This window comes from Hordeum vulgare, chromosome 7H (assembly GCF_904849725.1).
Source record: "Hordeum vulgare subsp. vulgare chromosome 7H, MorexV3_pseudomolecules_assembly, whole genome shotgun sequence".
In the NCBI taxonomy this organism is placed as follows: Eukaryota; Viridiplantae; Streptophyta; class Magnoliopsida; order Poales; family Poaceae; genus Hordeum; species Hordeum vulgare.
The window spans coordinates 26,389,919-26,462,007 of record NC_058524.1 but is presented as its reverse complement, the minus strand read 5'-3'; the positions used below and the strand labels follow the sequence as shown (position 1 = coordinate 26,462,007).

Here is a 72,089-nt window from a genome sequence, read left to right as displayed (position 1 = left end):
TAAATGCATTTTTGGATTTTAAATAATTCCAGAAAATGCCTAAAACTTCTAAAAATCATAGAAAATAATCTGTAAGTCCAATGAAAATAATTTATATATGAAAAAGTATCAGAAAAATTCAAGGAATCTGAATATGTCATTTTCAAACATGTTTGAAAATGTTACAGAACCCAAACATGTAGATTAATGAATAAGTTAATTCTTATAAATACTTTATAAATAGAATTTGGGAATATTTAAATTTCACTATGAATGACATGATCAGACACTGTTCTAATTACAAACCAGCAACCTAACATGTCATCCCATCCATGTTAACATCAAGTTGATCTGAGCATCAGGTCGAATCAATTAAAATGGTATCCGAGAATACCTCGTTTGAAGTGGCATTTGAACTTGATTCAAATCAACTTCAAACCTAATACATGTTAGCTATAATAATTTACCATCTTGCATTATCATGCCATGCTCATGCATCATCTTGATTGCATATGATTGATATTGGTTGTTGTCATTCCTTCCGGTAGGCTCCGCTCCCCTGGATTCCACCGAATATCCGTCTGACGGATATTGTCACTCCTTTGAGAAACAAGGCAAGCAACCATTTTGATCATCCCGATAAATCCCATGTGCTTGCTCCTGCATTTACTTATTGCATTAGTATCAAATGCTTCAAATGCTTTTGCCACGTTAGTTGAACCCACTTCCGTTGCATGACCTATCCTTGTCACAATAAATAGTTGAACCTTGCAACCTAGCATACCTGGTAGTTGCTTGAGCCATGATGTGCCTTATCCTGCTATGCATGCTATGCTTAGAGTTGTGTATGGTCTGTCATCTGGGAGATGAACAGAATTGTGAGAATGTGTTTGGTAAGCAAAGGTTGTGTGTTGAACCTGATTTTGTAAAGGTACCGGTGAAAGGCTGTGTAGGAGTACATGGCGGGTTGTTTCATTGGAACCGTCCTTAAGAACTGAGTTCCGTGTATGTAATCCAAGACGAGATACTACCACATGCTGGGCCATGAAATATGACCCCGCTCGACTTATTAACTGCTTAGTACTCGGTCCAGGAGTTGCAAGTAGTTTCTGGTGTTTATAGTCATGCTGGAGGCCGTGCATGGTGCTGACCTGAGAGGTGGGTTGTGATGCGGTAGGAAGTGGCACGGTGTACCAAGTGGCACCCGGACGGTGGGCTTGGGAACCCTGCGCACGTCATTTGGGGCCGTGGCGGAAATCTCGGCCGGACTTCCGTACGGGTTACTCTCAGATAGGCGATAAACCTGGAATAGGTACTAATGGGGTTAACAGTCGTGGCCGACTCCCTCGCTGGGCTTCCGCTTGAAGGTCGCTGAGGTGCATGACGTGCACATGGAGATAAGTGGCGAGAGCGTGTGTGACGAAGTACACCCCTGCAGGGTTATGATCTATTCGAATAGCCGCATCCACTGATATGGACTACTTGGAGACATATGTTGTTCATAGATAACTTCAATGGCTACTCATAAAATTGTCAAGACAAGCATGAGTGTCGTGGACGGCATTTCCGTATGGAGACGGAATGATTCCACGATGGAGTATTGTTGTGGTGTTAGTGGACTCGTGTGCGAGAAATCAAGTTGTCAAAATTATTTAAAAATGCAAGTTGTCTAGCCACGAGTCAAATGCTGGCTTTCCGCATGAAACCCCACCATACCTTATTGATACATTGCATGAGTAGTTAGTTATCCTAAAGTCTTGCTGAGTACCTCCGTACTCATGTTTGCTTAATAAATGTTGCAGAGGTTGCTAATGACCCTAATGGAGGGTTCTTCATATACATCGACGACGACGAGTAGCTGGTGTCCCAACTAAAATCTGGCCCTAGGTTGGGTCTGTAGTATAGTCAGGCCATGTGCCTTCTAGTTGCACCTGTCTGTACTCAGACAGTTTTAAACACTTCCGCTGGCATGTAACTGTATGACTGCTATTATGGGTCGTGAGACCCTTACTGTGTAATATTATGTGTGTGGCTCTTCCGATCCTCTTAAATAAAGCTTGTATGTTTATGGTTATGTTGTGATGCCATCGATGTATCTATACATATCGGTATGCCATGCGTACGTGTGTTGTACTTGATATGTATGGGGTTCGATTACCTAGTCGTGAATTTTAGTAGCGCTCCTTACAGGGAAATGCCCCTTTGTGATCCAACGAGCCATGGTAGCTCGCTACTCTGCTCCGGACACATTGGTTGACCGGCATGTGTCCTTCTTAGCTGCTGTGTCTGTCCCCTTTGGGGAAATGTCACGCGATGTAATGGAGTCCTTGTAGCTTGCTACGACTCGTCTACACTCGCTGGTGATCGACACCTGCTTTGTTGGGTCATGTATGCCTGTCCTTGTGCAGTACTACCACTTTGGTTTATGACTAGACTTGTCGATCCGGGTTCTTTGACATTGGAATGCTAGGGACACTATTGCATACGTGAGTCAAAAGACGCAAACGGTCCCGGCTAAGGTAAGGCTGCAGCCATGAAGTTAACCGTGTGTGAGCCCACAAAGGGATGCGATGTGTTACAGGATGGATTCCTATGGCTTAGGATCGGGGTCCCGACAGCGTTGGTATCAGAGCCTGACTGGCTGTAGGATTACTAAGCCAAACTGGTCGAAGTTGAGTCTGGAATTGCTTTAGTTATACATAAGGGAATAGTTTGTGGAAGGGAACGTAAGATTCTTGCTCTCTTCTCAGGTTATTCTATTCTAGTCATCCTCGTCTTTTCTGCGGGAATTAAGGACTAGGTTACTCATCTTCTTCTAGGCTCGTGTTTCTGATCGATAGATTATAGAACTACGGGTCAAGAGATATTTGGGTTTCTTTCATTTCTAGGAAAAAGGAAGTAGGTTTGATGATCAGAGAATTGAACTTGATAGTTGAGTGGTTACGCTATTCCATTTTGGGTTGTCTCAAAATTTGTTTTTGAGCATTTACAGCCATTATGCTGCCCAATTTTGCATTCGGAGCTCTAATGCTTTTGCATTACTCTCTATTTACAGATGCCTGGCCGTCCTTCTCGTCAGGTGGTATGTCTGATCAGGTGCATTGATGTACCGGGTCATACGGCCATGCTGATCAGAGTGATGTCGGTGTGCGGTTACCGCTGGTACCCCGAGTACACAGTGGAGGAACAGTACCGAGACTTCAACCAGAGCTAGTATATCTACACTGTTAGGGTATTTCCAGACTACCCTGGAGCTGAGGAGCCAACCCATTGGTCCTATGGGATGGGAGTCACTGTTGACATGGCAGTACAAGATGCTGCCTATTCAATGCTGACTATTATGAGAGCGAGACATGCACTGCTGCAGAACTCAGAGTTCTGCTATGTTCCGGCCTCTCAGCCTGGTGAAGAGGGATACCTCAGTGGAGTCTATTTTGATTCTTCTATGGAGGATCCACTACTGCAGTCCACTGTTGAGATGCTAGAGAACAGAGACAGGGATGCTCGTGCTCTCCGCATGGAGCTTTATGCTACCTGTGCCCGTCTGTGGACGGTTTTGACGCAGCTGGCACCGGTAGTCCAGACAGGGTACGGAGATATGGAGATGCTGAACCCTGTTAGGACCCATCTTCCGGCCCACGTTGACTGGCCAGCTATAGGAGGAGTCACCCCTCTTCGGGGACCCCTCTTACCACCAGTCAGGGGACCAAGGCCACATCCGTGTCCTTATGGTTCCCAGGGATCTCAGGCTAGAGTGTTTCCTGATCCGCAGGTTGAGCTTCCAGGTCATGGAGGTGATCTCTATGAGATGTTCTATGCGGATGCCTGAGCTGTGAGCGGAAGGATAGTATGGTAGTAGCCGTACGTTTACAGTCCTGTGTGACTTGTGAAGTATGCCTGTGATGTGAAATGAATTCCGGAGGCCTAGATAAATAATGTATAGGAAGCTTGTAAGCCTCTGATGAGTAGTTTCATAATTTCAGTAGTTTGCTCTTCGGTTAAAGTTGTACTGAACTATGTAAGGGTGTGTATGAACCATGGTGTATATATAGCAGTTGCTTGTTACCATGCTGTTCTGTTGGAATTATGCCCTAGAGGCAATAATAAATATAGTTATTATTATAATTCCTGTATCAAGATAATCGTTTATTATCCATGCTATAATTGTATTGAATGAAGACTCATTTACATAGAGAAAACACCGTCCCTAGCAAGCCTCTAGTTGGCTAGCCAGTTGACCAAAGATAGTCAGTGTCTTCTGATTATGAACAAGGTGTTGTTGCTTGATAACTGGATCACGTCATTAGGAGAATCACGTGATGGACTAGACCCAAACTAATAGACGTAGCATGTTGATCGTGTCATTTTGTTGCTACTGTTTTCTGCGTGTCAAGTATTTATTCCTATGACCATGAGATCATATAACTCACTGACACCGGAGGAATGCCTTGTGTGTATCAAACGTTGCAACGTAACTGGGTGACTATAAAGATGCTCTACAGGTATCTCCGAAGGTGTTAGTTGAGTTAGTATGGATTAAGACTGGGATTTGTCACTCCGTGTGACGGAGAGGTATCTCGGGGCCCACTCGGTAATACAACATCACACACAAGCCTTGCAAGCAATGTAACTTAGTGTAAGTTGCAGGATCTTGTATTACGGAACGAGTAAAGAGATAAACGAGATTGAAATAGGTATGCGGATACTGACGATCGAATCTCGGGCAAGTAACATACCGAAGGACAAAGGGAATGACATACGGGATTATACGAATCCTTGACACTGAGGTTCAAACGATAAGATCTTCGTAGAATATGTAGGATCCAATATGGGCATCCAGGTCCCGCTATTGGATATTGACCGAGGAGTCTCTCGGGTCATGTCTACATAGTTCTCGAACCCGCAGGGTCTGCACACTTAAGGTTCGATGTTGTTTTATGCGTATTTGAGTTATATGGTTGGTTACCGAATGTTGTTCGGAGTCCCGAATGAGATCACGGACGTCACGAGGGTTTCCGGAATGGTCCGGAAACGAAGAATGATATATAGGATGACCTCATTTGATGACCGGAAGGTTTTCGGAGTTACCGGGAATGTACCGGGAATGACGAATGGGTTCCGGGAGTTCACCGGGGGGGGGGGGGGGGCAACCCACCCCGGGGAAGCCCATAGGCCTTGAGGGTGGCACACCAGCCCTTAGTGGGCTGGTGGGACAGCCAAAAGGGCCCTATGCGCCTAGAAGAGAAAATCAAAGAGAAAAGAAAAAAAAAGGAGGTGGGAAGGGAAGGAAGGACTCCCACCCACCAAACCAAGTCCAACTCGGTTTGGGGGGGGGAGCCTTCCCCCTTGGACTCGGCCGACCCCCTTGGGGCTCCTTGAGCCCCAAGGCAAGGTCCCCTCCCTCCCACCTATATATACGGAGGTTTTGGGGCTGATTTGAGACGACTTTTCCACGGCAGCCCGACCACATACCTCCACGGTTTTTCCTCTAGATCGCGTTTCTGCGGAGCTCGGGCGGAGCCCTGCTGAGACAAGGTCATCACCAACCTCCGGAGCGCCGTCACGCTGCTGGAGAACTCTTCTACCTCTCCGTCTCTCTTGCTGGATCAAGAAGGCCGAGATCATCGCCGAGCTGTACGTGTGCTGAACGCGGAGGTGCCGTCCGTTCGGTACTAGATCGTGGGACTGATCGCGGGATTGTTCGCGGGGCGGATCGAGGGACGTGAGGACGTTCCACTACATCAACCGCGTTCACTAACGCTTCTGCTGTACGATCTACAAGGGTACGTAGATCACTCATCCCCTCTCGTAGATGGACATCACCATGATAGGTCTTCGTGCGCGTAGGAAAATTTTTGTTTCCCATGCGGCGTTCCCCAACATGTTCGGATATTCATTTCCGCATTCCGTGCGTTCAGTACATTCTTAATCCATAGCTAGTATTGATATGATATTGGTCTAAGCTGTGAGTTTGTTTGTCAGGATGGTGTTCACCAGGTTGAACCGTGCCCCTGCTCATGAGCAAGGCGAGGGTTGTCAAGCGTCGCAGGAAGACCTGCCTCACCCGCCCTCTCTGGCGGAAGTTATGCTAGAGGCAGAGTGAAACAAAAGGGAGACCAACCGACTGTTAGAGCGTATTGAGCAGAATACGGCTCGTCAGCCTAGGAATGATGCAGTGTCCCTCAACGACTTTGTGAAGCTGAATCCTCCAATGTTTCATCATTCTGTCGATCCCCTCGACGCTGATGACTGACTGTGCAACATCTCACGCAAGATTCGCTCTGCGAATGTTTCTGAGGCCGACAAGGTGACCTTTGCAGCGTATTTCCTGGAAGGACCCGCCAATCGGTGGTGGGAGAACTTTGAAGCTATGCGTCCCGCTGAACCAGCAGCCACATGGGCAGACTTCAGTGCAGCCTTTTGTCTGCACCATATTCCAGAGGGCCCGATGGACAGAAAGAGAGAGGAGTTATGTGCTTTCACTCAGGGCAAGTTGACCGTGGATGCCTATATCCGCGAGTTCGGTAACCTAGCCCGCTATGCAACAGAGGAGGTGTCTACGGACACCAAGAAGCAAGCAAGATTCCGTAAGGGTCTGAGCCCTGAGCTTCGTCGTGATCTGCGCCTCCACGAGTGTGCAAGCTTTCAAGCCCTGGTCAACAAGGCGATCAGTGCCGAGACTGGTCATACTGACTTTGAACCCACAAGGAAGCACTCCCGTGACTTTCGCTTGTCTTCTGGTTCCGCGTTCCCAAAAGGCAGGCTGTGGGTCCCGAACAGTTCTCTGCCGCCAAGATACACTCCGAGGCCATCCTACGTGGCGCCTCAGACAAATCAGCCCAACCCTCCAGCAAAAACTTATGGTGGTCCAGCTAGCAATGCTACACCACGTGCCAACCAAGTGATATGCTACAACTGTGGAGAACCAGGGCACTATTCCCGTGAGTGTCCTCAAAATGTGGGTGCCAAGCAACCCTGAAAGTCCGTCAGGCAAGGCAAGTCGGGAAAGCTTACTATGTGAAGCCAACTCCTGCACGTGGCCGTGTGAACTATGTGTGAGCGGAAGAAGCTGCAGAGGATCCCGACGTCATACTGGGTACGCTTCTTGTTAATCATCACCCAACGTCTGTTCTCTTTGACACTGGGTCTTCTCATTCCTTCATTTCAGAAAGTTATGCACAGTTGCATAACATGTCTTTTTGTGATATGCCAATTCCATTGGTTGTCCAAACTCCTGGTAGTAAATGGCAAACCTCTAGGATAACCTATGACAATGAAATTCTAGTAGACAGACTAGTTTTTCTAGCCTCATTGATAGCCTTGAAATCTTCGGATATTAATATCATCTTGGGTATGGACTGGATGTCAGCTCACTATGCCAAGATTAATACTCATTCTAGAAATGTCCAGCTTACCCATCCCTCGGGTGAGATAGTAAATGTCTCTACTCGAGTTGCCCAATGCCAACTTTATTCCCTAAATGCCAACCCTCTTCCGGAACTTGAAGACATTCCGGTAGTCCGTGACTTTCCAGATGTTTTTCCAGAGGAACTGCCAGGAATTCCACCTGACAGAGATGTAGAGTTTGTGATAGATCTTGTTCCAGGAACTGTCCCCATAGCCAGAAGACCATATAAGATGGCACCCCTGGAGCTAGCCGAACTTAAGAAGCAACTAGATGAGGCCTTGAATAAAGGTTTCGTTCGTCCTAGCTCTTCTCCTTGGGCTTGCCCCGTCCTCTTCGTCAAGAAGAAAGACGGGACGGATCGGATGGTTGTAGATTACCGACCAGTTAATCTGGTCACCATAAAGAACAAGTATCCACTCCCCAGGATCAACGATCTGTACGATCAGCTCGCTGCATCCTCAGTCTTCTCCAAAATGGATTTGAGGTTGGGATACCATCAAATCAAGATCAAGAACGGGGACATCCCAAAAACGGCTTTTGTTACTCGTTATGGCCAATACGAGTACACCGTCATGTCCTTCGGTTTAACCAATGCCCCAGCCACCTTCTCTCGTCTGATGAATTCAATCTTCATGGAGTATTTGGATAAATTCGTTGTGGTATACCTCGATGATGTTCTCATCTACTCGAAGAATGAATAAGAACATGCCGAGCATCTAAGGCTGGTATTGATGAAACTTCGAGAGCATCGCCTTTATGCCAAGTTCTCAAAATGTGAATTTTGGTTACCAGAAGTGGCCTATCTAGGTCATGTAATCTCTGGTAAGGGTATTGCTGTCAATCCCGAGAGAGTTCAAGCTGTCCTTGATTGGACTCAACCTCAATCGGTTAAGCAAGTTAGGAGTTTTCTTGGTCTAGCGAGCTATTGTCGCCGCTTTGTCGAGAATTTCTCCAAGGTTGCAAAGCCTCTAACTGAACTCCTCAAGAAGGATAAAATGTTTGCGTGGACACCATAGTGTGAGCATAGTTTTCAGGAACTGAAAAGACGCCTGGCTTCCGCACCTGTGTTGCTACCACAGGATTTTTCTAAAGACTTTGTTATCTATTGCGACGCCTCGCGACAAAGATTAGGTTGCATTCTCATGCAAGATCGTCATGTGATCGCATACGCATCTCGACAGTTGCGTCCACATGAGGATAATTATCCCACACATGACCTTGAGCTTGCAGCTGTGGTCCATGCACTAAAAACCTGGCGACATTACCTTCTGGGTAATCGTTGCGAAATATTCACTGATCACCACCCAGCCGGATTTGAATCTCAGGCAAAGACGGTGGATTGAGTTGATCTCGGATTACGACTTAGGGATAACTTACACCCCGGGAAAGGCCAATGTTATGGCCGATGCACTAAGTCGTAAATCTTATTGTAACAATTTGATGCTACAACAAGGTCAACCACATCTCTATGAGGACTTTCGGAAGTTGAATCTTCATATTGTTCCTCAAGGATTCCTTTCTACCCTGGTGGCGAAGCCTACCCTTAAGGATCAAATTATAGCTGGCCAAAAGCGTGACAATGGTATATCACGGATCAAGGAGAATATGTTTAGCGGAAACGCTAAAGAATTTTCCATGAACGATCAAGGTGTTGTGTTCTTCCAGAATCGTCTAGTGGTTCCTAAGAACCCACATCTAAGGCAGTTAATCCTTAAGGAGGCCCATCATTCTCCTCTCACCATTCATCCCGGTAGTACTAAGATGTATCAGGACCTACGCCAGAGGTTCTGGTGGACTAGGATGAAGAGAGAAATTGCTGAGTTCGTTGCTAACTGCGACGTTTGTCGTCGAGTTAAGGCAGAACATCAAAGGCCTGTTGGCACCCTTCAACCTCTAGCTATTACTGAATGGAAATGGGATAAAGTTAGCATGGATTTCATTACCGGATTTCCCAAGACCAAGAAAGGAAATAATGCTATCTTTGTGGTCATTGACCGTCTTTCCAAAGTGGCTCATTTTCTTCCCGTTCGTGAGAGTATAACAGCTAGCCAGCTAGCGGAGTTATATATCTCTCGAATAGTGTCTCTTCATGGTGTTCCCCTAGAGATTAACTCGGACCGTGGGAGTATCTTTACTTCTCGCTTCTGGGAAAGTTTTCAGAATGCCATGGGGACTCACTTATCTTTTAGCACTGCTTTCCATCCCCAATCAAGTGGTCAAGTAGAAAGAGTGAATCAAATCCTAGAAGATATGCTCCGAGCTTCTGTTATATCGTTCGGTATGAATTGGGAGAAGTGCCTTCCGTTCGTCGAATTCGCTTATAACAATAGTTATCAATCAAGCTTGGGCAAAGCCCCTTTTGAAGTTCTCTATGGACGAAGATGTCGAACACCTCTTAATTGGTCAGAAACCGGAGAGAGGCAACTCTTTGGCCCGGATATGATCCAGGGTGCAGAATAGCAGGTTCGCATTATTCGTGAAAAGTTGAAAACAACCCAGTCTCGTCAAAAGAGCCAATATGATCGTCATCATAAGGCTGTGACCTTTGAAGTTGACGAGAAGGCTTACCTTCGGCTTACACCTTTGAAGGGTACCCATATATTCGGTACCAAGGGCAAGTTGGATCCTCGTTACATTGGTCCTTTTCGCATTCTTGCCAAACGAGGAGAAGTTGCCTACCAGTTGGAACTTCCTCCACATCTTTCCAAGGTTCATGATGTCTTCCACGTCTCGCAACTCAAGCGTCGCTTTTCGGATCCTATCCGTGAAGTGGATCACAAAATGCATGATCTCCAAGATAACCTTTCATACCGAGAATACCCCGTGCGTATTCTTGATCAAGATGAGCGTACCACTCGACGTCGAAACCTCAAGTTTCTTAAAGTTCAATGGTCCAATGATTATGAAAAGGAGGCAACTTGGGAAAGAGAGGATCGTCTCCGACTTGAGTATCCTGCGTTATTCCCGATGACTTCTAAATCTCGGGACGAGATTCATTTGAGTGGGGGGTGAGTTGTTGATGGGGAACGTCGCATGGGAAACAAAAATTTTCCTACGCGCACGAAGACCTATCATGGTGATGTCCATCTACGAGAGGGGATGAGCGATCTACGTAACCTTGTAGACCGTACAGTAGAAGCGTTAGTGAACGCGGTTGATGTAGTGGAATGTCCTCACGTCCCTCGATCCGCCCTGCGAACTATCCCGCGATCAGTCCCACGATCTAGTGCCGAACGGACGGCACCTCCGCGTTCAGCACACGTACAGCTCGATGATGATCTCGGCCTTCTTGATCCAGCAAGAGAGACGGAGAGGTAGAAGAGTTCTCCGGCGGCGTGACGGCGCTTCGGAGGTTGGTGATGATCTCGTCTCAGCAGGGCTCCGCTCGAGCTCCGCAGAAACGCGATCTAGAGGAAAAACCGTGGAGGTATGTGGTCGGGCTGCCGTGGAAAAGTCATCTCAAATCAGCCCTAAAACCTCCGTATATATAGGTGGGAGAGGGGGGGACCTTGCCTTGGGGCTCAAGGAGCCCCAAGGGGGTCGGCCGAGCCAAAGGGGGGAAGGACTCCCCCCCAAACCGAGTCCTACTTGGTTTGGTGTGTGGAGTCCTTCCTTCCTTTCCTACCTCCTCTTTTTTTTCCTTTTCTCTTTGATTTTTCTTCCAATGCGCATAGGGCCCTTTTGGGCTATCCCACCAGCCCACTAAGGGCTGGTGCGCCACCCTCAAGACCTATGGGCTTCCCCGGGGTGGGTTGCCCCCCCGGTGAACTCTCGGAACCCATTCGTCATTCCCGGTACATTCCCGGTAACTCCGAAAACCTTTCGGTAATCAAATGAGGTCATCCTATATATCAATCTTCGTTTCCGGACCATTCCGGAAACCCTCGTGACGTCCGTGATCTCATCCGGGAGACTGAACAACATTCGGTAACCAACCATATAACTCAAATACGCATAAAATAATGTCGAACCTTAAGTGTGCAGACCCTGCGGGTTCGAGAACTATGTAGACATGACCCGAGAGACTCGGTCAATATCCAATAGCGGGACTTGGATGCCCATATTGGATCCTACATATTCTACGAAGATCTTATCGTTTGAACCTCAGTGCCAAGGATTCATATAATCCCGTATGTCATTCCCTTTGTCCTTCGGTATGTTACTTGCCCGAGATTCGATCGTCAGTATCCGCATACCTATTTCAATCTCGTTTACCGGCAAGTCTCTTTACTCGTTCCGTAATACAAGATCCCGCAACTTACACTAAGTTACATTGCTTGCAAGGCTTGTGTGTGATGTTGTATTACCGAGTGGGCCCCGAGATACCTCTCCGTCACACGGAGTGACAAATCCCAGTCTTGATCCATACTAACTCAACGAACACCTACGGAGATACCTGTAGAGCATCTTTATAGTCACCCAGTTACGTTGCGACGTTTGATACACACAAAGTATTCCTCCGGTGTTAGTGAGTTATATGATCTCATGGTCATAGGAGCAAATACTTGACACGCAGAAAACAGTAGCAACAAAATGACACGATCAACATGCTACGTCTATTAGTTTGGGTCTAGTCCATCACGTGATTCTCCTAATGACGTGATCCAGTTATCAAGCAACAACACCTTGTTCATAATCAGAAAAAACTGACTATCTTTGATCAACTGGCTAGCCAACTAGGGGCTTGCTAGGGACAGTGTTTTGTCTATGTATCCACACATGTAAATGAGTCTTCATTCAATACAATTATAGCATGGATAATAAACGATTATCTTGATACAAGAATTATAATAATAACTATATTTATTATTGCCTCTAGGGCATAATTCCAACAGTTGTCACATCCCTGACACCTTAATCAAGTTAGCTTTGTGCTCATGTTTTCTTTGCATTGCATCTAGGAAATTTTCAACAAGAAATAAGTAAGTGGTGAAGGAAAACTGAACAAATCCTAGCCACCTCTCAAATTGAAGGAAATTTCAAACTAGTTAAAATCAATGAACCCAAAATGGCCTTAAGAAAAGTTCAACTTTTCTGATAAATCATGGAAGCAAATAAGCAATGAAGAAAACCATGTTCATAACTCTTTTGGCATTTTAAATAAATGCAAAAAGCTACTGGTTTCAAGTTTAAAATTTGAATTCAAAACTTTAAGTTTTCAAAAATGTTGAAAACTTTAGGAAGGGTTGGATATATTCCAACAAATATTCTGGTGTGTTCAAAATAGTTTTTACAAACTATTTTGGAGCTGAAATAAATAGCAAATCAATTAGTTAGCAAATAAAAAAAAACAAAACAGAAAATAAATAAGAGAAAGAAGAGCATACCTCTATCTGTCGCCTGGCCCAGCCCACGAGGGGCTCAGGCGTCTTCTTCCTCCTGCCAGAAGGCAGAGGAGAAGCTCGCCACGGCGCATGGCCAGGGGCGCCACGCCTCCTGCCTGCCTGGCCTCCCCGCCGACCTGGTGGCTAGGATAAGCTCGGGAGAGCCGTCCCAATCCTCTCCTCCTCATTCCTCCCCCCGGATCTTTCTCTCGCGTCTGTCTCCCCACGCCAAGACCACCGAAGGCCGCCGGAAGTCGACGTCGATCCGCCGGCCACAGGTCGTCCTCGAGCCAGCCGCCTATCTCCCTGGATCCACCGTGAGCTCTTCTTCCTTTCCCCCCTCTTTCCGTCGAGCCCCCCTTCCTCTAGCCTCCTCCCGCCATGGAGCCCGAGCTCTGCCGCCGGCCATGGTGCCCCCGTGGCTAGCGCCCCTCCGAGCGTCGCTGCTGAGCACATCAGCGTGCTCAGGGAGCTCCGAGGAACCCGTAGCCACCCCCAATTCTTCCCCCTCGCATCCCTGGCCTCGACCCCATCTTGACGAGTACGGGCCGCCGCTCCGTCGCTGCTCCTGTCGTCTCCGGTGACCCCCTCGCCCTCAAACCCACGGGAATGGATGCGTCCCAACGCGAGCTACCTCCTGGTGGTCTCCGCGCGTCCAACCGTCGCCGTTTGCCGATTCCGGCGAGATGCTGCCGTCGGATGTGGTCGTCGCCGGCAGCTCTCCGGCAGGATGACGTGGCCGTCATTAGCGCTAACCTCCCTGACTAACTAGCCTAATGAGGCACTGACATGAAGCCCCACACGTTTAATTAGTAAACTTTTAAATCTGAAACAATATCAGTAAACCAGAGTCACTTACATGTGGGGCCCAGCCGCCAGGTTTGACCTGGGCTGGCCCCTTTGACCTGCTGAGGTCATGCTGACGCATGGCTGAAGTAGTAAATGCATTTCTGGATTTTAAATAATTCCAGAAAATGCCTAAAACTTCTAAAAATCATAGAAAATAATCTGTAAGTCCAATGAAAATAATTTATATATGAAAAAGTATCAGAAAAATTCAAGAAATCTGAATATGTCATTTTCAAACGTGTTTGAAAATATTACAGAACCCAAACATGTAGATTAATGAATAAGTTAATTCTTATAAATACTTTATAAATACAATTTGGGAAATATTTAAATTTCACTATGAATGACATGATCAAACACTGTTCTAATTACAAACCAGCAACCTAACATGTCATCCCATGCATGTTAACATCAAGTTGATCTGAGCATCAGGTCGAATCAATTAAAATGGTATCCGAGAATACCTCGTTTGAAGTGGTATTTGAACTTGATTCAAATCAACTTCAAACCTAATACATGTTAGCTATAATAATTTACCATCTTGCATTATCATGCCATGCTCATGCATCATCTTGATTGCATATGATTGATATTGGTTGTTGTCATTCCTTCCGGTAGGCTCCGCTCCCTCGGATTCCACCGAATATCCGTCTGACGGATATTGTCACTCCTCTGAGCAACAAGGCAAGCAACCACTTTGATCATCCCGATAAATCCCATGTTCTTGCTCCTGCACTTACTTATTGCATTAGGATCAAATGCTTCAAATGCTTTTGCCACGTTAGTTGAACCCACTTCCGTTGCATGACCTATCCTTGTCACAGTAAATAGCTGAACCGTGCAACCTAGCATACCTGGTAGTTGCTTGAGCCAAGATGTGTCTTATCCTGCTATGCATGCTATGCTTAGAGTTGTGTATGGTCTGTCATCTGGGAGATGAACAGAATTGTGAGAATGTGTTCGGTAAGCAAAGGTTGTGTCTTGAACCTGATTTTGTAAAGGTACCGGTGAAAGGCTGTGTAGGAGTACATGGCGGGTTGTTTCGTTGGAACCGTCCTTAGGAACTAAGTTCCGTGTATGTAATCCAGGACGAGATACTACCACATGCTGGGCCCTGAAATATGACCCCGGTCGACTTATTAACTGCTTAGTACTCGGTCCAGGAGTTGCAAGTAGTCTCTGGTGTTTATAGTCATGCTGGAGGCCGTGCATGGTGCTGGCGTGAGAGGTGGGTTGTGATGCGGTAGGCAGTGGCACGGTGTACCAAGTGGCACCCGGATGGTGGGCCTGGGAACCCTGCGCACTTCATTTGGGGCCGTGGCGGAAACCTCGGCCGGACTTCCGTACGGGTTACTCTCAGATAGGCGATAAACCTGGACTAGGTACTAATGTGGTTAACGGTCGTGGCCGACTCCCTCGCTGGGCTTCCGCTTGAAGGTTGCCGAGGTGCATGACGTGCACATGGCGATAAGTGGCGAGAGCGTGTGTGACGAAGTACACCCCTGCAGGGTTATGATCTATTCGAATAGCCGCATCCGCGGATATGGACTACTTGGAGACATATGTTGTTCATAGATAACTTCAATGGCTACTCATAAAATTGTCAAGATAAGCGTGAGTGTCGTGGACGGCATTTCCGTATGGAGACGGAATGATTCCACGATGGAGTATTGTTGTGGTGTTAGTGGACTCGTGTGCGAGAAATCAAGTTGTCAAAATTATTTAAAAATGCAAGTTGTCTAGCCACAAGTCAAATGCTGGCTTTCCGCATGAAACCCCACCATACCTTATTGATACACTGCATGAGTAGTTAGTTATCCTAATGTCTTGCTGAGTACCTCCGTACTCATGTTTTTTTAATAAATGTTGCAGAGGTTGCTAATGACCCTAATGGAGGGTTCTTCATAGACATCGACGACGACGAGTAGCTGGTGTCCCAGCTACGATCTGGCCCTAGGTTGGGTATGTAGTATAGTCAGGCCATGTGCCTTCTAGTTGCACCTGTCTGTACTCAGACAGTTTTAAACACTTCCGCTGGCTTGTAACTGTATGACTGCTATTATGGGTCGTGAGACCCTTACTGTGTAATATTATGTGTGTGGCTCTTCCGAGCCTCTTAAATAAAGCTTGTATGTTTATGGTTATGTTATGATGCCATCGATGTATCTATACATATCGGTATGCCATGCGTACGTGTGTCGTACTTGATATGTATGGGGTTCGATTACCTAGTCGTGAATTTTAGTAGCACTCCTTACAGGGAAATGCCCCTTTGTGATCCAACGAGCCATGGTAGCTCGCTACTGCTCCGGACACATTGGTTGACCGACATGTGTCCTTCTTAGCTGCTGTGTCTATCCCCTTTGGGGAAATGTCACGCGATGTAATGGAGTCCTTGTAGCTTGCTACGACTCGTCTACACTCGCTGGTGACCGACACCTGCTTTGTTGGGTCATGTATGCCTGTCCTTGTGCGGTACTGCCACTTTGGTTTACGACTAGACTTGTCGATCCGGGTTCTTTGACATTGGAATGCTAGCGACACTATTACATACATGAGTCAAAAGACGCAAACGGTCCCGGCTAAGGTAAGGCTGCAGCCGTGAAGTTAACCGTGCGTGAGACCGCAAAGTGATGCGATGTGTTACAGGCTGGATTCCTATGGCTTAGGATCGGGGTCCCTACAGCTACAACAAAAACTGGATGCACTTCGTGTACAAAACGGACAATCTCTCTCGAAGTATGAGGGTTTCGAACGAGAACTCATCTCTTACAAAGGGATTTCATTTCTTTGAACTTATTTGAACTCCATACTTTTTGTGTGTTCAAAATGCACCATTCAAAGGCACATCACAAAATTTCAACAATTTCTGACTTCATTTGGTATTCTTCGTGCATTTACTTATTTTTTTGAGCTAGTTGACCCTGAAATTGAAAAGCACTACAAATGAACTCTGAAAATGTTGAAAGTTGGCATGCTATCATCATTTCACACAAATAGCATGTGTTAAAAAGTTGAGAGGGCTACGACAAAAACTAGATACACTTCGTATACAAAACGGACAATCTCTCTCGAAGTATCAGGGTTTCGAACGAGAACTCATCTCTTACAAAGGGATTTCATTTTTTTGAACTTATTTGAACTCCATACTTTTTGTGTGTTCAAAAGCACCATTCAACGGCACATCACAAAATTTCAACAATTTATGACTTCATTTGGTATTCTTAGTGCATTTACTTTTTTTTTTGAGCTAGTTGACCCTGAAATTGAAAAGCACTACAAATGAACTCTAAAAATGTTGAAAGTTGGCATGCTATCATCATTTCACCCACATAGGATGTGTTAAAAAGTTGAGAGGGCTACGACATTATTACATTATTGCACCAATATTCCTATCTATTATTTCTGTTTTCTTCTGGGTCGTTGCCATGGAGAATCTTCATCATTCAGTAGGATGCTTGGGTCAGTTTTCACTTTGAAGGGCGGAATTTCATGAAACTTATTATAATCTACTGACATGTCTCTCTTGTCATCTACTCCCACGATGTTTCTTTTCCCTGAAAGAACTATGTGGCGTTTTGGCTCATCGGACGATATCCTCTTTTGCTGATTTCTTTTTCTCGTTTTTGTAGACATGTCCTTCACATAGAAAACCCGAGCGACATCATTGGCTAGGACAAATGGTTCATCCATGTACGCAAGATTGTTGAGATCCACTGTTCTCATGTCGTACTTTTGGTCTACAACTACCCCGCCTCCTGTCAGCTTCACCCATTTGCACCGAAACAAAGGGATCTTAAAAGTAGGTCCATAGTCAAGTTCCCATATCTCCTCTATGTACCCGTAATATGTTTCCAAACAGTGCCCATTCTCGTCTGTTGCATCAAAGTGGACACCACTATTTTGGTTGATGCTCTTTTTATCTTGGGCAACCGTGTAAAATGTATTCCCATTTATCTCATACCCTTGGAAAGTACATATAGTCGAAGATGGTGGCCTGGCCAAACAGTACAGCTGATCTCCAACGGTGTCGTCATTCATGAGATGTGTCTGCAACCAACTGCCGAAAGTCTTCTCGTGTTCCCCTTTAATCCAAGAGTCAGCCTTCCCCGGGTTTTCGGAGCGTAGAATATTCTTGTGTCTCACGATATACGAAGCCACCACAGTGGAATTGTGTAGAACTTTGTAGTGTGCTTGAGAGAAAGAATGCCCGTCCATACATACTTTTGCTTTCCTTCCTAGTGTGCCTTTTCCTGTCAGCCTACCCTCATACCGAGATTCAGGAACACCAATCGGCTTAAGGTCAGGAAGAAAGTCCACACAAAACTCAATGACCTCCTCTGTTCCATAGCCCTTGGAGATGCTTCCTTCTGGCCTAGCACGGTTACGAACATATTTATTTAAGACTCCCATGAACCTCTCGAAGGGGAACATATTGTGTAGAAACACAGGACCGAGAATTCTAATCTCTTCGACTAGGTGAACTAGGAGGTGTGTCATTATATTGAAGAAGGATGGCGGGAACAACAACTCAAAGCTGACCAGACATTGGACCACATCAATCTGTAACCCTGATAGACTTTCTCGATCGATTACCTTCTGAGAAATTGCATTAAGGAATGCACATACCTTCAGAATTGCCAGGCGAACATTTTTCGGTAGAATTCCCCTCAATGCAACCCGAAGCAATTGCGTCATAAGCACGTGGCAGTCATGAGACTTTAGGTTTTGGATTTTTTTGTCTTTCATATTTATGATTCCCTTTATATTCGACGAGAAGCCAGTCGGGACCTTGATACTGAAAAGGACTTCAAAGAAGATTTCCTTCTCTTCCTTAGTAAGAGCGTAGCTGGCACGCCCTTGAAACTGCCCTCGATGCATGCCATCTCTTCCTTTATGACGTTCCTGGTCCTCCCATGCTTCCGGTGTATCTTTTGACTTCCCATACAAGCCCAGGAAGCCTAGAATATTCACGCAGAGATTCTTCGTCAGGTGCATCACGTCGATTGCCGAGCGGACCTCATGGACTTCCCAGTAGCGTAGCTCCCAAAATATAGATTTCTTCTTCCACATGGGTACGCGCTTATCAGGGCCGTTAGGAACAGGTGGGCTGCTAGGACCCTTTCCAAAGATTACTTTTATATATTTGACCATATCAAATACTTCAGCACCAGTACGGATGGCAGGCTTCCCCCGGGGTTCTGCCTTGCCATTGAAATGCTTGCCTTTTTTCTTTAAGGGATGCTTGGGCGGAAGAAAACGACGATTGTACGGGTACACATTCTTCCTACATTTGTCCAGATATATACTTTCTGTCTGATCCAAACAGTGCGTGCATGCATTGTATCCCTTATTTGACTGTCCCGAAATGTTACTAAGAGCAGGCCAATCATTGATGGTTACAAAAAGCAACGCTCGAAGGTCAAATTCCTCTTGTTTGTGCTCGTCCCACACACGTACACCTGGTTCGGCCCACAGATGTAAAAGTTCATCAACTAATGGCCTTAGGTACACATCAATATCGTTGCCGGGTTGCTTTGGACCTTGGATAAGCATTGGCATCATAATGAACTTCCGCTTCATGCACAACCAAGGAGGAAGGTTGTAGATACATAGAGTAACGGGTCAGGTGCTGTGACTGCAACTCTGCTCCCCAAAAGGATTCATGCCATATCTACTCAGACCTAACCATAAGTTCCTTGCGTCAGTTGCAAATCTCTGGAACTCTCTCTCGATTTTTCTCCACTGCCGACCATCAGCGGTGTGCCTCAACTTATCGTCTTTCATATGATCTTTCATGTGCCATCACAACAACTTCGCATGATCTTTATTTCTGAACAGACGTTTCAACCGTGGTATTAAAGGAGCATACCACATCACCTTGGCAGGAACCCTCTTCCTGGGTGGCTCGCCCTCAATATCACCAGGGTCATCTTTTCTGATCTTATACCACAATGCAGTGCATACCGGGCATTTATCCATATTCTCGTACTTCTCACCGCGGTAGAGGATGCAGTCATTAGGGCATGCATGTATCTTCTGCACGTCTAATCCTAGAGGGCAGACAAGCTTCTTTGCTTCGTACGTGCTGGCGGGCAATTCGTTCTTTCTTGGAAGCATCTTCTTCATCAGTACCAGCAACTTTTCGAATGACGAGTCAGTCACACCGGTCTCCGCCTTCCACTTCAGCAATTCCAGTGTGCTACCCAGCTTCTTCTGGCCATCTTCACAAGTTGGGTACAACAATTTGTTGTGGTCCTGTAACATCTGCTCGAACTGCAACTCCTTTTCTGTGTCACAACCTCGCCGTGCATCAGAAATGACCCGACCAAGATCATCAGCGGGCTCATCTGGTTCCCGTTCTTCATCCTGATCTTCTTCTTCATTGTCTTCCATTGCGGTATCAGCATACTCAGGGAACATAGATCGGTAGTTGTCATCATCGTTCTCTTCTTCTTCATCATCGTCTTCCACCATAACCCCTCTTTCTCCGTGCTTGGTCCAAACATTATAGCCCGACATAAAACCGGACCGAAGCAGGTGGCTCTGAATGACTCTTGAGGAAGTGTAATCCTTCTCATTCCATCATTCAACACATGGACAAAACATATAGCCACCATCATGCTTGTTCGCATCGGCTGCATCTCGAAAAGAATGCACGCCTTCTCTGTAAGCGGCTGTGCGTCGATTACCGTACATCCATGGATGGCTCATCTGCGTTATACGACAGTATATCAAATACAATCACGATCCTAAAAATTAGTACCGCACGGTCTAAACGAGGAAATATAGTTGCTAACCTTTTAGAATAAGTAGAAATAAAGAGGAAGATGTTTAAGCGTGGCTCGGGCATCTCATATCGTAGTTGTGTTCGGTGAACTGAAGCGGCATCACTCTAACACACATTTCAACAAACACCTTTAGTGCATAAAAAAATGGAGAGCTAGCACACACCCACACTCTTCCATCCAAGAAAAATGCAAGGAAGAGGGGAGAGGGGGGTGTGCTATATATAGGCAGAGGACTTTAGTCCCGGTTTGAGACACAAACTGGGACTAAAGGTGGCGCACATGCGGGCTGCACACCGCGTAGCCCTTTATTCCTGGTTTGAGACACAAACCGGGACTAAGGGCTCCTTACGGGCCGGGACCAAAGCCTCGTGGGCGACATTGCGATTTGGGGCGACGTGGCCGGGCCTTTAGTCCCGGCCCAGAGGGAGGCCGGGACTAAAGGGTCCATGCCAAAGGCCCGTTTTCCACTAGTGTATACGATCCCCTAGCAGTAATATATACATACAGGTCAATAAGAGTTAGTTTCAATCCAGATTAGTTCTCTTTTCTGTACATGTGATTTAGTTACTTTGATAGCCAATACTTTTCTATATGGAGAGAAATATAGTAAGTGTAAAAATGTGAGGTGGTTACCATACTGTTACAACATTCCCTTTCAATCATAACTTAAATTTGTAAATAGGTTCTAAATTAAGTAATATAAAATTCTATTTGCAATACGTTCGCAAGTTAACTAGTCCCTCCTTACCTAGCCTACCAAGACATATTATATTTATGTACGGATGGATGAATATACAAAACTGTTTTGTATGCATTTTGACATGAGAGGAGAGAGGGAAGCATAAGCGAGCATGACCTCTGAATAAAGAATAAAGGACGAAACATCACACGAATCACAACGCGGAATGACACGAAGCATAAGCGAGCATGCAAATGTTTTCCATTTGTCAAATATTTACTATTACCAAACTGTCTGCACAAGGCCCAAGCTCACGTAAAGTAGGCTGGTTTTGGCACTAACTAGTTCAGATCTACCAATTTTTCTAAAATGCTAAAACACGCCGTTTATAATGGTTTTAGAGTGCCCTGTAAATTAACATGGAAGGTTTTGACTTCACTCTCACATTAGACTCCCTACACTACAAACATGTGCTGTGTTGTGAGAAACTGCTTCATCATGGCCATTTCTTGAGTAATGGTGAGCACCGTGAAATCAGAATGGCTTATTCTATGAAAACTAGCCTTATTCTCCACATGTTGCTGCAAACCACTCAAAAGATTATTCAGAATTCCAAATGCTTAGTAGAGGTTATAGCTTGAGACTACTTCATTTCACCACTAATTTATTCATAGCGAATCTCTAGCAAAGGCATCAAGTGATCCCTAAGTTCCCAATACCTCTCAGGATCGCGACTTAGGAAAAATTGGTAGTCCAGTCCAAAACAATGTTTAGAACAGGTTGATGAACTTCGGTCTCACTTTATTCCTTCCGTCCTCCCTCACTTTATTCCATTATGTTTGCCACAAAGCCGCCTTTTATAGCAGTTGATTGGGCACAAGGTTATCCTAAAGGCTATTAAATGTGGAAGCATAGATGGAAGGTAATTTCTCATATGGATTCTCTTGTTCTTGTGTGGCTATCCTTAAAACTAGTAAAGTAGCTCGCTCACATGCACGGACTAGGCCTTCATCGTGTTCATGTTTATTATTCTATCTCTTATACAAAATAAAAAAAAATGGAAAAGGACAATAGCCCTCGGCCTGTGCATCAACGTGAGGCATGCATCCATATTATTAAGCAAAATATCCAAAAATATATGTGGTCTAGTACGTGCTCGCTCAGGGCGGAAATGAAAGCAAATAAAAAAGATAAAATGCCACAACCAACGGAAATAGGACGAGATGACTAAACAACTAGCCTATTATTGGACCGGCATCCAAACATGACTATTATACAAAGTATGATTGAATATATCTATGAGGCAATACATGTTGGTGCTATTTGTCCATTATTACTATATGCATTACAGAAACATGATATATCCTTGAAAGTGTGAACCACACCTAGTTCCTTTTAAAATTATGAACTTGCTTGTGTCACATTTCAAATTATCACTTAATGGCACAAAAAGGCATGTGGCATATCGGTTCCTATGCGAGCGTCAATATGTGATTTGATATTTCTACTAAAGTTGACATGCATTTCACATATAATTGAATGATTTAAAATTCAATTATTTAACAGACTTAAGATATAGTGCAAGGTTCATGAAAAATAAGGCATGCAACATATATAAAAACTATATGAGTGAATTCCAGTTTTTTACCCTATAATTGTACATGTGTGACACATATTACCAAATTTAATGAAACTTCAATGAGTATATCATATTTTGGATGCTTTTAACACAGCTTTATCCCGGTTTTGCATTTTCATTACTTACATTAGATAGAATCGTCATGTTGCTCAATTAATCGTAAAAAAATATGTAAAGATCGAAGAGCATCATTTACGATCATGTCTAGACTTCTCTTGTCCATCTGTTCCATTCTTCATGGTCGTTCATATATTTTTCGACCCCTTGTGTCACTTCACACCTTGCCGGATGGACACACAGTAAAAAATGATGGTTCAAAGCATTTAAAAAGGGCATTCTAGACGAACTTCAACTCGATGGGGGTAATTAGTGTCAGAAATGTATAACTACGTGGTAAAAATTGGAATTCACTCAAAATATGTTTAGACTCTTGGTGAGCCAACTATTTCGTACACAATGTATACAGGGGCAAAGCATATTAAAAGTTCAATTAAATTAAACATTCAAAATATATATTTTATTAGATATATTTATGTGAACATTGGATGTTTGATGATATTTCTAAAGTTAAAACTTACGCTTTAGAAAATATTTGAAAATAATCTTGTAATGATTCTATAAATTAGTTATTGTTCTTTATATAGTTATCGTGAAGGATAACTCTATTTAACATTATATACTAACTTCTTTAATAGTTTGAATATACATACAAAAATATAGATACTCATTATTTTGACAATATTTTAAAGAAAATATGTTTTGCCAGGAGCATAAGCTTGTGTGACCATTTTTGTTTTCTTGTTTTCCTGACCATACCAACAATAAGGGTCCTGACTATTCAGCTATCAAATTCCTCGAGGGTGTAACCTAACTATTAACAGTAAGGGTGAAATCATAAAAAATGTAACATGAATAAAGAATGGTGCAACACCATACATCACCTAGGAAGCACTGATCCAGTCTCACTCCCGTTGACATTTATACCTTTATGAAATTGGCAGTTGCATGATGCATGGATCCCACATAACTCGACCAACTTGCGACCTAACTCGCGTGATACTTGACTCGCAACCCAACTCGCCCGGACTCACGACGTGCCAGCTAACTCACAATCTAGCGTCATTGCTGGCCAGCACCGCTGCCGGATCACACACCGAACCTTCCTCCCCCGCCGGACCTTCCTTCCCTCGCCGCCGCCTCAGGTGCCCTCCGAAAAAGTTTGGATGGCTTCGGGGAAGGCGGCGGCGGTGCCCTTCTCTGGTTGCTCGGCGCTATTGTAGCGGTCGCTATCTTGGATGGGGAGGCGGCCCCTAGGTGAGGCTTCCTTGTCTAGTAGTGCCCTGTGGCTCGCGGGCTACTAAAGGTTGGATTGGTTGGCTCCAGAACACCGGTTGGTTCGGGTTGTCGCGGAGATGCCCTGGCAGCTGACAGCGTCGTTTTCTTCGCTGCCGACTATCTCGTCTGCTAGGTGTCTCCAAATATTTTCAGAGAATCAACTTGTGGTTGAGGGGTATTGTCTTGTGGTTTTTAAGCTTTAAATCAATTGGGGTTTTTAATAAAACAGCATAGTAAAACCCTGTTTTGGAATATAATTTGGTTGTCTTAAAAATCAGGTTTGAATTTATTTAAATAGGGCATAATTCCCTCATGCCCCAGGTGTTATTATTTTTATTTTCAAAACCCTGTGTTGCTCTGGGTATTTTGATTTGATTTGATGTTTATTTTAAAAGAAAAACACCCTTTTATTTTTGGTTTGGCCGGCTCCACAAAGACACCAGGTGGGCTGGCTCCCTCTTCCCTACCTGGGCCTCGCCTATTCCTGTCGCCAGCGTCGGCCCGTGACGCGGCCTTTTTCCTCCTCGCTACGTCACGCTGTACGACCGAACGGCAGCCGTCGATCTCCTCCTTCCCTCGATCTTGTGGGCCGAAGCTCGCCCCCCCCCCCCCCCCCCGAGGCCATATAAGCATCCGGCGCTCCTCGCTGTCCTAGGGTTCCCATTTCTTCCCTCCTCTCACCCTTTGGCGCCGTTGGGGGTGCGCCCGATCAACTCCGACGCCATGACCGGCTCCTGGTAAGCTCGACGCCGGTGGATCAGCGTCAACGCCTCCTCCCCGACTGGTCCAGGTGCAAGCGGAATGTTGTGGGGTTCCATTCTCGTGCTCAGATCGCGCAGAGAGCCCCTTCAACGCCGTCCTCGACGTCGACGACTTCCCTGCTCCGGCGTCCCCTGCTTCGACAGACGACTTCCTCTGCTCCGGCTACGCCGCCTCGTGCTGTGGGTGAGCGAGCCTTCCTTTTCCCCCTCCTTCTCCTCGTGTTCCGCTAGTCGTGGCCGATGGCAGAGCGCTTCTGCACGTGGAGCTCCGGCGACGTAGTAGCAGCCGTAGCTGTTGTGGCTTGCGCGTGCATGGGCATCGCCCCGCTGCATCGTGGCCGAGGCACCCTTCACGGCGCCGTAGTTTAGCCTAGGGTAGATCCCTGCAAAGATGTTCTTGTTGTTTGTAGGCTGCCACGCTCCGATGAGCTTTGTCACCGGCGCCTCTGTGCAAAGCAGAGCAAGCGTCCCCCCTTGTGGCATGTTTTCCTTCCGTGGATCCCCCCTTTGGGACTGTAGTACCGCACCAGCTCAGCTGGCTTTGTTCCCGCGCGCATCGGGCAGGTCTGGGGTTCGAGACCCAGCGCCCCCCTTTTAATCTGGGTTTTTCTTTTGCTGTCGTATGGGTGGCAGAGATTGCCTAAGAGGATTTACCCCTCTAATAGTGCAGCTACACCGTGGTAGCCCAGTGGTGCATATGTGTGTAGTGGTGCCAGGGGTTGTGGGTTCGATACCCAGGGCCTCCCTTTTTGTTTTTCCTTTGTTTTATTTTTCTTTTTCTTTTCTTTTGCTGCATATTGCTGTTTTGTTTCTTTAAAAAAACAGGGAGTGTGTTTCATTTCTTTTGAGGCCTAGAGTGTATGTGAGTGTATGTGTGTGCACATGAGTGCATGTGTATGTGTATGGGAGTGTGGTGTGTGCACTTGCGTGTGTGTGTGTGTGCACATGAGTGTATGTGTGTACACATGTGAGTGTGTGTGTGTGTGCATGAGGGTGCACATACACATGTGCAAGAGGGCTTAACCTCTCATGTTGCACCTAGCCATGTAGTGTATGTGTGAGTGTATGCACTTGTGTGTGTGTGTGTGTGTGTGCTCATGTATGTGAGTGTGTGTGCATGGGTGCATATGCACTTGTGCATGAGGGCCTAACCCCTCATGCTTGCCACTATGCAAGTGGTGTTGTTGTGAATAGTGCTTTTGTGTGTGCATCAGTAGGTGTAGATGATGCAATATGTGCTAACTTTACGTGTGATGATAGTCATTTGTAGTTATAGGACTCTATGGGTTATTTTCGAGCTAGCTTTGTGCCTTGATGTTACATGCAAGTACGCAGGTATGATATATGATTTTGGCGTAGAATCATCCCAGGAATCCATTGGTGCAATCGGATTTCACTTTAGAGCAACTTGATAAAACTGTTATTTTCTGTCATGATGCCATGTTTAGTGCTTTGTATTAGGTGGTGCCTTGATCCTTTGAGGATGAATCCTTGATGTAGTGGTAGTGGGTGAACCCCTCTACAACAAGGGGTCTTTGTTTTGTTCTTAGGAATTTGCATACACCTATTGTGCCCTGTCAAAGTGGACACTTGGCTGAAACTGACATATTTGTGAAACCTTGTGATTTCCACTAAGTCTCGGAATCTAATGTTATTTTCTTCCCTTGTTGTCTTGGATGAATTAGCTCCTGTGTTGGGAATCAGCCCATGCAACAAACTAAAGTTTGTGAGCTTTTATGTTTGTTTAGCTCCCTGTTAAATTTCATGCTTATACACGATATCATTTTGTGGGCTGCCAAAATGCTTCAGAGCATAAGCAGCTGGTGAAAACCTGTGATTTTCACTAAGTCCCAGAATCTGGGATATTTTGTCTAAGTTAGGGTCTATAGATCTGCTCATGGGTGACTCCTTTGCATTAGCTTCTTGTTCAGCGTTGTAAAGATTTTGGATGGCTTTTGCCTCATATCTTGTTTGAATCATTTAGATGGTTGTAGCTACTTTAAATATTGTAAACAAACTGCTATGTTGTTGTTGAAAACAGATTGCATGTTTGTGTTGATTTGAAGCTTGTGTGGCCATTGTTGATGGTGTGGTGTGTTCCCATGCACCACCCTACTAATATTTTGTTGCTTAAATCACGTGGCAACCTGGTAACACCACGGCGTGCCCATTGGAGTGTGTTTGTGGCTGATTTGAACCGTATGTCTTGATATCTTGTTTTGTAGTTTCCGGTTGATCCGTAACTCCGTTCTCTACGTTCTTTATATGTTTTTACATCGTTTTTTCGTGATGCACATGCTCATGCCATATTCATGCATGTCAAGATAACTTAATATGAGGTTATTTTCAGAATTCTAGTAACTCAACTAATGCATACGAAAGTGACTACTATAGTGATGCATGCTTCCTTCTTCACACATGCATCATATTGCTTGTTGCATTATGTTGTGTTTGTGTTCATTGGCTGTTATCTTATCTTGGGTAGCATCGGGATCGGAGAGCGAGTACGTGGATTCTGGAGAGTACGTGCAGGAAGATCAAGAACAGTTCCAAGCTGAAGACATCACATGCAAGATGACCGTGACCTTGATACTGTATCTAGCTTTGTTATGCTTAGAATCACGTTTCCTTCGTTACATGCTCGCTGCCTACCACTTGATATAATGCCACCTGTCTTGCCATGAACCCCAAACACCTCCTTCTAGAGCTCCTCATGAGTGTTGGTCCAAACTAGAGCACTGTGCGGGGCCAACTCAGGGCAACTTGAGTGAATTCTATCAGGCCACTGTAAGCGTCTCTTATCTGTCATGTCCTGAGAACGAGATACGCGGCTCCTATTGGGATCGTCGACACGTCGAGAGCTCTTGCCAGATTTGTCTTACCTTAGCGATATATCTTGCGTATAGATATTCCGGTGAAACTTTGGGTCTCCTCAAAGTTGAGGTTTTCCTCTAAGGAATCCGACGAGGTCATGAGTTTCGTGATACACAATGACTTTGCGGCCCGGGGCAGTTTGTGATGGAATAGTTGGAGCACCCCTGCAGGGTTTAATCTTTCGGAAAGTCGTGCCCGCGGTTATGTGGCAAATATGGATATTTTGTTAACATCCGGTTCTAGATAACTTGAAGTAACTCTAATAAAACTGCCAACTGTGTGCGTATCCGTGATTGTCTCCTTCGGAGATTGCTCTTCGATCGAGAACACGGTGGGGTTACACTACAAGGAATATGCTAATACACGACGCTATTTTTTCGTCGCTACATCGTCACGGTTTTTAATTTACGACGATCTCACGACGAAAAACCAAGCGTCAAAAACGGAGCGTCAGAAATGAACATCAGCGACGTTTTGATCAAAATCGTCGTAACTTTTACGACGATTCCTCTGTTACGACGATCCTAAATCGTCGTTGGCAATCAAACCCAGTCCTACATGGCAGTCCTACGTGGCAAATTACGACGAAATCAAAACATCATGGTTGAAATCAGCCCAACCCATTTCAATTGATCACATGGGCTGGTTTTATTTTTTTGGGCTTTTTCTTATTGGGCTTCTTTTTGGGCCTTAGCCACTTCTAATAGTTTTTTTAATTTTTTTGTATCATTATAAGTTGGGCCCTCGCCTTTTAGTGCCCAAATACATTTGGTCCAGTTTTAGTTTTGGACTTTTTTCATTTTTAAATTCAGCAACTTTTTGTTCCAAACTTGGTTTCATTTCTATTTGTTGGGCCTTTTCAACCCAATTATTTGTTCAATATTAAATCCAACACTATTTCATATTCAAATCAGGAAAACTCCAAGTCGAATTAAAATCATCCATCATATAACATCACATAATACATCTCTCAGGTTTACATAACACAATACATCTTCCAGATTCACATAATACATCTCACTGGTTCACATAATACATCTCCCAGATTTACATAATACATCCAAACTCCAAGTCGTTCTCCTCCTTGGGCTGGATGGCGCATGCAGCAACCACCTGCTTCTACATCTCCTCGGCGATCCTCTTCGAGGTGCTTCATGTTGTCAGGACCTGCAACAAGTAGAAAGATTTTAGAACCATGTTGGTCTTTCTTTTATACTACATACAATACATAACAGGAACTAAACAAGCATCGATGTGTCGAAGCTAGAGAAAGAACACCAGAGAGGTAATAAACAGGATGACTATCAATTGCCAATTGATAAAAACACTAACCAACTGAGCTGAGCAAAGGAAGGAGAAGTATAATGTAAGAATATGGCTTGATATTAATTTTCATACATGAAAGACAAGTGGTAATGTGAGTCACTCAACAGTTAACAAAACGAAACATTCGTCAATTAATACTACCTATTCATAAAACAGAGATTATAAATTTCAAGCCCAATTTTAAGCCCAATTGCCAGTACACAATTATATATCAACTTTAAGATTATTAAGTAAACTATTTATTAGTTGGTATCACCAAGTCACACATAGTAGCATACTCACTGGACAAATAATAAAATGAAAGTCAAATACTTGAAGCCCAAGTGCCAGCACAGGCTTATAAATCACATTAAAAGATTATTAAACTAAACAATTTATTGGATGGCCTCAGTAAGTCAAAGAGTAGCATACCCAATTGGTTGATGATAGAAGGAAAAACATCTTGTAGCTCTGTCAAGTCAAACCATGAATTTAATAAGTAATCACAAAGACAACAACATATTAGGATACACACGAGTTTTTTTAGCAGACATGTTAGGAAGGGAAAACCAAAGTGCATAGCTTTATCACAGTAAGATATCACAGTAAATGGATCTCAAAAGGTTGTAAATGCAGGTTAGTTATGCATTAAAACGATTGATAAAACTAGCATCCTGCTCCGATAAAAAACGTGTGCCTAGATGGTGTTGACGCCCACCCTCTTGAGCGTGCTCTGCACCCGCTTGTCATCCGTGGTCGCCGTCTTGTGCACCGCCTTCTTCTTCTTGCACCGAGAATCCTCTGCCCACCGCATTTAGAGTTTCTTCTGGTGCAGATGCCAGCAAATTAGTAAGAGCTACAGTAATATCCTCCATGAAATTCTAATAAAATGCAGGTGCACATTCTATAGAAAAACTTGTACATATATTCTGCAGAAATAAAATGCATAGTTGTACTAACCCCGTTCTAGCTAACATCACTACTACCAATTGGCGGAGCTACATGGTACTTGGGTGTACAAATGTACACTCATTATTTTTTTTAAGAATGTTGACTACGGTTTGTATGATACATACATATACATCAATAAACAAAATGAAGTAAAATTGGGGCTTTTAGGGAAATCCGTATGACCATTATCTGTAAGCCCAGTTACTGCAATTCTAAGCACAAAATCTAGTAACTAAATGACACACGGTTGGAGGGTCGCACTAGGCTGATTTCAGTATACACAAAATGGCAGCAAACTTCCTTTTGCTGTTTGACATTTAGCTGAACAGTTTGTATCTATCTATCTATCTGTTCATGTTCAGTGTAGCGCTGTGCACAAAGCTCCTCGGGGTCAAAGGACAAAGGCCAAGAAGCGCTAACCTCTTCGTATGGCACAACATTGGCAGGAAGATCTTTGAGAGAAAACCCGCCAAGCTGGAGCCTGTGGGATCCAAAGAGGCCCACCGCTGCGGCCCTAGTGTTTTCCATCAAAACAAGAAACAGGGCCCTAGTGTTTTCAGTTAGCAGTTGTTCTGTGTGTAGGGGTCTTGAGGTCTACTCAAAACTCAAGTTTACTAACGAGGCAATTTATATAACAATACAAATATATTGTACAAGTTTATTATGTAATATAAAGATAGAAAAATTTATCAAAAAGGTGTTATTTATGCACACGAGCTTCAACAGTTAACAGTTGATGCCATAGTGTCTACGACTGCATCAGTTATACTACTATACTACTACTACTTTGCCTGTCAAATCAAATTAAACTAACACAAACCAACCTTCCAATCACAGGGTCCTAATATTTTTCAGTTCAGTGGATGGTATATATGTTGGAATTATGCCCTAGAGGCAATAATAAATATAGTTATTATTATAATTCCTGTATCAAGATAATCGTTTATTATCCATGCTATAATTGTATTGAATGAAGACTCATTTACATGTGTCGATACATAGACAAAACACTGTCCCTAGCAAGCCTCTAGTTGGCTAGCCAGTTGATCAAAGATAGTCAGTGTCTTCTGATTATGAACAAGGTGTTGTTGCTTGATAACTGGATCACGTCATTAGGAGAATCACGTGATGGACTAGACCCGAACTAATAGACGTAGCATGTTGATCGTGTCATTTTGTTGCTACTGTTTTCTGCGTGTCAAGTATTTGTTCCTGTGACCATGAGATCATATAACTCACTAACACCGGAGGAATACTTTGTGTGTATCAAACGTCGCAACGTAACTGAGTGACTATAAAGATGCTCTACAGGTATCTCCGAAGGTGTTCGTTGAGTTAGTATGGATCAAGATTGGGATTTGTCACTCCGTGTGACGGAGAGGTATCTCGGGGCCCACTCGGTAATACAACATCACACACAAGCCTTGCAAGCAATGTAACTTAGTGTAAGTTGCGGGATCTTGTATTACGGAACGAGTAAAGAGACTTGCCGGTAAACGAGATTGAAATAGGTATAGGGATACTGACGATCGAATCTCGGGCAAGTAACATACCGAAGGACAAAGGGAATGACATACGGGATTATATGAATCCTTGGCACTGAGGTTCAAACGATAATCTTCGTAGAATATGTAGGATCCAATATGGGCATCCAGGTCCCGCTATTGGATATTGACCGAGGAGTCTCTCGGGTCATGTCTACATAGTTCTCGAACCCGCAGGGTCTGCACACTGAAGGTTTGACGTTGTTTTATGCATATTTGAGTTATATGGTTGGTTACCGAATGTTGTTCGGAGTCCCGGATGAGATCAGGGACGTCACGAGGGTTTCCGGAATGGTCCGGAAACGAAGATTGATATATAGGATGACCTCATTTGATTACCGGAAGGTTTTCGGAGTTACCGGGAATGACGAATGGGTTCCGGGAGTTCACCGGGGGGGGGGGGGGGCAACCCACCCCGGGGAAGCCCATAGGTCTTGAGGGTGGCATACCAGCCCTTAGTGGGCTGGTGGGACAGCCCAAAAGGGCCCTATGCGCATTGGAAGAAAAATCAAAGAGAAAAAAAAAGAGGAGGTGGGAAGGGAAGGAAGGACTCCCACCCACCAAACAAAGTCCAACTCGGTTTGGGTGGGGAGACCTTCCCCCCTTAGCTCGGCCGAACCCCTTGGGACTCCTTGAGCCCCAAGGCAAGGCCCCCCCTCTCCCACCTATATATACGGAGGTTTTAGGGCTGATTTGAGACGACTTTTCCACGGCAGCCCGACCACATACCTCCACGGTTTTTCCTCTAGATCGCGTTTCTGCGGAGCTCGGGCGAAGCCCTGCTGAGACGAGATCATCACCAACCTCCGAAGCGCCGTCATGCTGCCGGAGAACTCTTCTACCTCTCTGTCTCTCTTGCTGGATCAAGAAGGCCGAGATCATCGTCGAGTTGTACGTGTGATGAACGTGGAGGTGCCGTCCGTTCGGTACTAGATCGTGGGACTGATCGCGGGATTGTTCGCGGGGCGGATTGAGGAACGTGAGGACGTTCCACTACATCAACCGCGTTCACTAACGCTTCTGCTGTACGGTCTACAAGGGTACGTAGATCACTCATCCCCTCTCGTAGATGGACATCACCATGATAGGTCTTCGTGTGCGTAGGAAATTTTTTGTTTCCCATGCGACGTTCCCCAACAATATATAGGATGTAAAGTAGCCAACAAGTGGCCGGTCGGCCCCTATAATCCCATAATCCCGGAGGGAGGGAGCACTAACAAGTGAGGCAATGGATATATACAGTACACAAATGGCCAGCCTGCCCTCGGGTCCGACCTTGGAGAGGCCGAAGTAGGCGTCGGCGATGTAGAGGTCCCCCGTCCGCTTGTCGAACCGGATGCCGAGCGCGCGGCCGCAGACGTGCTCGTCCCTGAGGTACTTCGTCGGGAATGCCTTGGGCCCGCCGCAGAGGTCCACGGTCCACGCCGGCGAGGCGTGCGCCAAGTAGGCCGACTGCGCGCCGTCCCAGACTAGGACCCGGCCGTCGGCGACGCCCGTGTACGGCGCGCGGCCGCGCGGGTCGAAGGCGACGCTCTCGGGGCCCCGCACTTCGCCGCGGAACCGGATCTCCGGGCCGCGCAGCCGCTCGCCCACGTCCGCGTGCAGGGGCATCTTCGCCGCGTCCGGGAGGTCCACCGGGTGCGCCTCGAAGCCCGAGAAGTCCACCATGGAGCCCAGCCGCAGCAGGTCCTTTGCGCAGATCGGATCGGAGGGAGGCAGGGCGTTGGGTGGGTGGATGGGTGAGAGGCGAGAGGAGGGAGCGCGTGGGGCTGGGTTCGATGGGAGAGAGGGAACGAGGGGGTGTCGGTCGATCTGGGGGAGGGAGAGGTCGAGGAGTAGGTGGGGCGAGCGGGTGCGCTGTGTGGGATGGGTGGCGGCGGCCAGGGTAGTGGGGAGGGTGAATGGGTCGGCTAGGGTTAGCCCCCTCGGGGGCTTTATACCCGAGGGTGGTTATGGGCCGGGGCGGTAGATGGCCAGCTGGGCCACTTGGCCCAGTTGGGCCAAGGGGTCTTTTTTTTCTTTTTTTAAATACTTTTTTCTATTATTCTTTTATTAGTTATCATTATTATTATTTATTTTATTATTTCTGTTTTAAATATATAGGATTTTAACCAATTTTAGAATGTCCGATTCATAATTATAAGCTACTAGTCGTAGACCTTTGCATTTGCACGGGCATAGTTACAAGACTTATATTTAGGAATAGAGGGGGTGTGATATTAAATGGAAATAATTGCAAAAAGTAGTAACTAAAAGGAAAATAAAACCATTTCTCAATCCAATGAGATGTTGGTTGAAAGTACATACATAAAATATTAGTTGACCAAATGATTATGGGAAGAATAGATTATTTGTTTCGTTCCAAAAAAACAATTATATAGGAAACCCATTATATAGCAATCACTGAGATTATTTGCATGTACATCACACAGTTCAAATATCATATAGAAAGGACAAACATGAACCATGTATAACAACTAAGATACGTCAATTTTGGTTTTTTAAAGAGCTCAGATCAACAACATTATAAAATAGAATAGATGCTATATATAATAAGTAAGATTAATACATAATTATATATGCATTTGATGTTATGCATAAATAACATATAAGTAGGTCAAAATAATACATACATATAAAACAAAGGGTACCTGCACTTCAGAAGCAAGCTTGGTAGCTCACATAGATATGCACCATGAGTTCGAGTATTAAGGAACCCCAACACACCAAATTAGTACAAAAAGAAAAAGGAGAAAATTGTGTTACAAAACATCTTTATTTACCATTAATATTAGCCAACATTGTTACTATATCCACTAAAGGTCACTAGATGAGTTTTTCGAAGAGAATACACTTAGGAGCAACAAAAAGTTTAATGAGAAGTTGCAGTATCTAATTAAATGCACGTGAAACGATATAGAAGATAGTGGTCTTGGCCTACTTGACCTAACTTATACTGATCTGGTTTTCTAAATGTTTTTATAAATAAACATCAAAATATCTTAATCATTGTCAACTAAAATCGTAATGATCTTACGAATTATTTACTTCTGTACTACCGTCGCGTAAATATTACCTCATGTATTCAGAAATATATGTTCCAACCTTGATCTCGATCTGTGCCAAGAAAGTCATAATCTCAAGAAATAACTAAGATATTTACTAATGGTGCATGTCAAATATTCGACATTAATTATGTCTACAACTTGTATCGGTCGTCCGTGAAAGAAAAAATATACTGTTTTAGAATACATTAAAACTATGCTTTAAAGATTTGTGTCCTAAGGGGTCATCCCCATTAGTAAAACAAAACTTTACTAATTAACAAATATTTAGAAACAAACATTAAACGTAACAAATTCTTGAGCCCAGACCAAGCGATCCAAAAGGAAAGAATTCATTTATTTGGGACGAATAGGCGACCCTTGAAATAAGTTGAAATCGGGTCAAATTTGAACTGCAACTACATTATAGTTTGCTCTATATTTTTCCTAAAAACAATTCCTAGGTACACAAGTATCTATTTAATCATAGAAACATCAAAACATTTCCAAGATTCAACCACTAGGTATGAACGGTCATACCCGTAGTTTTGACCGTGTTTTGAAATGGCCATGAAAAATTCAAAACAAATTCAAAAAATGGAAAACCATTGCATTGTGTCATTGTATGTAACAAAGTTACCAGGAAAATAATAAAATAGTAATACGACAATTATTTTAAATAAGTGTTCTTAGAAATGGGCTATCATGTGTGAAGATTCATGGCTTTCAAGCCAAATGATCAATCTTATGGCCACATTCATGACATAGTTTGTTGAAATGATATAATATTATGCACAAGGGTGCATATCGGAATGGCAAACAATGTTGATTAAGGAAGTTTTCATTTTCCTTGTTTGAAAAATTCATTTTCCATTTTTCAAGTGACCAAAATGAGTTTTTTTGTGAAGTACCTACCATATATTTGTTTCAAAATTGGACAAAATAATTTTTATAAAATACTAGTCCATATTTAATTTACAATTGACAAAATGGTTGGGTGTTAAAAGATTTGATCCACCTCTCGTGAAAAAGACAAATTTATGTCGATTCACGTGGAAGCGGGTTAAATTTGAACTACAGCTGCATTATAGTTTGCTCTTTATTTTTCCCAAAAATCATTTATAGGTATATAAGTATCTATTTAATCAGAAATACATGGTGTGGTGCCTTGACGTCGAGGTTTGGATGGTGGTCGAAGGTCCCAACTCCAGAGCGCGTGAACTTGCATGCCAGTCGCATGGTCACCGCCTGACCGTTGCGTTGCCACGCGTTCTAGGTGGAATAGGCATGTCTGGTGGGTTGGACAATCCCTCGATAGGTGTTATCAAGAAGAATACAATATAAGAATCTCACGAGGAGACTGAACTAAGCTCAAACATGAATTAGCAGCCAAGTGTTTGATTAGCGGTGCGGGTATTTCACATAGACAATGGTCCTAAATTTTGGCTGAGGATGATCATCTACTAAGGAGAGTCTTTTGGCAAATTTTTATCTCAAATGGATGAATCTAGGTGGCACTTGCTTTGCAAAGTAACACATTATGCAGAAATATGGATGTTGAAGCTAGGATCAAATGAATGAATGGATTGAGCTGAAATTTGGTGTATGATGTTAATTTGGGCATATGAAGGCACTGTATAAAAATTATACCATTTAGACATGCCAAAGTGACACTTCCTTCACAATGTGCCAATCTGGACAGAAAATGGTAATTGAAACTGTGTTCACATAGATGATTGGATTGAGCTTAAATTTGGAGGAAGATGATAATCTGGGCACATTAAGATAATGTAAAATTTTCATGAAATTTGAATAAACAAAAATTGTACTTCCTTCACAATGCTCTCTACTGAACAGAATATTGGGAAAAATATTGAGAGAAAGTGGCTGAATTAAATGAGCTAAAATTTGGTGGAGTGAGTTTATCTGGTCAGTGTCATCCCATGGTAAATTGTCATCAACTATAAAGCAATATAAAATGTAGTTGCTTCACAAAATGAAAATATTACCAAAAACAAAGATTGGATGATGAGCTCACATGGATTGTTAGATGGGGCTAAAATTTTATGGAGAGCCATGTTTTGCGCACATAGATGATGTGGAAAAAATTCAACTCATCAGGAAATTCCTATCTAGTACTTCCTTCACAAAGCTGTTAGCTGAACACAAACTTTGGAAATTTGCTGAGAAAGATTTACTAGGCAAATCGTTACGAAAGTTTTCATGAGGCAATGATTTGTATATGAAAGAGTTCCCAAAAAATATGAGGGTAAGAAAAGAAATATAAATAGCACTTCCTTCACAAAGTGCTATTTTGAACAGAATAGGAAAATGAATATTGCTGAATTATTTTTGAACTATGGAAGGAAGGGTTTTCACATATTTGAGAAAAATATGATCCAAAGTATTTATGAGAATTTTTCGAGAATTTTTGGAATGACAGAATAGTATGTTGCTTCACAAACTAGGATGAGGTGGGATAGAATGGACCCACGAGTGACATGTCAACATAGTTAGAACGTGTTATGACATTTTTATAATCGTCGTAAAAGTTATGACGATCTCATCTTATGCGGTTATGATGTTTTTGACTCACATCGTCGTAATATATATGTAGATTTGATCCCCTCAAACGGTTTACGATGATCTCGGATGAAATCGTCACAGATTTATGACGAATTCATCAACGACGCCTTAAAAACGTCATGTATGAGCATATTTCTTGTAGTGTTATGTTTGACGTAGATCATATGTTTTTCCGTTTAAGTTCGTAGCTGGACCTTCTGCTACTCTGGATAAATGTGTGTCTGTAAGCTATATGTTATATTCTTAACAGATGGCAAGTGTATGCCCTACTTGTTACTCTTTAATTATGTATTGTGATGATTATCCCGTTTGCGAAACGCATAGATGCGTGATACGTCTCAAACGTATCTATAATATTTTATGGTTTCATGCTGTTATCTTGTCATTTTTGGATGTTTTATGTACCTTTTATATCTTTTTTGGGACTAACTTATTAATTCAGTGCGAAGTGCCAGTTCATGTTTTTTCTGTGTTTTTGGCTCTTTTCAGATCTGATTTTGGAACGGAGTCCAAACAGAATAAAATCCCCAAAATGATTTTTTCCCGAACGGAAGAAGATCAGGGGGCCTGTGGGCCAAGCTAGGAGGGCTACACGGAGCCCACAAGCCCCCACTCCGCCACCAAGGGGAGGCGACGGTGGGCAGGCTTGTGGCCTCCCTGGCGCCCCCTTGACCTAGATCTTGCACCTATATATTCCCTAAAAATCAGAAAAAAAATCAGGGGAGCCACGAAAATATTTTTCCCCTGCCACAAGCTTCCGTTTCCGCGAGATCTCATCTGGAGACCCTTCCCGGCGCCCTGCCGGAGGGGACTTTGGAGTTGGCAGGCTTCTTCTTCATCATCATCGCCCCTCCAATGACTCGTGAGTAGTACACTTCGGACCTACATGTCCGTAGTTAGTAGCTAGATGGCTTCTTCTCTCTCTTGGATCTTCAATACAAAGTTCTCCATGATCTTCATGGAGATCTATCCGATGTAATCTTCTTTGCCGGTGTGTTTGTTGAGATCCGATGAATTGTGGATTTGTGATCAGATTATCTATGATATATATTTGAGTCTTTGTTGATTTCTTATATGCATGATTTGATATCCTTGTAAGTCTCTCCGAGTCTTGGGTTTTGTTTGGCCAACTAGATCTATGATTCTTGCAATGGGAGAAGTGCTTGGTTTTGTGTTCTTACCATGTGGTGACCTTTCCCAGTGACAGTAGGGGCAGCAAGGCACACATTGAGTAGTTGCGATCAAGGGTAACAAGGTGGGCTCTGTCGTTGATATGAGATTGTCCATCTACATCATGTCATCTTGCTTAAGGCGTTACTCTGTTCTTTTGGACTTAATACACTAGATGCATGCTGGATAGCGGTCGACGTGTGGAGTAATAGTAGTAGATGCAGAAAGTATCGGTCTACTTGTTTTGGACGTGATGCCTATAGATATAATCATTGCCATAGATGACGTCACGACTTTGCGCGGTTCTATCAATTGCTCGACAGTAATTTGTTCACCCACCGTCTACTTGCTTTCATGAGAGAAGCCACTAGTAAACACTACGGCCCCCGGGTCTATTCACATCTATCGTTTACACCTCCGCTTTTACTTTGCTTTGTTACTTTGTTGCTTTCAGTTCTCACTTTGCGAACAATCTATAAGGGATTGACAACCCCTTCATAGCGTTGGGAGCAGGTCTTTGTGTTTGTGCACACACTTGTGATACTCCTTCACTGGATCGATACCTTGGTTCTCAAACTGAGGGAAATACTTACCATCGCTGCGCTACATCACCCTTTCCGCTTCGAGGAAACACCAACACAAGGCTCCAAGGCCACGGGGAAATCCTTTGCATATTTGCCTAGGAAGTCCCTAAAGGCGTAGCCGTAGCAGAAGGATTCCTGGTGCCGTTGCTGAGGAGAATCAAGACAAGAACAGTCTCCCGTTAGCACGTGTTTCTAGCATCGTTGGAAGGTCTTTTGTTGCAGTAGCAATGCGCCCCTTTCCCCTTTTGAGGCCTCACCCCCAAATAAGGAAGGGGCCGCATCTGAGTCGTTACAAGTTGGTAATCAGAGCCTTACAACCATAGGAGCCTTTGTGTGATCGAACTTGACCGACTCGAGTCTAGTAAAATGTTTTGAGTCTTAGTTATATCGGAGAGTAGGTTTGTTTTTTCTCCTCTTCTATGCTCTGGTGAGGTTCTCGACTTAGGAAATCTTAATTCTACTCCTCTTCTCGCTCAAAAAAAATTAGGATCACGCGGGTATTTTGAAATCTATATGATATCGATGTGACAGAGTTCTGTCTTGGTGCCTCCTGTCTGACTTGATTTCTTCCGGGGAGTTGAGCTCCAGAGGATTCTTGTGCTCATCATCATCATTCAGATTTCTTAGTATCTCAGGACGGAGGATGTTCGTAATTGCTTCAATACTAGTTGTGACAAGAGGAGTCCGACTTCCCCAGTACTGGTGCACAGAGTTCAGGATGTATCGCCACACTTTGTATCGTTGTGATTACGAGGGTCTGTAGTAGATGAAGGTCCGAGATTTTGGTTATGTATTGACGGATGTGATACACAGGACGGGTTAGTATAGGAGTTGTGTGACATATTACTCCTTGTATCCGTGTACCAGATTGCATGACCAGATATTTCGGAAATTCATAGATGAGATATCAAGTAGTGACTTGTAGAACAATCTTCCTACAGATGCATGATGTGAGGTTGGGATTCGACATTCAGTGGATGTGTTTGTTCACGATCGTCTTACAGCGGTTCTCGTTGTGTCTTAAAGAGTCCTTGTAGCTTTCTACGACTCGGGGATGCTTCGTAAGTCGTGTGCACTGCCTTGCACAAGATGGCTACTGTAAATTTGAGCCCGTGCGATCATATCCATGAAGATATCGGATGGAATCTCTGTCATACGTTTGTTCCGAGCAGTTCTAGCTCATACTTGGCTTGCAAGTGGTCTTTAATCAGATTTTGTCGACACTCACTTTGAGGAAGCATTCTTACTATTTTGTTCGAGTGCAATTGCTAAATATTCTTGTTCAGATATTTCTGCCTATTGATTCAACTTTACCTTGAATGTTATTCTCTGATCTAATGTGTTGTCCGTCTTCAGGATGGCTCCACCAACTCGCCAGAATCCGGGTCGCGAGGGTGCTGATGTTCCGCCGCCGCCACCTCCTCCGCCTCCTCCTCCGCTGCCGCCGCTTCCTCCTCCTCCGCCTCCTTCTGCAGAGGCTTGGCAAGCGGTCATGGCTCTAACAAATGCTAACACCCAGATGTTGATTCAGTTGTTGCAAGAGAGGACCAATCAGCAGCAGGGTAATTTCAGCCATGGTGGTAATCAGTTTGCATCTCTCAATCAATTCCTAGCGAACCAGCCGAAGTCTTTCACGTCTTGAGACCAGCCGTTCCACGCTGAGGATTGGATTCGGGACATGAACAAATGTTTGACGCTGAGTTCCGGATGCCTCTCAAGCTCATGATATATGATATGTAATTGTTTTTCTCCTTGTTCAAATCAAGGTTACAAATGTGAAGACAAACTTTTATATCGCTTACTTGCTTCTACTGTCTAGCGCCCTGATATTTTCCCTTTGCTTCGTTTTATAGCATAGTTTGCCACAGTATATGTGTACTATATGATGCTGCACTAAATAAATGCAATTGTATAATCAAGCTCAGATATGAACATAAGTTCGGCCATGTGATCAGAGAGCATGTGAGTTAATTACCACATCTCTTTCCATAAAAAGTTCCTATAGAAATTTCAGTCTTCTTTCTAAAATAATATTGCATGCCTTTTTAATACTTTAAATGATTATCCACACTTGAACACAAGTCTTGTTGACAAGAGAAATCACTACCACTAGGACAAACATACACATGATCCATTAAGTTTGGTCACATGAAAGAAATGAAAATAAAATTATTTCATAGTTTACATGCTGAGAAATAAAAACTAAATCCCCACATTCCGAGTGATCGGTCTTTCCCATGCATCCTCAGCATTTTTGTGAAAATATATCTTACTATGTAATTTTATGTAACTTAACTAGCACAGCATCCCATGCATGCACGGGCAACATATTTATTGTGAATTATTCCTTCTAGAATAAATTGGTAGCCCCTAAAGAAAATCATATTTATTTACTATTTGTGGGAATATGCATTGTTTGAAGTTTGAACCATTAGAATATATGTTACTTTAAGGCCCCTAATCTTTATAATTTTATTCTCTTGTTAACATACCATTCCCATTTTTATCATATATATATTGCTAGTTTTGCTCAAAAAACGTTCATGATGTTCTTCTTCATGTCGGTTATCCTTTGCATACATACTAAAACAGGATCGTGAAATCTCTAGCTAAGGGCATGTACAATGACGCTATCTTAGGAATGCCACGTAGGATAAATGCCGAGATGAAGGAGAAAGAAACCGAAAGGTGGGCATCTCTTATATAAAAGAAAAAATCTTATCTTATGATCTTTCACTCCTCCACATTAGCATTTGTTCTACATGATACTCTTAAGATAGCATCATTATACATGTCTTAATGAGCTCCGAACCGAACCAGCGGCTGCCCAAGTTGTGCTCATCCGGCAGCCGGCAAAGGGCGGCCACGTCACACCGACGCTGCACCTTGCAAAGGAGCTGCACACCAAGGGCTTACGAATCACCTTCGTCAACTTCGAGTACAACCCGAGAGGCTACATTTTTCCTTGGTCATACGAGAGGCTACTTTTTTTTTTCAGCCCCCACGGCCCGTTTTCATTACTAAATATGCAACACATATGCATACACTAGGGGCTGGCACGCCAACTCAAGCCCCATAACTGAGGCCACTAGCACATCGTGCCCTTATCCTCTAATCACCCGGTCATGACCAAGCCCACTCACACAACTAACACGTGCATGCATGCACTACCTGCTAACAAATCCTAGAATCACTCAAGGATATCCAAAGGACCCGACTAACATGCTAACAAGGGCAGCAGACTAGCTAGCATCTGGTATGCATTATAACAAACTAACTAAGGCCCTGTTTGGAACCATAATAGATTATGATAATCTGGATTATGAACATAGATTATATAATCTGGTTTATAAAAATAATTCAGGTGGGCATGTTTGGAGGCCAGATTATATAAACTGTTAACCAGCTTTTAAATTGTACAATGACATGTTTGCCCTCTGTTTACAAGGAAAAATAGGAAAATGGCGGTGGCACTGCGTAATTCTCTTGAAGTTTACAAGGGTAACACGTCACTTGTAATCCATAATCTCATTTTAGCTGGGGTAGAGCAGATTATGAGATTGTAATAATCTGGTCATCTAGTTTATAAAATCTACAATATAAACTGTACTGTTTGAAAATACAATAGATTATAAAAACCTGATTATGTAATCTGGGTGGTTCCAAACAGGCCTAACTAACCGTGTCTCTCAACTCCAACTGATCCGTCCAGCCGGTCTGGTCCCGCCTCTCTCCCCTTCACACGACGCTGCCGTGTAACACGACACCACAGTATCAGACGCCTACACTCGACATCGCACGGTCGTCGGGCATCTGGCTTCAGCCGAGACTATGCCGCAGGAGTACTCGATAAGCTAAGCTACTTGTGCAGACTCAAAACTAAACATGCTCTTTCAAGTATCAAGATTAGTAGTAACATTCAACCCCTAATTCTGATTCTACAATCTCCAACATGGACCACCCGCAGTCACTTGACGACACCATTGCAACGCTGCAGAAAACTTGTCGTGGAAAAACACGGACGCACCTATGATCACCGTGTAGCATCTTGTGGTCTCCACGTCGTCTCCTCCTCATAACGGCCTCGCGCCGTAAGAGCCGCCCGCGGCCTCGCGCGGACACTAGGCTCCTCCTTGCAGCGCCGGCCCCAATCTCAAATTGAGTCCTCCGCATCGATGCCGCCACCATCATAGCCTCCGCCAACGCCATGCCAGCCACCATCGCCGCCACGAATCAACAAGACTATAATGCCAATTATTCGTGCTGCTCCTGTCACAACACCTCTTCTTTCTCACACAACATCTCCCTCTCTTGATTTCTCTTACACAAGCACGCACGATCATGGAAGAAACTCACATGCACGCACATTCACCAAGGAAACACCCACACACTTGCATGTACCCACGGAAGAAATCCAGTTAGCTTTGCGAGGAGGCCTTTCTCCTAGGTCACACAAGAGGCAACTTTTTTGTTTCAGCCCTTACTGCCTCTTTTCATTACTTCGGATGCAATGTTAGAAATAATCTCGTTTAAGTATGTAACTAGTGTCCTGTTAGGTGATTAGTACGTGTGGCTGTCTTGCACGCGAGTAGTAGTACTATGTCATATAGGTTATCAAGTCTATGAGTAATTATAGTAGAATGCTAGGTTGACTATTGGTAGTACTACAACACATTCGTGTCCTAGTAGTGCAAGTTGTAATCAGGTTCTAGACTACAAGGAGGATCGAGCGATCGTCGTTCAGCAAAGTGACATAGAGGTAGACGGCACGCTGTCAGCGACAAGGTGGTGGACGATGATCGTTGATGGGAGTGGTGGTGCCGAGGTGCGGCGCCGGGAAATGTGGTCAATATCATCGTCCGAGGGAGTCTCAAGGAGTCGTGAGGGTTAGCACATCTCGGTCCTCATCGTGTCAAGGTCATCATGTCCAAGTGCGTGTCTCTGTGAGGTTCGGCTAAAGATGAAGCATGTCACGGCCAATGGGCTGTCCGGTGTGATGTAGCACCGAGGGCGAAGACGTGAAGTTAAAACCAATCTCGAGTGCGTAGTGGGACCGGGACGAGTGAAGGTGAGACTCTTCAATGAAGACATGTCTCTGCATGAGGTTATGGATGGATGGTGTAGTCCACAAGTTAGCCGGCATGTATTGCGTTAGGTATGGGCGGTGTAGTTCACATGGCAGCGTGACTGGAAGACTGGCTCATATGTTGATAGATTGTCAGGCCAAGATCATAACATGTACAAAAAGATGACAAGTCAAGATGAAAAAGAAATTGTTATAACTAATCTTGTCTAAATACTCCCTCCGTTCATTTATCTAGATACGAATGTATCTAGTCACATTTTAGCATTTAGATATATTCATTTATAGACAAATCTAAGACAAGAATTTCAGGACGAAGGGAGTATGTAACTAGTGTCAGGTTAGGCGATTACTACGTGTGGCTGGCTTGCACGCCAGTAGTAGTACTCGGTCATATAGGTCATCAAGTCCGTGAGTAATTAGGCTAGGACGTTCGTGTCCTAGTATTGCAAGTTGTAATCAGATGGTAGAGTACGAGTCCGTGTAGGTAACTAGGTGTAGGGAGTCCTATGCGTGCATATATACGCACGTATATGGCTGCAAGTTATATTGTGGAAAACATCATTGTTGAGAAAACAAGAAAGAGAGTGGATTTCAGCTCCGGGTGCATAGGCATCCTGTAAGAACAGCAGCGATTACATTGCGTGAGCTTGAGAGTCATCAGGAACTCAATGATCACGTGTCATATACAACTGGGGTCCGACACAAATAACCTCTGGCCAAGCCGACTATGGCCCCTGCTCCAGCAGCTCTAGTCTTCACGTTCCTCCGCGGCTGTTGGTTGTGTTACCCCCCAAAATAGCTTTGTCTTTGGAAAATATGCAGATGCAGGCTCTCGCCTTATGCCGTAGCGATTTTCATACTGATGCTGATATTTGGATTGGTTGTCTGCCTCAATTCCATTTTGTGGCTTGTTCTCTGAGTTGGACCAGCCAAACCAAACTGCAAAGGAATGAACCTACACATCATCTCGATCGGGGGATGAACGACATGCTTCGTCTAGCTGTTGTTCTTGCTTGTCCTGGCCTGGGGGTCGCATGGCTGGGAAGGGTCAGGTCAGATTCGTTGTGTGTACACATTTCATTCGCACTGCTGATAAGTATTCGAGGTAATTTGTAATGTAGAAGGAACATGAACTGAAGTAATGAAGAATTAAGTTCAAAAAAATGTAATGAGGATTACTTTATGATGAACTTTTCTCAAATGGTACCCGCAAAACAAGAAAACATTTCTCAACCAAGCCCCGTAAACTGTAGCCATAATAGAGGTATGCCTGTTTTCTCTTGAATTTTCAAATCATAATCTATACGAGGGTCGTGTGATGTCTGAGTTCATCCATGCAGCATTTTTGTACTTCCACATGCAACACTCTTTCATATTACAGTTGATGTGATCTGTCACACAAGTATATGCTACATTATTATGATGATTCGTTTACACCAATGTATTAGGCATGGTGCCCCTGTGGGCATGCATTCTCCTACTCAGGCTGCAAAGTGCAAATACTAAATAACACTTTAAAGTCAGAAATAACTGATTTTAATCCAGTGTAGCGATGGGAGCCACAAGTTGAACCCCAGTCTTGCCTCTGCCCGTGATTTCCGGATTCACCTCACCGTCTTTTTGAACAAATCGACTTGTATATTTAAGCAAAGTTTTAAATATCTGGATATAGCTTCTATAGCCTTTGAAGAGCTCTACCGCTAAAGCTATACACTTTTAACCTAAATTGAAAATTATGCTACCGCTGGTTCCTACTATAGCTCTAAATTTGGAGCCATTTAACCTGCTAAGCTTCGTTATACTTCGTTCTTGCTTGTCCATTATAAAAAGTGATATATTTCTGATGGGTTCAATAATTGCTTAAGCACGTGTGACAGGCTTGAATTCATCCTGCACCATTTCGAAACTCCCACATGCAATATACGGTCAAGCTAGCAGCATTATAGCACTTCAATCGTGAATTAATGCAGTCTGCACACACAGTTCTCGAAAAAGAGGCTTGGCTTAATGGTTGGACATGCAGTTGTGCAGCCCATTGAGCCGAATCCAATTCCTAAACCCGACAGGTGATGCACACGGGTTTTCTTCCATTTATTGAGGATCAAGTTTGGTGTGTGGTGAAACTACTCGTCAAAAAATATCTTGATACCTATTTAAAAATTCCGAAGGTTATGTTTATCTTGATACTCATACTAAAATGGCCGTATGCATCACTAGTTGGTGCTGAGTTCGGGAAGTGAAAATCTCTCCCATTAAAATAGGAAACACACCAAAGAATAGCAGGTGAAAGTTGAAAAGAAAAAACGAAGTGAGGATGGCAAATGCGAAGGCGACCGGTGGGGCGATCCTGCCGCCGCCGCCCCGTCCGCCCGATTCGCCTCCGGAAGAGGTGACCTGGGGGCGAACCATGCGCCGCCGTTCGTTCTACCCGTGTTATCGCCGGGGTCGGATGGGGTCACCACAAATCCGGATCCGTCTGGAACATCGGCGAAGACTGGGGCGAGGCTGGTGGCCACGACGGAACGGTGGGGAGCCTGGTTCACATCAGCGGACGAGATTCCACGGGGATCTCGATGTGATGAATACATCCAGTTTTCCACTCCATCAAGGTGGGTCACCATCTGGGATCGTGATGGAGACATTCTTGTGGGGAGGTACTTGCAGGAAGAAGAAAAGATGGAGGATGGAGGTCTGCTCAAGATCGATATTTACTCTGTTATGGTCCAGGATCCGATTCCGATGGTAGAAGAGTCGACCTTGCCGGTGGAGGTTGTTAATTTGACCAGTGACACCAATTTTACGGCACGAGCGAAGAGTGTTCAGGGTCTGATTCTGGGTACTTGCCAAGGATGACAATGACACGGACTGCCGGGAGATTTCGCCCGCAGACAAGCCAAAGACGATCGCCACGCTGGTGTCTTCTTCGCCATTGTTACCTCCCATTGATGAAGTGTTGCGTAAGAAAAATAAGGCCGGAGGAGGAACAGCTGGATATCATAGAAAGGCGATGACGATGGTCTGGCCTTGGGTTGGTCCGCTACCTAAGGTCGGTCTTCCTAAACTAAGGCCCTGTTTGGAACCACAATAGATTATGATAATCTGGATTATGAAGATAGATTATATAATCTAGTTTATAAAAATAATTTAGATGGACATGTTTGGAGGCCAGATTATATAAACTGTAATCCAGATTTTACATTGCATAATGACCTGTCCTCTTTTTTTTAAAAAAAAGAGGAGGGTGACGGTGGTAGGAATGTAATTACCTCCAACTTTACAAGGATAATGGGTCATTAGCAATCCATAATATGATTTTAGCTGGTGTAGAGTAGATTATGAGTTTTTAATAATCTGTCCATCTAGTTTTTATAATCTACATCATAATCTGTCCTGTTTGGAGACAAAATAGATTATAAAAACTGGATTATATAATCAGGGTGATTCCAAACAGGGCCTAATTTTTTCTGATTTCATGGATTCTTCAGCTTGGAAAATCGTTCGAAACAAGAAACAACGGCGGCGGCCGGTGCTGACGGCGAAGTCAGTGGATCAGATCTGGTGTCTTCGTGCGTTGTGTTTGAAAATCCTGATAGGGATTGATGGGCCTGATACGCAGGTTCTGGGTATTGGGCCCCGGCCTCGGCCCAAGCTACAGCTTCGCTTGGTCCCATCTGTGCCTTGCCCGTAGTCCTGGTGGCCGACACATCAGAGGCGACATCGCCTTTCTCTAGGGTTTTCAGGCAGAGGAATTCTCTAGGATTCCCGAAGCTACAATCGGGTCGGGATTCTAGGGTGTGTCCCCTTCTAACGCCGGCGGTTATGGCCGGGCACGGAGGCTTTCTGCCACCGCCTAAACCAGTTCTTCCGGCAGCTAGGGAGACTGCTATTGGGGGTGGAGCTGGACGCGGGGTGGACACCAACGGGTCTCATGGTCGTGGAAGCTCCAGCGCGGTGGACGAGGTAACCAAGCGATGAACGATACTCGGAGCATCGCTCGAGCAGCGGTTCGGTTCTTGCAGCTGGTAATGGTCGCAGTGCTGCGAACGCTGGTGATGATGATCGTGCGCTGCCGCGTGGCCAATGGGGTGATGATAGTTATGATCCGTATGGCCTAGGACAACACCGCGGGTCTTCAGCAAAAGCGCTTGCAACTACTACTACCCTGGTTCCTCCATCTTGGCTCAGTCCGCGAGGGGCAACTAGGCACCGATGAAGGCCGAAATGAAGCAATTTCTCTTTTTCTACCTCATCAACATAAAATTCAGAAGCAGATTTTCACAAGCTATAGCTTTTACGTAGTGCAAATTTCGCCGTTGCCCAACCTTAACTTCTCCAACTTCTAAACTAACCACTTTTAGCTGTCCCCTAAAAGTTAGATGTAATTTACCCACCAATGTCACTCCCTAGTCACATAACGATTCGATCAGTAAGGGCCGAGAAGCGAACGAACAGCCACCAGACCATCCAGACGAAATGAACAGGCTAGGGTTCTTAGCTGCTGTTGCCGCCCTCCGGCGTGCCGCGCCCAGCCGTCCCTTCGCCTCCTTACCGGGCGATGGTCCAACCTACTTCCCTCATCGAGCTTGCCATCCCGACAGGCAGGTTGGCCTACCGCAAACAACCACTCCCGCCCAGTTGCACCGCCGCACACACCGGTGACCGGCGACGCGGGCTCCTTCCTCTGCCCCTCCCACCTCGAGCGCCTCCTGGAGCAACGCCGCCTGCCCGTCGCTCCGTAGAGCGGCCGCTCCTGCCAAGCAGCTTCAGGCCATTGCCACACAGGGTGGAGCGGAGGCGGTAGAAATTGCCTCGTCGGCTTGGTCGTCCAGATAGCAACATCGGGGTAGTTCTTGTGTGCTGAAAATCCTAAGAATCAAATCAAAATAAGACTCCCGGCTAGAACTTAATTTCTGATCTCAAGGGCATTACAGACAATTATATCAAAATCTACAATTTTACAGTTGTTTCACCCAAATAGCTTCCAGCTTTTCCACAGAAGAAATTTCACAACAACTTTTTTACAGCTCAGAGCTCATGGTAGCAACTTTTCCAGAATCTGCAGCTCAACCAAACACAGCCTTAGTCAGTGGGCTATAAGATATAAACTAGTATATTGTTCTTAGTTGGAGGAAAGAGAAGAGGAGAGAAGGTAAACGGGCTCTGAGTTAAGAGTCAGCTCTAACACGTGCTCCTAGACACTTTGTGAGAGTGAAAGGTGAACCATATAATAAAAAAGTAGTACACTCTTCTAATTAAATATTTTACATGTTGACTATAAGATGAACTACAGATGACATGGCAATGGCTTATAGCCAGCAGCTGGCTATATAATTAACCATGCTCTAGCAGTCGTTGTCGTTGTCACCATGACTGCTGCGAGAGCACGAACTATGGCAACAGCCGCATTGAGTAACACTGGTGATGGGGCACCCGATGCCGGCTCTGGCCTAACGGCCAACACCACCTGTGACACGGTTTCCATTGTGTTCACCATACTGGGGGAAGGATAAACTCGAGGAGGTGGCTTATCCCGCTAAGATGGGTTTGGGCCGACCGCTGTGTTTCGACCACCACCTCCCTGCCCACCATGGTTAGAGCAAGTATAATAGCATGACATAGCCAGATTGTAAGACTTAAATAATATATTTATGATTAGTTGGATGAAAAAGAAGAGGGGAGAGAGAAGCGGGAATGACTCTAACACATGCTCCTACACGTTTTATGAGAGGGGATTATGTGCCTTGTATTAATAGAATAGTACTTATTTACATCTATCTATTGTTCTTACCGGCTATAAATCTAACTATAGAGGACGCGTCAACATCATATAGCCATTAGCTGGTTGTACTACCTCCGTCCAAGTGTATAGGACATGCACGTAGTTTTAGGTTGTCAATTTAACTAGCTAAATATATATTATATGTAATAAATAATATACCATTAGATTCATGTGAAAATGTAGTTTTTGAATATGTAATTTTTATCATATATAATATATATTTAAGTAGTTAAATTGACAACCTAGAACTACGCGCATGCCCTATACATTTGGACGGAGGTAGTACTATTAACTATGCTCTTAGGACGAAACCCACCCGGGATAGGGCCTTTTGCCCCGTCAATAAAGTTGCCGGGGGGTGCAATGAACCAGCAGCCGCCACCTCCTTTAAGTTGTCTTTGATCTCCACCGTATCCGCAGCCACCACTGGTGGAATAGGAGCCTCTGTAGCGATCATCCGCATAGGCACCATAACTATCGGCCCCGTTTGGATACTCTAACTTAGCTAGAGGTTAGAGTTAGTTTCTAGCTCATGACTAACCTTAAACTAACTCTAGCCAAAGAGTTGTTTGGATGATAGGGTTAGATTGACAATAGTTGTACTTGATGGAGATAGAAAAGTGATTTTTTAGTGGGTCCCATGATAACTAGCTTCAATTAACACCTATTATCTTGTGGATAGAGAGAGAAAAGTAACTTTTTAGTGGGCCCCATGAAAACTAGCTCCAATTAGTACCTCTTGGGTGGGCTAGTTTTTTTGGGTGAGTTAGATGCAACTAGCTCCAATCTAACCCTCATGTTTGGATACTTTAGTGCTATTTGAGCCCCAACTAGCTCAAACTAACTCTAGCCTATGGATCCAAAGGGCCATCGTCTCCCCACTAATCATTGGCCATGTTTGGATCCATGAGTTAGAGTTAGAGTTGGTTAGATTGGACCAATCTAACCCCAAAACATCCAAACAGGGAGGGTTAGAGTTGGTTAGATGCATCTAATCCACCCAAGAAAACTAACCCATCCAAGAGGTGCTTATTTGGGATAGAGTTGGGTTGGGCCCACAAAAAGTTACTTTTCTCTTTACCTCCACCACACCAAATCCTTGATAAAGGAGCCAAATGATTGGAAAAGGTGCATTTATTGACAATCTAACCCTTTCATCCAAACACCTCTTTGGTTAGAGTTAAGCCTAAACTAACTCTAACCTCTAACCGAGTTAGAGTATCCAAACAGGGCCATTGTCATAGGAGTGAACATATCAGCGCCGCGCACCATACCAAGCGTCTTCGGACAGGCCACCGCCGTTACCTCCGTGACCACGGCCCGCCCCTGCCCAGGGATCTCCGCCCCCTTGCCTCCCGTCAGGCGGTCGGCTGGCGCTACCACGCCTCCAGTCTGGACGGTAGAGGGTGAGGAGGAGGTTGCGAGCCGTCACCTTTCCCCGCCATCGCCGTCGATTGTTGAATCAACGAGTAGAATCTCGGTCCCGTGAGGGCCGAACCCCAACGGAAATGCGATCGAACCACGCGCTCTCGCATACATGCTTGTGATCCTCCCGATGATTTATAACATTTCCCACGTTGCAGCGGGCACTAGCGATCGTTTGTTCAGTTGTAGCCATATGGGCAAGGTACAAGGGGTTGATCAGTTATTTGTCTGGCGTGGTTCTTATGGAGGATAACACGTTATTCTTCCCTAAAAGATAAATTGTCACAACTGAAAAATAGTTGAAGTTGTTCTCAACACTTGAAATGAACATTCAATCACCCGGTGTACTTCGGATGGGAGGAGTCCAGCTGGGTCGAATTGTGCCGTGTTAAGCAACCTGGATATTGTGATGTCGGTAGGAAAGTAGAGCAACATGGTGCACGTGTTCAGGCTGCTTGACAAGGACGCATGAGCGCCTTCGAGAATGGTTTCTTGTTGTGAGTTTGGGCATAAACATGCGAGAACCTAAGAGTATTGGAACTCAACACTGCATTTCATCCTTTTTGTGACTTCTGATGGACCAAATCAGACTATAAATTTTTGTTGCAAAATAGTGTGCACATCTGTAACTGGTCGAGACATCTAATCATTCATGACAGACCATTGACCGAACAACAGCGGTTGGAGAGCAAATAGTGGGCGGCAGCACCGATCCCAGTTAGCAATTCTAATCATTCTGTATTGTGCTCTCACCAAGATAGAGTAGCTAACTAGTATTTCAGGAAATTAATCTTTCACCCCATGAATTGGTCCTTAGCACTTAAAATCAACTTGGAACATTTGACCTTCTCCAACTTATGCCCAAAGGTGATAGACTAAGATAACATCATTGCATCACTAACGAGCTTTTATGCATGCAGGGGTATATCCATTACCACCAATGTTCTCGAAATTCAACGTAATTAAATGTTGAAGCCCGAAAAATGGAATATGTTCATTCTCAAGCTTTGATTTGGAATGTGGTCACGTCATCAGAGAACACATGGTTGATCTCTTCTCTTCTCTTCTACTACAATTCTAATGAAGATTCAAATGCTCGTATTTCCTGAACGATCGCTTTTCTCTCATAGAATTCTTATGCAGGTTCAAATACCCACGCAGCTCGGTTCCCGCTATCTTCAGGGGAAGCGGAGCACAGTGGGTATTGTGTCGTGTTAGACAACCAAAATCTGGTGGAGGCGACCCGGCTGCTGGCCAATGGGTGGAGCCTACGGGAAGCAAAGACATACCGGCTAGAAACAAACAGGAGAAGTGAGGATCCATGAACAATTGTCATGGAGTATTGTCCTTTAGCTATCCATGAGCTACTGCCTAGTAAGTGTAGTGTTAAAAACATTCTTATATTGTGAGACCGATAGGAGTACTGCTTAGCACACACATATACCAGCTTTCGTTACAGATCGAGTGATTGATTCAGGAACCACGCTGTACCTTGCTCGCGAGCAAGCTGCTACCATATCGACTAGCCTTGCTGGTCGGTGCTGTCGTCTCTAGGATTCTAAACCAATGGGGTGGCGAAACGATCGCAACTACTCCCTTCGTTTTCAAATATAAATTCACTTAAAGATTTTATTAGAAAATACATACGCATGTACATAGATATATTTTATAATCTAGATTAATTCATATTATTTTATAATCTAGATTAATTCATATTATTTTATATGTAGTCTCCCAATAAATCTTTAAAAATAATATATTTAAAAACGAGAGGAGTATGAAAGTTTATTTTCAGCCGAAAAAGCAGCGTCATAGCATTCGCAAGGTTCACGCTCTTTCCAGGTCATTCCCAATGACAATAACCTAGAAATACATCATTGCAATACTGAAATATTAGTGGTGCATCTCTCTTGGAGCCCACACGTGTTCACCATGTTCCTGATGCCTCTCAAACTCATGACCCACAGATTTTTTCAGTTTTGGTCAAAGTCGATATTCGAAACATTTCTTTTTTTATAAGAATGTTAAACCCCTCGCCTCTGCATCAATTGATGTATACAACCATCTCCTATCTCCTATTTACTAATTGGAGGCACCTTTCTGATAATTTCATTAATCCACATCATTAAAATTAACTAGACCGTTGGATTATAAAATATACGCCCAGGATCAAAATAAAACTTCCGTAATATGGATGACCCCGTCCCACAAAGAAAGGCATCTAACACGTCTATTGTTTGTGGTATACAGTACAAATCAAAATAAAAAAAGCAGAAATCCTCACGTCAAGTTAAAAGGGAAGCCTGGATACGTTCCCTGGAAGTAAAAAAAAGGATGCCTCAAGTAGAATAAAAGGAACGCATCAATAGAAAAAGAAGAGCCAGAGACCATGCATATCTCCCCTAATAATAAACCACGAGTCATTTCTGTCGTACGTCGCTGGCGGTTTTGCATAAAAGTCCTTCTATTTTCGGGTATTCAACCCGCGGTCCTTTTGTGAGTTAAAAAACGTTATGTTTTTACGTAAACCCCCTTGCAATCACCATCGGGCACCATGGCTTATCCATTCCTGTCCTTCACAGAGGACCGCCGAGTGGTGGCGTGGACGACCAGGACGGGGGCGCACTAGCATCGCCGCCGCCGCTGGACGCCGCCCCCGTCTCCGATTGCGGTGATGGCCTCGCCCCGCGCAGCTTCGCGATGACCTTGTCCCTCGACGCCCACCTCTCCGCAGCCATCATCTCCTCCTCCGACGGCGAGGACCGCATCAGCGCGCTCCCCGACACCCTCCTCTGCAACGTCGTCTCCCACCTCCCCGTCAAGGACGCCGCCCGCATCGGCGCGGGCTCTGGCGCGCCACCCCGCTCGCCCTCGACGACGCCCACCTCCTCCCGTCTACGGTCTCCGCCGCCGCGCTGGTGTCCCGCGTCCTCGCCTCCCACCCAGGCCCCTTCCGCACCGTCCGCATCGCCAAGATCCCCATCGACGGGTCCAGCGAGGACGACTTTCCTTGCGCTCGTGGAGTGGCTCGGCCACCTCGCCGACAAGGGCGTGGAGGACCTGACCCTCGGCAACCGCCCCTTCTCCTTCGACGTGCTTGTGCAGCATCCCGCGACCCTCCTCCGCTGCGGGGCCTCGCTCCGCCGCCTCTACCTCGGCGTATGGCTCTTCCCCTTCACCACCGACCTCCCGCGCGGCCCCGACGTCTTCCCCAACCTCCAGGAGCTCGGCCTCTGCCACGGCATCATGGAGGAGCGCGACCTCGAGTACGTGCTGGCCTGCAGCCCCAAGCTGGAGACCCTGGCGCTCGTCTCCAACTACGGCTACCCCGACCGCGTCCGCGTTGGCAGCCGCAGCCTCCGCTGCGTGCTGCTCTGGCATTCCCTGCCGGACGAGGTCGCCGTCGTGTCCGCCCCAAGCCTGCAGTGCCTCATTATCTACTACACGCACACCAGTGAGGCTGACGGGGTCATCAAGGTCAAGATAGGCCATGCTCCCCAGCTCGTCGTGCTCGGCTACTTGGACACGGCCACCCACCAGCTTGAGATCGGCAACACCATCATCAAGGTAGTCCATCCTATTCTCACAAATCTTTGAGCGTTATCCTATATATCTGGTTTGATTTGCTGCATTTGCATGATTGTCTGATTGATGTTGCGATAATGTGCAGGCTGGGGTGACAAATGTTTGCCCGAATACAGTGCTTCCAAGCGTCAAGGTGCTAGCTCTCAAGGTCCGTTTCAGAGTGCCTAAAAAAGTCAGAACTTTGCTCTGTTTCTTGAGATGCTTTCATGGAGTAGAGACCTTACACATCATGGCTGTGAATATGTGCGTGCGTGATAGCGAAGAAGCCGTTGTTGGAGGGGTCATGCCCAGCGCCTTGAGTATGAACGCGGAAGTGAAGGCGTCTTCTCGGAGTTTCTCGAATTTGCAAGTTAAAACAAGAATAGTTAGGCCGAAGATCCTGTGTTACTTGTTCCTTTTGGGACTATAACAGCATGCGACATCAAACATGAAACCAACCGAAAGAAGTAATTCTCTCCTATGCTATCTATTTACCTCCTGGACTTGGAGAAGTGTCCAGCACCGAGCTCACACTTGGACAGCAGGATGAGGTGGCGCATGCGGAAGCAAATGACAACTCCTTCCTAAGCTCCAATGAGATTAATAGCACATCTGTCAAATTAGACAAGGTAGATACATTGGATGCAAGAGCTAATGAGATTGCTTGTGAAACTAAAGTAAAACATGCTAGATATCTGTTGCACTACCTGGTGCCTTGTTTGAGTGACCTGAACAGGGATCAGATGGTTGAGAGAGAAATTGAGGCCAAAATTCAAGGTAAACTCAATTCTCCAGAACATGTGGAAACTAAACAGAGTTGTGCCTTGCAACTAATTGTTAGTACTTACCCTGTTTTCTGCCAAACAGGATTGGAATTGTCTGAACTGAGTGTTGAACAGGCTGACTGCCGGAATGATGAGAGGATGTTCTTGTACTGAGTGCTCCATTCATTCAACTTTGGATTTTTTTTTCACTTCCTGTTGTTATTTTATACTTTGTACTGATGATTTTTTCTATTTGTCCAGTGACAATTGCAGAACTTCGATCTTTGATCTGCATAGAAGCTGTCCAAACTGCTCATATGAATTATGCATTGCGTGCTGTAAGGAGCTTCGTGGAAATAATCTAGAGGGCTCTTGTCGGGAAGAGCTGGTGTCTTATCCTAATAGAGGAATCGACTATATGCATGGTGGTGATCCATCGCTAGAGTTGATAAACTGCGTACAACCAGACTTTTCCAGTTGCTAGCCTAAGACTACCAAGTGGTGTGCTAATACTGATGGGACTATAAATTGCGCCCCACCTGAACTTGGGGGTTGTGGTGATATTGCCCTTAAGTTGAGGCAGATGTTTCCAAAAGATTGGTTAAATAATCTCGAAAGGGATGCTCTAAAGTTGAGTAAGCAGCTTGAACCTTCTGATATTGTCAGCGGATATACACATGAATGTCCATGCTGTACTAAACATGAAAATGCAAGGCATGCTGCCACCAGAGATAGTTCAACAGATAACTGCCTATACTGTCCAAAATCAGATAATGAGAAAGCAGATGATCTAACTCACTTCCAGAGTCACTGGGTGAAAGGAGAACCTGTTATTGTTCAAGGGGTACTACAGAAAATACCACATTTGAGCTGGGAGCCAGCCCAAGCATGGGACCAGCTATACTATGCTCTGCTTGCTGGAAAATACACAGCACGCGCATTTGGGCCAGCCCATGGGAGGGGCATATTTTTTTAGTTTTTTAGTTACTATTATTTATTGTTCCTTTTTATTTTTTCTAATTCAAATAAATCAGAAATAAACTTTCGAAATTCAAAACATTTTATTTAAATAAATGTTTGATAAAACATAAAATGTTTGCAAATTCAAAATTTGTTTGGGATTTTTGTAAAAATGTTTATATATTATAAAAATTGTAATTTTGGAGAAAACATTCGTGAATAAAACAAAGTCCATCATTTTGCGAAATTTCTTTAATGCAATTAAAAAATGTTTGATAATTAAAAAATGAATTATTCGCCAATTCACAAGAAAATACTTGAAAACAGTTCGTAATATAAATATTGTTTGGATTTTTTTTATAAATAGTATAAAATGTTCTTGATTTTAAAAATGTTCCCAAATTTGTAAAAATGTTCACGAATGATCGAGTGTATGCAGTTCAACAGTAATGCTTCTGAGTCTTTCAGATTATATAGGTGAGTGAATTTTGAAGAATTAATTGTTAGCGTGGATCGGAATATTATAGTATATTTTTAAAAAATGTTTCTTGAAATTCATAATAATTCTTTGAGTTATCAAGTTTTTTGATAACCATGATATTTAAAAAATAATATGAATATTGTTTCAGCTTGTGAATTGTGAATAAAATTAAAAGAAGAAATATTTTCTTGCATTTGTGAACAAATATTTGAGATCATGCGATGAGATATGAACATAATGTGGTTATTGTCATTGAAGATGGTGGTTTTTTTCTTCCGTTGCAACGCACCGGTCCTTTTGCTATATTTTAAAAAATGTTTCTTGAAATTTAGAATAATTCTTTGAGTTACCAAGTTTTTTGACAACCATGATATTTTTAAAAAAATATGAACATTGTTTCAACTTGTGAATTGTGAATAAAATTAAAAGAAGAAATATTTTCTTGCGATGAGATATGAACATAATGTGATCATCGTCATTGAAGATGGTGGTTTTTTTCTCCCGTTGCAACGCACGGGCCCTTTTGCTAGTTCACCCAAAAAAAGAGTCCATGCACCATCCGATTGTACAAATATTTACGTCCAGAATAAAAATAAAACTTGCATAATACAGATGGCCCCGTCCCACAAAAAAAGGCATGTAGCACGTCAAATGTTTATGATATACAAGACAAATAAATGGTCGATCGGTTTGCTCAGAATAAAAAGAAAATGCTCACGTGAGGAAAGCCTCGAGCCGTTCCTTCAAAATAAAAAAGGATGCCTCACGTTGAAGAAAATTAGGAACGCCTCAATAAACAAAGGAAAGCCATAGAAAGTCCATGCATCTTCACCTAGGAAAAAAGAGAGTCCATGCATGTTATCGTGTGGAAACGTACTATAAACTAATACCACCTAACAAGCTAACTTATTTTTCCTTTGAAACATACTAATACAATTACACATGGATGTTTAACGGAGCTTGAGATATCTCATAGATAAATGTATTTGTGTTCCTTTGTTATAAAAGTAACGTACAATCTTTTGCATTGTTGTATTTTCATGTAGGTACAACAAACGAATTATCCGTTTACCCAACAAAAAAAGGTAATTGCTCACTTCCAAAAACACAACTCGTACACTTTATCTTTCAACAACACTCAGACAATAAAAATGCATGTATGGATGCATACAATACCAATCCCGTCCATAAATCACATTTATAAATAACAATTCATGTATGCACGCATTTACTGTTTTCTTAAAATGTAAATAATTTAGTGCAAAAACATATTCTGAATTTGACTGGCAAATATATGTAATAACCAAATCTGAGATTTTAAAATACGTATAAATTGCTAAATGGATGCAAGTGCGCCAGAAAACCACCGACTTTAGAAGTTGAGGTGTGCACTTGAAGTTCAGTAATTAAGATATTAATTATTATGCACATAAAAATATTGTGTAATCCAAAAAACATATAAGTTCATAGTAACCAGTAGAAGGCGTGTGCTCACTTCCAGATAAATTTATGGCATTGGTGTCGCTAGATAAACCTACTAATCATAGGCTAGAATACCAGCTAAACATATTCTAAACTAAAATCGATTTTCAAAAATATTAGCAAATGTTACACCTCCAAAAAGTTTAAGAGGTTTCAGTAGTCCAAGAATTTTCTTCCCATAAATTTTAACTCTTCTTAATAGAACATACAACCCGTCTTTTGATAGTCGGGTCAATTTCTAGAAAAGTACAAACTAACATTTAAAATCTTAGTTATGTGCTTCCAATAATTTAATGGAACTTTTAGAAAATATGGTCGATCTTCAAAGAATTCAGTACAAACTAACGCCTAAAACTCATATGAACTTCCAAAATTTAGAAATATAAGGATGGCATCCGTAACAATTATTTCTAAGTAAAAATGTATTTATCCGATACTTACGAGCAAGGGTTCAAAGCCATTTTCAAAATAATTTTGGACATTTCACCGGTGGGCTATGTGTTCCTAAATTATAGGGGACTCCTACCTAAATAATTGTTATTTTTTCGGAAGACAAAGAATGTTCCACAAGTTAAAAAAACTTCAAAAAGTTCAACGATCTTCTAGACATTCTAGAAATACAAGGATACGTTTGAATCAATTGTGGGCCGTTGCATCTTGTGGGGCACGTGACTTACTCGCATGTAGTAGTGACTAACACGTGACCTGTAGGCTGGTGATAAGTTGGAGATAAAGATAGGTGAGTGAGTGTGAAATAGACACACATAGACACATATATTGTGACTGAGATGCTAAGTGTGAGAAAGAAAGTGTGACTTGATAGAGAGCGGGAGAGAGAACATGTGGATTGAGATGACAGTGACGTCCTACTACTGATGTATAACATCCAATACAATGGTGCCACAAAACAATTTATGGCACAAACCTGAATAGAAATATTATACTAATATAAAACTGGTCATGACAGCATGAGCCACAATTTCAGGGTATATCCATATCAAACAGGAAGTGCACTCATATGAATTCATATGTACTATGCACTAGACCCTGCGGACACACGGGTTGATGACTAGTAGTAGTACTAATGATGATTGCACTAGTCATGATAAAAAGATTTCTTATAAGCATGTTAATTTTTATGGAGTGCAAAGAGTTTGTGAAGACATGCCTAAATGGGAAGGTAAATTTTATAAGACGCGTAAGTATTTAGAAACTAAATGGTTGCAAGAGAGGCTATATGTTTGTGCTGAAAGACTTAATATTTCTCGCCCTCCTTGTGAACTTTGCAATGAAAGTGGTCATTTTAATTTTCATTGTGGATTATTTCATGATCGAATTGTGTCCAAAATTGTGATAACCTCATTACCCTTGAGCATCATAATGAGCTTAGTCTATTTTTGAGGTATGAATAAATGAAACATAAAACATAAAAAGAATGCATGCAGCCCATCTGATGATATGAACACTAGGCTAGGCGTTTAGCTCCTCCGAGACAATCACAAGGCTTTCCTTGCCTCCTCCAACATGCAAGCATTCAATGTTAAAACCAACGTTTAGAGACAATAAAAATTGTTTTTATTTATCTTTAAGTTTGTAATTAACATTTATGTTTTATACTGTGACTGATATAGTCTTTGAGCCCGTATATACATAAAGGATAAGAGGAAAAATATGTTTATGTGTGAAATAATAAACAGTAAACTTGCCTTTTAAATTCTCAAGTGGTGCATGATGGTCACGTTTTCCTAAACATGGATATGACTGGGAAAGCTGGGAGCTCACACCCACATGGTCCATCATCCTCCCATGACCCAAAATCAAGCCTACCTTCCAACACAGCCCATCACACTTTCATCGATCCATTTCATGCTTCCCTCCCATACCTCACTTTCCTTTCTCTCTTCCATGTCAAGCACCAGGGTTGAATTTAGTTCAAATTCAAAAAACTCCACCATCTTGTCAGAAAAAGCACTAATAAGTGGAGGGGAAATAACCCATCCTTAATGAATTATTGACCAACTCAGCATCTGAGGTATGTCTTTTTTCTGTAACATTAACTTGATCATTAGATGATCCATCTCTCTTATTGTTCTTATTATTCACATTGCAGCGATCACGCTCAATCTCAGATTTGCCAGATCGGGGGGATTTTTTTCTTTTTAACATGATTTTTGTTTATATTTTTGTGTCTATGCTCAAAATTAGTCCCATCTCCACTAGTTCGTGAAGTAGAAACCAAATATTTGGAGGAATCAATGTCCATACCTGAACTAGAAGACGACGACCCCTCTTCCTCGTCATCGGAGTCTACTCTGGCCAACAACCATAATCGATTGCCGACCGGAGAACCCCTACTATGCCCGGAGAGGTCTTTGAGCCTTGCAGAGTGCCGGGGCAAGCAAGGGGAACCATGAGGAAGCACCCCCACTTCCCTCACCTTCTTCCTCTCCTTGACGGCTCCTCCTCGTCTTTATTAATTATTCAATAAAAATCTCACAAGAACATACATGATTCAGTCCAAAGCCATAAGGAACAACATTTGTTTTGTTACGGTTAGTGACACTGATATATAGATATATTCTCTCATGGATGCCCCGTTCCAAGTAAAGAAACGCATGCATTTCCATTTGATCATAAATTGTACCCTGAAGGCAAAGTAGATATGTTTCAATTTAGGTGCTCTATATATAATCTCGGATATCCACCAGTGTATCTTTATGCTATCTGTGATTTCCTAAGAATTGCCTTTCTGTACAGAGTTATGAGCCTTCCCTATCGAGAATAGAGTTGAGAGCATGTCTCATGCACGCCCAGCTGAACACACCTCCTCGCCGCATTTAAACGCATCCGTTATATCCAGACGTGTGTCGAGAAACCTACTCCGGGCATACATCCGATCCGTTTGCGAGACGCCCCACACTAAACACAACACCGAGAAAGCTTGTCGCACCCGCTCGCTATTTAAAGGTGGGTAGACGCAGGGAAAGAATCGAACTACTCCTCCATTCTCCATCTCCTCCTTCAACCATTTTCTCCACCCTTTAAATAGAATTGAACGAGTAAAAAAGGTAGTTCTCCAGCATAAAAGCAAGCTGGGGGTCCCACCGAGCCTGGAGGCTACGAGCCACGTAACTCGTGGCTCCACCTCCCTTGTGTAGCCTGATGGAGCAAGTTGTCGCTCCACGTTGGCGCCTGGTTCAGCAACTCACTGCTTCAAGCCTGCTTGCGAAGGAATGGCCAATTGCTCCAAACCATCATGGCAGAACAGGCATCATGGCTGTCATGGAAAAGGCCAGACGTCGAGCCATCCGACACCAACATTCAAAGAACCAAGCCTTGCCTGAGAGTAAGAAGCTGGCTTGGAGATCTATGAGGGGGTGGAGCCCGCGGCCGCCGCCAAGATCGAGGATAAGTAGAACATGAGAGGTTACCGACGTTTGGGCCACGGGAAGGCCCCCACATCTGTTTCACTAGTGTACACAACCAGTGTCTCGCTCTCTCGTGTGCCCCCGTCGTCCCTTGCCCCAAAAACCAAGCATGATCCGCGCTTAACTGAAGCGGATTCCCTCCTTCCCCTTCGGCTGAAGCACCCCCTTTGCCACCCTAATGAGCGATGCGGCCGCCCATAGGGAACATAAGCAGGAGGAATACACCTATGTGGTTCCCTTCAGTCTGAAGAGCGGGCAGCAGAACATGAAAAATACAATGTGATTGGCCGTGGCCAACCGTAGACTAGTGTAGTGTATCTGTTGTGGGAATGGAGCTCCGTGCAGCCGGGCGTGCACATAGTTTTACAATTTTAGTTAAAATATGTCCAAAATATGAATATTCTCGTCTGATTTGTATGTCGTGTTGTATGAATTCCGTCTAAGTACTTTAACTAGTTCTTGAAATATATGCGGGTAGGGTTGGATGGCTGGCTCCAGCATCCATATCCGCGGACTGGTCCCTCCTGTCTGCAGGCGGATGCAGAGAAAATTTGCGTGTCAGCATTGGAGATGGACTAAGGCCACAATTTTAAATGACAAGTACCAAGTAAAAAAAATGTCTGAAATATAAGTTAGCTTGTCTTCTTATTTACCGAGTTAATTAACAAGGAAAATAAAAAATAGAGGAAACTGGGTTGGCATGATGGGGAAGTAGATGAGTTTCATTATCATCCAATTGATGCATGTGGGTATTTAAACCACAGGTTGCTAGTCCAAGAAAACGTCATCAAATTTTCTCTTGCTTACTGATGGTGGCCTTGAATAGTACAAAACATATTTTTCATAGTGGTGTTATATAAAAAATGAAGGGAGTACCCATATGGCCATACGGCCGCAACAGAAAATCAATATAGGTCACTACGTCCTACCTGAGCTACAACATTCATTTGCATTCAGTTGAGCAAATATTGTACACTTGTACCCAACCAGGCAGTGTTACAAAAGGCAACTTAACACAAAAACAAGGAAGCTAAATGTGGGAGAGGAAGGAGAGAAGTGAAAGAAATGGAAGATGGTTGCCATGCTTCGAACAATTATTTTGATGGGAACAAAAACGTTTCCCTATTTCGTGAGCTTGAGTGGTATCAGGAACATAATGAACACAACTTCGTTTTCTTCAAGATGCACTGCTAGTAGTATTATAATGGTGGAATGATGTAGTTTTTGGCTTCCATCTTTACGCGTGACTTGTTAGAGGCACATGACTCGTGTTTAGGTGCTTCCAAGCAACTCTTTATCTTCTTGTTGTCCGATGGAACATCTTTTTCATTTGGCTGGCCAGTTTGAATTTCCCAATCAACGCCACTAGACCTGGCTGCACCTCTTTTTTAGACCTTCATGGTGGGCTGCACCTAACCGCCAAAGCTACTAGATCTAATTATAGGATCCTTCAAAAAATTAAGCCAGGCTAACCTCATTCCATTACTTACACAACACAAAATAGTAAAATTGTCTTACATGGACACCAAACGAAAATTGGGAGATAGTGAATTCATGGCCTGTCAAGAAACCAGCCACATATTATCGCAATCGGAATGAAATGACGATCACTTAATCTTTCCATAGTATTGTATAATTGTATTTTATTCTTTTAAAGGTGGAGTTTCTGTTGAGCATGTCCAACAGATGCATTATATTGCTAACTTGACCTGCTGGCTGACAGATGCAGAACAAGGAGCACAGTGCGCAATGTAGCACGGGCAGAGGAATGTGTCAAGGCTAACACACAAACTGAAGGAAGAGCATCTTTTTCATGCAAGCCAACTTGGGTGCGTCGATGCAACCATACACAGGTGGGATAACAAAATTCAAGTTGATGCGTGGTGTGGTGTTATATGCACCGCCTTGCATCACCGTTCAGAAAATTAAACTTGAATGAATTAGTTAACCTTGAGATGCGGGGATGTATATTAGTACAAGACTTGAACTTAGTTTGGCAGGTTCCACCATAAGTGAAATAACCAACTGAACTACACTAAGTTTGTTGATCTTCTTAGTTTTTTTAAAGATGATCCAAATATTTATTTTATTTTGTGCGGGGAAAGACCATCCTAATTGTTCATTCAAAAAATGGAAATTAGAACATTTAACATGTGCGTCCTTCATACTTCCATTTTTTTACTTTTTGCTAGGCCACTTACTAGATGCTAGGTTGAATGTTATAGCTTTAATTTCTACCCACTACATCACGTCATTAGTTTAAAAAATTATTCACTGCTGACACAAAATTATTTTTTATTTTAAATAAAATGAAATGAAATTATTTTACACAAGATACCAAAAATAAAATAACTGGAGAAAAAAAACTATGTTATTTAAGATAACAACCAAATAATAAGAATAATTGGAGAAAATGGGAAAAGAAGTTACCTAAATTATAAAGAAATGACAAGAATAATTAAGATACACCAGGAGAATTTGTAATAACGCAATGGATCCTCCAATATTTAGCATATAATTGTCTAGAAGTAGGACGTGTACTGATCTCGCGAAATACTGAGTACAATTCTTGTCCTGCAAGAGAGTCACAACAACAAGGATAACTTTTAGAACTTAAGACCACTCTAATGGTGCTATAATGTGGTGGCTCATGCATGGAAGAGTACAGAAATACATATTTTCAAAGTTGCTCTCAAGTGATGGGTCACACTGTGGCTTTATAAAGCCAACATCCTTAGATATGTTATCGATCTCCATGATTTATTATTACCCGAATCAACAAAACTATACCTTTAATGATGGCATTGGTCATGGCTACAAGCGATTAAGAAGTTAACGTTGGAGGCTTACTAGTGTCGACACCAGTATGGGCCATCCATGAACTAAAGTGATTGAAGAAAGATGCATACTACCATGCATGTCGTGAACAACTATAGACACAAGTGGATCAGAAAGACTATAATATAGGTTTAATTTGTCACCAACTAAACAAATTGAAGAACCCTGAAATAACCAAAACCAGTATACATAAAAGTCTATGTGCTTTTTCATAAGTCTTCACAAATACTTCCTCCTTAAGAAAAGAATGATGGCACAAAACTTTTTCGGATGTCCATTTTCATAGTGAGATTTCTCAAATACCAAATTAAAGAAATTTAGCAATCATGAAATCATCAATACAAAGATACCTAAAAATATCTATGCACTTCTTTGTAAGTCTACCAGTATGCCATTTTGCACAAAAAGACTTTGTAACAAACTCTTTTTGGATGTCCATTTTCAAAGTGAGGTTTTTTGCGTATAAACCATAGGTCGGTGGGACATGCAATGGCATCTTCATCAAACTTAGTGGTTACTGAATTGTCCACACATCATTCATTGTTGCGTACATTTGACATTTCCCTACACTCCACAGTCTATAGACCTATGTTGAGATTATTCAAAAAACTTATTGAGTGGGCTATAATTCTCATTTATTTGTTTTTAGATTTTTTCTGAAACAAAGGCAAAAACTTTGCCTTTTTCACTAATTAAAAATATAGTTGTCCAACTACAATACCAGAATCTGAGTTTTTCGTGACGGCCCAGGAGATCTGTTAAGGGCCTGAGGCCTCCTTCACGAATGAAACAGATTCCTCACGTGGACGGTGCACCGACGCGAATAGCGCAGATCAATCCTCAAGGTCCCAATTATAACACTTCGGAATCCACGTAACCATCAGGATGGCAATGCCGCATGCGTGAGGGATGCCAATCTATGTCGCGAATGACTCGTTGCACACATACGTCACGGTTCACCGGAGCCTTCAGGAATGTGGAGTGAAAAATTCAGCACCGTTTTTTTTGTTGGGAGAGAATAACGCACGCGATTTTCCCGCTCCGGAAGAAGTTTCGCGCCGATTTTGGATTGTCCATGACGTGGATGATCCCAACATCAAGAAAATGGTCAAAATCCCTAAAAGACCAGACCCCAACCGGTCGTCCTTCTCTCCACATCTGCATCGATCTCGCCTCTCGCCCCCTCGCGCGCGCCATGAACGCCGCCTCCGGTCCGGCGCAGCGACACCCCATGTCGTGGTTTTGTCACGGGAGATGTCCTCGTGAGAGAACTTAGGTGTGAGGCCATCGCAACCATGTGGCGGCTTGAGAGGGGTTGGTCGGAATCGAGAGACGCGAGTTTACCCAGGTTCGGCCCCTCCGATGGAGGTAAAAGCCTACGTCCTGCTTGTGTTTCATTGATGAAGATGATGATCTCGATTACAAGGGTGCAGACTCGGCATCTCTAATCTTGTGGGTGTCTAATCTGTCTATCTCATGATTTGTCTTGTCTATACCTAGGTTGTGAATCTTGTCCCTCTTGGGGCGCCTTACCCCTCCTTATATAGGTGGAAGGGGTAGGTTTACATGTAGAGTCCTACTAGAAGTAGGAATAGGACTAGTCTCTCTTGAATCCTAATACGGGTTTTGTTTCCTTTGTGAGGGAGTCTCTCCTCTTCTTGGGCCTTCTATTGTGAGCTGACCCTCCTGGCCTCTCTATGAGCCGTCTTATGTCAGGGTGTACGCTGGGCCTTGGGCCTTCGTCATTTATCTAAGTCGCCTGTGGTGACAAGTATGAGTCGCCCGCCAGTTCACTGCTGAGTCGCCGGTGAGTCACCAAGTCCTTTGACGGGTCATACTCCAAGCCGGATTACACTACGGGTATATCCCCGACACCCCACATCCGGACCGTGACTCCATCCGCGTCGTCTCTCGCCCCCTCGCCATTCAGCCACGTGAGCCCCATCTTCGTCTATCGCCTCCCGTCTCCATGAAGCCAGTCGAGCTAGCCGCCAAATGGATTGGCACCCCTTGTTGCGGCGCTGCCCGGCTACCGTCGAGCCGCTCCCTCACCATCTAGTCGCCGTTGAGCCGCTCCCTCTACGTCCAGCCGCCGTCCTAGCCGGCTGCCGTCCCAGCCGTCGTTCCACATCAGCGAGCCGTCGTCCTAGTCGCTCCAGCGCCGCTTCATTCCCCAGCCACGTCAACGTCCAGCAGCCACACACTCAAGGATGCCTCGCTTCGCATCGACCGTGTGCAGGGTCTCTACTTCCATATCCACGGCGCTGCATCGTCTCCCTGTTTCTTCCCTGGCCAGCATCTCCAGACCTATCAAAATAGGTAGCAACGTCCACCTTTCTTTCCATATTGGTGTTGAATACCTTGTAAAACAACGTCTCAACAATGTAATGTCTACAGCTGTGGCGTGGTGGTAACCGTCTACCACCGATCTCAAGAGGTTCGAGGTTCGACTCGTACAGGACATACTACTGAGCTACTAACACTTTTCTTATCTATTCATGTTCAAGTCTTTTGTATTTCTAGTTTTCAAAATTTGAATTCAAAATTCCATTATAAATTCGTACGAAATTTATTCGGTATTTCTCGGTAACCGTGGTAACCGAGAATCTCGCCCCCCCACGAGAAAATTTGGTCATTCGGAATCCAAAATATTGGTAGAGAGTGCAACAATGGTCATTGTTTTGCATTTGACACTTCTCTTGATGTTAAAAAGTTGCTTTTTCTTATTGTTCTGAAAAGATTGGAGTGCATTAGCCCTGAAGACTATCGTTATTATATGATTCAGTCATAAATATTTTGTTTTATGACACGAGTGCAAAGGTATTCATATTTTAGTTGATATCTGGTGATGTAGTGTGTTTTGAAGGCCAAGTTCGAACACTGGTACTGTCACACAGCAACCCTCTCAATTCACAGGTACAACGTTCGCACTTCAACATGTCGAAATTATGAGAGAAAGAACAGGGATGACATAAAGTTAGATATGTGTCATTTTGGTTTCAAGAGGAATTATACTGTTTGGACTGCAATTGGTGAAGGGCATGTAGAAATTACAAACTATGTAGATGTTGGGGAGGCTATGTTGAATGATCTAGCTGCGCGTGCCCCCCCCCCCCCCCCCCTCCAATTGAACAACCAATACCATCAACCCAAGCTTTCTATAGAATGATTGATAGTGTAAAAGAGTTGGTGCAAGAAAATACAAGCGAGTCAACTATGTCTGCTATAGCACAGTTGTTGATCATAAAGTGAGAGAACAATTAATCTGAATCTTGTTATAATGATACAGTACTGCAGCTGATCCATGAGTTGCTGCCTAACAATTCCTCACTACCAAAGGACTTGTACAGCTCAAAGAAATTGCTAGAGGGTCTTGGTATGCCATATCATAAAATTCCTGCCCGTCCCAAGAATTGCATGTTGTATTACAAGGAAAATAAGAATAAGCAAAAATGTAATTTTTGCAAGACCCCTAGGTACAAGGCTGGTTCAAGTAAGATCCAACATAAGGTGTTGCGGCACTTGGCTATAAAGGATAGGTTGCAGCGATTATTTGCACACGTGGTGACCGCCAAAATGTTGCGATCACACAAAGAAACACCTCGCCCTATTCCTGATAAAATGTTCCATATCGGCATAAATCCAGCCTTTCGAGGTTGGTGGATATCGCGGCTCGTTGACGCCTCATGGCTAGGGGTTTCTTCAGCGTCAAGACGTGGACCAGCTTCTAGGGCTTTCCTTCTCCGACGACGGTGCAGATCTTGGGTACAAAGTAGTTGCAGGGAAGGCGGTATGCAGCAGTATAACCGCTTGTTTCTTCATTGTTTTCTGTTATTTGTATGTGTTTTATCTTTGTATCGTTACTTCTATGAATACATGTAATGTATGTCTACGGGTGTACACATTAAAAAAAAAACTTCAACATCAGCAAGTGGAGTACTTTGGAGATTTTGGAGCTTCTCTCTCGCCGCGCAAAAAGAAAAATATGCGCCGTTGCCGGGGACCGAACCAGGGTCACCCGCGTGACACGGGGGAGTACATACCACTGGAATGCAAAATTCATTCGACTGCTTTTTCAGATCATTTCTCAGCTCTCAAGCCAACTGAAAAGACAGGTGTACTAGATATGGCATGTACAATGGTGTTGTCTTAGGAGTGTCACATAGGATAAATAATGAGGCGGAGGAGAGATAACTCGAAAAAAAGCTTTGCCTTCTCTTATTTAAAAGAAGACAAGAGGTGATCTTTTAGCACAATATGGCTCACCATATTTTTAAGAATTACTAATTATAGAAGATAAAGCTAAGAGATGATTCATTGTAGACTCTTTTTTTTATCATCTTTAAATTACATGTAAAATTTAAGATAAGACTATCTTATTAATCATTGTACATCCGAGCCACACTTACTGCATGCTACGGGCCTCTTTCCGGTGAACCTGTCAGCTCAGTTTAGTGGTCGGCAACCCAATGGGTCGATCACATGGGCGACCACGTCGATCTGTGTTCAACCATGAAACATCTGTGACACATAAATCAGAGAGCTGATCGATGCAGAACCAGTTACCTTATACTCACTCCGTACCAAATTACTTATCGGAATCAACGTTCGGGCTACCACGTTTGTAGTACACCAAGCACCACGTTGCGCATCCAGGTCGGCCATGTGTAGTTCCAAAATTGAGTGATTAATTTTGAGGCACACCAGCTCACCATGTTCCCAAATCGTAGGTGCTATCACACCGATCAGTCATGACGCACGGTGCTGTCATCTCGGAGATACCGGGGCAACAGGGATGCGAAAAAAAATGCTTAAACGCACAAAATCCTCACCTTTTTCGAGTCACACACAAAGATAATTGGCTAAGATAACATCATTGTACCATTAATATAGTAGTAGTACATCTCCAATGAAGCCAAAGAATGTTCATTATATTCCTAATACCTCTCAAACTCAAGACTGGGGAAATATTTTTAGTTTCGGTCAAAATCAATGTTGGAAACTTGGAGGTGAACTTTCATTTCTCTTACTCTCTGGCAGTATACCTGTGTCTGAGCTAAGTCGCCTTTTACAACACCACTATTTGGTTGGCATGAGTTTATTACAACGTTTGCCAAAATAAATGCAAATGAAAGTTGTTGCAGAGATAGCAAAAATAAGTAATTACATTTACTAGTAGTCAACCCATGCAACTGCACGGGCTAGCTATTATAAATATAGATATCATAGAAACCTAAAGATAGATTTTTGATATATCCTAAACTGCACAAATGCAAATTATCATAGCAGCCTAAAAGTAAATGACATGTACTAATTTTTTGACCTCGTGTTAAATATATAATGCATATTCTATTTGACAAAAGTTCAAAGAGTGGGAAACATATATCTAGTGCATCCATGTTTCGAGAAAACAATCGCCGTTTTATGGCAGTAATTAGACAAACAACATATAGACATCTTGTGCAAGAGTGAATGGCTAACAAGCATGTATGTATGTTGTAAATAGGAAAGGAGTAGCCATCAATTTGTAATTTCTCATCCATTAGTATTATATTTTGATTAGTTCTTCAAGCGCCGCCATGTCCAATCTATTTTACGTGATGTAGGGTAAAATTGTTGCTCTCGGTAGTGAATGCTAGCTTCCACTATTTAGTGAATGGGAAACATTGGGCATAATACACATTTGTTACATCATGTAGTACATATACCACTGGATTCGCACAATAGGTACATACCTATGTTTAGTATCCCGTCTCTCTTCACGTAGGATACTGGTCCAAGCAAAAGTAATACTCTCTCCAATTGAATTGTAGAAGTTGTACTAAGTGTGTGTCAATTAATTTGAATCAGAGGGAGTATATATAATATAATAGTAATTAATGTAGTGTTGATAAGTACAATTTAAAAGTTATGATACATATATTTTCTATTGTGTAATAAGTTATTTAGCATAGTTTTTAAGTATATAATTTTTAATTGTAACAGAAGAAATCAGTCCTTGTGAAATGGTTCTTAGGAAATAGGGAGAGTAATAGGGAGATATCTAGGAAACTTCAGAACAGTGCATAATATCCATAGGAAAATATAGTTAGAACACTACAACTATCAAAGCCTATGTAATTTTTTTATCTTCGGCTCTGCTGCGTAGATCTTCCGTGTGTTCTTGTAAAAAAAACTATGTAGATACATCGAGAGAACCGGGATATATCTTTCGTGAATTGAAGACATGATGACTTCTTTAAAACAACTTATATATCCTATCAAAAATGACAACAGTGAAAGCTAAATTATAACTATTTAAGGGATGCTTTTCGGTCATACCACTATAAGTAGAAATACTACTATATGATTTTGGCAATTTAGCATGTCGAGAACTGCTGGATTACCCAATACAATGTTCATTGTGACTCCTCATTCTTCTTTAGCATTTCAGGTCGAAGGGACTTTGCAATTTATACTTTCGGTTCACACAAACTTAGGTATCAACGTGGTTGGAATAAATCATTTAAATAAGTCAAATAATAATTTTGTTACATAGAGCAGATGAGAGACAATAGTAATCATACGGTGTATGCTCTTTTCAGTTTGGATGGTTTTCCTTGTAAACCTGGAACCACTATGTCCTTACATCTGGTCGTCTGTTCAAGGAACAGACAATTAAATTGCAGGCAAAAATAAAGAAAACTATAGTTTGTACTCATTGATTAGATGACATATGCAGTTGTAAGCTTATAATGAAGTGAACATGGGAACTTATACATCATATTAAAGCTTTATAAATTAATAATTTTGATGTAATGAAAATTAAGTGATGTACTTACACTAAATGGGTGGGTACACTAAGCATCGTATAGCCTAAATAATTCTTCTATCGATTGTAGTTGCAAGGATGCATGAATGATGTGTAAGCATATGCTTGCATGTACGTCATTCGTATAAGGGTATGACCAAACATATTCTTTAAGCATGGTGATTGAAAAAGGCACGAAGCTGATTAAAAAACATTGAGTTCACGTAGGAGAGATAGTATGCATTACGCAGCTTGCATCTTCTCTTGTGCATAAATTGTTAGAATAATTCAAGGCACTTCGTTGATCTACCGAGGACCAAGCAATCACACGAGCACGACACCGAGATTTGTTAACGAGGTTCGCCGATATGGCTACATCCCCGGGGCCTGACTACGGGCGCTCCTCCCGTGACACCGTCACAATACCGCACGCCGGCCGCCCGGGCGCTGGCACAAGCCATCGGCTCTCCCGTGTGCCTGTGCTATTATGTTGGCTTAGATTACATCGTGTGTTTACTCCTGCTATATATGAGAGGTCTAGGATACAAGTGTCCTATCAGGACACGACACCATATCCTGTCTAAATACAATACTACTCAGAGTCCAACTGGAACCTACCTTGTACAAGAATATTCGATACAACTCTAACAAACTCCACCTTGACGAATA

At 43.5% G+C, this 72,089-nt stretch overlaps 1 pseudogene; it reads left to right on the top strand.

The window, feature by feature from the left end:
- Positions 1 to 52,096: 52,096 nt before the first annotated feature.
- LOC123408086 lies at positions 52,097 to 55,925 on the top strand (annotated as a pseudogene).
- Positions 55,926 to 72,089: the final 16,164 nt, after the last annotated feature.